We start from the raw sequence: 72,089 nt of genomic DNA, 5'->3' as shown, positions 1-72,089 counted from the left end.
ACCAGTAGCAGTATTGAAATACATTACTAGAACCCCCATCAGTACAGAATCACTGTATCAAAATCCTCATCAGAACAGGAATACATTACCAGAACCACCATCAGTAAATGGTACATCAATTGTAATATTAGGTCAGATGCATATACTGTACATTTGTATCGCATAAACGTACAACTTCCAGTATGTCCTTAAAGGGAATCTGTCAGCTGATTTTGCAGTACAATTCTAATGTAATCTTTAAATAGGGTTTAAGAAGACCTTTCAGGATGAGTAATTTTTATAGCTGTACGCTTCGTGGTATCAGCTTTGTTGGCTGAGGCCCCGCCCCTTCTGGTCACATGGTTATGACCTCACACGGGTCCTGCTAGTGAAAAATTAAATTGATTGTATAATACTTATGCTAATTCTAACAGGGGGAGGGAACAATTATGAATATCCCCCCCCTCCACTGTTATCTGATCCTCAGCTACTATCACTCAAGAAGCTGGTGATTTTATAAACTTTACTTTGTTGGATTTCAAAACCCAAACATCCGAGCTGACCACTAAAGGTATGTAGAGAATCAGCCTGATAGTATAGCACTGGCTTTAGGTTATATACAAAAATCCTGGTGATTGGCTTTCTTTAACTCCCATAGAATTTAGTGTGACATAGTAGCTATTCAATAATTGATTAAAAATGTTTAGTTAGCCATTAAAAGGTATCACAACTACAAATTTTTAATTTTGTTTCTCTCACTGAGAGCAATCATTTTTCAACTGGCTAACACGGTACCAAAACCTTTTTCTTTTAACTTAGTAGCTATTCAATCATATGTAATTACAAACTACATATTTACTGCTACCTCTCAGTGTTAGTGGCATCAATGTTAGTAAATCTGGACTGAATTTGCACTGCTGTCCACACCCATACTCCCTCCCACTTGTCAGCAGTGATAGTGAATGCATTGAGAAGGGGGAGAAGGGAGCAGTGAATATGCAAATTGTATTTACACATGCTTGTCTAGCTACTACTTCACACTGAATTCTACAGGGCTTAAAATAAGATGAGATAACATATAACATTAAAAGTTACTGATCCTGAAAGGTCTCCTTAAGCAATACAAAACACTCCCCAACTTGCTCCCCATTCTGTGACCATATACATTCCCCTTACTGTTTCAATATGCATACTCCGCACCATCTCTGCTCATACTGTGTACTCAAATTACTTCTTCTAATTACAATAAATCTTCGGTGTCTTCAGCTTCATTGGATTACTTAACACACTAAATTTCTGCTGCCCATGCGGTGCCAAGGAGTGACATCAGCAGTGTGATTGGCTGCCCTGATCATGCTGCTGACGTCACTCTCATCCGGAAGTCCTGGTGGTCAAGACTTCAATTACTCTGCACCTTCTCTGAGCCAGTTGTCAGCTTAACTCTAGAATGCATACCTGGAGCCTCACAGGCCTGCTAGGTTACTTGTTTTCTATTTTCTGCAAGATTACTTTAGTTCGAATTTTGAAACTCTAGGTATTCCTCAGGTATATAGTTGTTAGTAATTTCCAGTTGCTCATATATTTTTATGTTATAGGCATTTCGGTGAAACAACTCTTTTTTGGGACTACCCCATATTCATATACCTGGGGCCTTTTTTGGTTTACATGTGATCCTCAGTCTTTTTGTCTGTAATGTTGCTGGGGAAGTCTTTGTATTTATTACTCAGTCTTTATGACTTTGCTTTTGCTGGGAAGAGTGTGGATTCTGCCTGACTACATGGTTATGTGATATTGGGAGGGAGGCTCCCTCACAAAGTCATGCGTCTCTGACATCATCGCAGGTCATGAACACACAGGAACACGAGGACAGACAACATCCTGTTCATTGTGTGCTACTTGCTGAAGAGACTTTGGAGGAAGGAGTCAGCTTTCTTGTTTCTGGAAAAAGAAACTTTCTGAGCTTCAAAAATCAAGAGGCCTCTACTGCACCTAAAAGAAAGTGGTGACCTGCTGAAGGTAAGAGGAGGGGGGCTGCACTTTAACTTTAGCACACACACTAACAAAGAGTGCATAACCCTGGTTGTAATCATTTTTTTTTTTTTTTCATTTTAATTTACTGAGATCTAATGTTACAATGGCACTGTCTACATCCAGGGGTTTGCCTGACCAATAAATCGAGGCAATCATTTTTGATAATGATGAAGACAGTGAACTTTCTTCGTCCGATGAAGAGTACATGCCACCAGCTAATGTCTCTACTTCATCGTCCAGTGATTCTTCAGATGATGAAGAAGTAGTGGATCCAGCAGAACGTACAAATAGAACATGCAAAACTAATGTTTTTTGGAACAGTACTGCTGGATTTCTTGGATGCACCCCATCACATAATATTATGAGAGTTGCTGAAGGCGCTGTAGGAATTCCCCAATTCTTATCCAAAAGAGATGTTTTCTGTAAATGTTTTTCAGATTATATTGCAGATGAGGTAGTTTTGTGTACTAACTTAGAAGGAAAACATATCGCTTCAGGAAGAAAAAAACATGGAAAAATATAACAAAAGAGGAACTATATTGTTATTTTGCCCTTACTCTTCTGGCAGAGTGTACAAAATCATACGATGTTCCAATCAGAGAATTATTTTGGAACCCGTTTTCAGATCAACACTACAAAGCTACAATGCCAGTCACTAGATTTGAGAATATTTGGAGAAGCCTTCGTTTTGATGATAAGAGAACTCGTCCTGTGAGGTTGTAAACAGATAAATTAGCCCCTATTAGCTACATCTGGAATATTTTCATCAAAACTGTACAAAGCTTTACCATTCTAATGACAATGTGACAGTGGATGAGCAACTTCTTGCCTTTAGGGGACGTTGCAAATTCATTCAGTATATGCCCAGTAAACCTGTCAAGTATGGCAAAAAAAAATTCTGAATGTGTGATTCTACAAGCTATTATGGCATGAATGGTCTGATTTACTGTGGCAAACAAGCTGATGCTCCAGTCCAGAAAGACCTATGTTCTGAGATAGTAAAATCACTTGCAGTACCAATTTTCAATTCTGGAAAAAATATAACAATGGACAACTACTTTACCATTCTGAACCTGGGAAATTTTTGCTTCAGAAAAAACGCACACTTGTTGGTACTATGAGGCCAAACCGCCGCGAAATTTCCTTCAATCATGAAGCACAATCCCAAGCGACCACTTTATGAGAGTGTCTTTGGTTTCTGCAATCAAGCGACAATGGTATCTTATAAATCAAAGAAAGAAAAATCTGTGATATTACTGAGTACAATGCATCATGATGGAAGTATTGACACCGATGACCGGAAACAAACCTGAAATCATACTGCATTATAATAAAACAAAAGGAGGTGTGGACAAGATGGATGAAATGATTGGAGAGTGTTCGTGCAAGAGGCAGACAAAACATTGGCCTGTAGTCATTTTTTATAATATCATTGATGTGTCAGCCCTCAATAGCTACATCGTTTATAGTGGTTCATCCTAGATCCTGTATCCTAGATTGTGTGCTGCAACATATGTAAGTGTACACTATGTCTATAAAATTTGTACTAATGTGCAATGGTGGCACTCTGCAAAGATCATCATTAACCCTATACCATGTCACCTGCCGTCCAGTGAGTTTGTAACATCTTTTAATTATTGATGATTTTATGGATTCTCATCACTTGTTTTCCAATAAATGTATTTGATTTTTGCACCTTAAAAACTCATTGAGGAGAGAGGTGGATTAGGTGAGCAGTGAGTTAAGGACAGACTAGAGAGGTGCAAGAGTATTAGCAGGTAGGCCACAGAGGATGGTGCACTAACTGGTTGAGGCGGAAGATAAGGGCATGTACTAGCATTTTCGTAGATCGGGAGTTAAGGAAAGGATGGATCCTGTAAATATTTTTGAGTTAAAAGTATAAGGAGGTAGTGAAAGCTTGCATGTGCTGTTTGAAGGTCAAGGCAGAATCGAAGGTTACTCCAAGGCAATGAACTTTGGATACTGGGGAGAGTGTGGTGTTATTTATATAATAGATAGATCAGGTAGCAGAGATAATTGAGATGGAGAAAGATAATGAGTTAAGTTTTATCCACATTGAACATGGGAATCAAAACGATGAGTGGGACATAACATCCCGCCCACCTCCTTCCTTCCGCATTGCCGGCAGCCGCAGGTAAGCTGCAGTTCGTCGTTCTCGAGGTGTCACACATAGCGATGTGTGCTGCCCCGAGAACGACGAACAACCTGTGAGATCAACAATTTTTAAAAAGGAACGACGTGTCAACGATGGACGATCAGGTGAGTATTTTCCATTGTTAACGGTCGTTCCTTGCTGTCACACGCAGCGATGTCACTAACGATTCCGCATGTGCGTCACGGAATCCATGACCCCCGGCGATATATCGTTAGCTACGTCGTTGCGTGTAACGTGGCCTTAAGGGTCCCAAGACAAAGCCTTGAGAGACACCATCAGACACTGGGCCAAATTAAAACGTAGTGTGAGAGTAGGAGACACTAAAAGTGAAGTTGGAAATGTATGAGGAAATCCAGGAGAGGGCAAGGTCTCTGGACACAAAGGGCAGAGATAATCTGTAGTAGAAGGAAGTGGTAGACAGGGTAAAAGACAGAGGACAGGTCTAGAAGGAGAAGTATAGAAAATTGTTAGCTTTTGCAGTAAGTCATTAGTAATCTTGGTCAGGGCAGTTTCAATGGAATTGATGGGGAGAGCTGGGTGATGGCTGGCAGTGCTCCACTCCCCTTCTTCAATCTGGTGTTGTGCATGTGTTCCACCCTGGATGGGGGTGCGACACTTACTTACCTCTTCAGCGGCTCATCTGCCACCCCGTTGTCGGTCACTGTCATAGTCATAGTTGGGCAACACATCATAGAAACTCCAATTACTTTTTTTTTTAGCAAATAACCTTCATAGGAGACATCTTTCCAACAAACTTTTCCAGACAGACATGCAGCTTTCCTCCAGCGTCACTGTTCTGCTGTCACTGTTCTATGGAGACAGAGAGACAGACATGAAATGATAGAGACAGAGACAGACAGGAAATGATAGAGACAGAGACAGACAGGAAATGAGACAGAGACAGACAGGAAATGAGAGAGACAGACAGGGAATGAGAGAGACAGACAGAGAATGAGAGAGACAGACAGGGAAAGAGACAGACAGGGAAAGAGACAGACAGGGAATGAGAGAGACTGACAGGCAGGGAAAGACACAGACAGGGAAAGAGACAGACAGGGAATGAGAGAGACTGACAGGGAATGAGATAGACAGGCAGAAAAAGAGAGACAGGAAATGAGAGAGACAGACAGGGGAAGAGATAGAGACAGCGAATGAGAGAGACAGACAGGGAAAGAGACAGACAGACAGAGAGACAGACTGACTACATGCACATTTACACACACTATATATTACCCCATCTTGCTGTTCCTGATCGGTGCAGAGCAGGAGAGGAGCCACTGGGACCAGCACGGAGGCTGCAGCAGCTGCACAGCTACAGGACCTGCCAGTTCACCGGCCAGGTGATCAGGAACATGATTAGTCAGATGACCAGACAGGTCCTTCACCTCAGCCTCCGTTTTGGTCTAGTATAGTACATTTCCTGTTCTGCTCTGCACTGATTACATAAATCAGTGCAGAGCAAGAAGAGAGAGGGCAGCTCTTGATGAGCGACCCGGGCCCCCCTCATAGCCCTGATGGCGGCCCCGCCCCTTGGGACCAGATGAGCTGAGGGATGAAAGGGGAGGGGCCTGGGTTGTAAGCGGCTGGACCCCTTCCTGGCTTCTGCTCATGGGGCCCCTTATAAAACTCAACCTGGGGCCTGCAGGACTGAAGACGGTGAGTGGGCCTGCCCAGCAGTCCAGGGCCCCGGCATTTGCCTATATGTGCCGGGTGCTGACGCCGGCCCTGCACTTGATGACCCCCTGTGTTTGTCAGGATGAACTGCTTGTGAAAAAATTAAGATACTTATCAAATAAAAATGGCAAATTTTATTTCAGCCTAGTAACCAAGTCACGGTGTACCTCTCAACTGGATACTAATCTATTGAATGCCTTCCAAATGCCTTTGTTGTCAAACCTGACTTCTTACATGTGGGCTGAAAAAGGACCTGCTAACAAAGGCCATATTTCAAAAATATTTTTTCATGTTTTAACCGAGCAGTAATGCATATTCACATTCCTGTGTGCAATGTTTGCATCCTTCAGCTTTTTTTCCCTCTTGCTTGAGTGCAACTGTTATTGTGATAGTGTATGTTATATTGAGTATGCCTCAGTTCAGACCTTCAGGTTAGGAAGTGCCAGCAGGTTATCTATTTTTTCTGCCTACAAGAGGCCGGCGCCACACAAGGGACAACGAGCAGCTCAATTAATCCCTGCATCATGCTGGCCCATTTGTCTACAAACTAAAAAAGGAGACAGGCAGCAATGGCCATGGTACCAGGATTAGGTGAGTGTAATCTCTTCTTTATTGATTCTATGTATGATGGAATATTCTGTGACAGCCATTACACTATGTACGTGTGTGTGTGTGTGTGTGTAATATATATATATATATATATATATATATAAAAATGTATATTTACGCACATATACATACATTGGTTAACGTTTGAAGGTTTTTTTGTTAAAGGTATTGTAGCACCCCTGAAGCCATCAGGGGGCTTGCATCCCCACAAGGATCCAGGGTCTATCCCCTAGGGCGCCAGAAGACCAGTGCCGGTAACACACAAACACTCCAGATAATCCATGTTTTCCCCCAAATTCCCCCAAAGAATGGTGCCAGGCTAGGGTCGGACCAATGGATGGCCGCCTAGAGTTGGAGCTAATCCGGTCCACTAGACGACAAAGTGGGAGGGGCAGACAGTGGACAATGACAGATGTAGTAAGTAGTTGGTCGGAGACAGTGAAAGTGAGTAGACGGACTGACAGGAGTGAACAGTGTCCTGAGGGCCCAGGCGGTTACTTGCCGGTGGAATACTCCCTGAACTACGCACCAGCGGGGTACAGAATCCTAGGTCAGGCAAAAGCTCCAGGCAGACCTGATAAAATCTGCACAGTGAGGGGAACATAAAGGATCTCACTGACCTTGAAGTTCGGGACTCAGTAGCAAAGGGAGAACCCTGGACAGGAGCAGAGACTCCAACCCCACAGGGTTCACGCTAGCGTTATAAGTACTGCTGAAGAAGACAACCAGGAGGGGACCCCTAACCGCTCTATGCCATGAGGACCCATCAACCAAAGAAGGGTGCAGGGGAAAGAAGCCACCAGGTCACTAAACCACCACTGGGACTAAGGGGACCTGCAGTGAAGATCAGCCAGCCTCGGGTGACCAGTTACCAGCTTGCAGTGAGTACAAAGAACCAGTTACACTGAACTCCCGTTGTGGCCTACCTTCTTTCAACACCCACCTGCAACACCTATCCTCTGGGGCCCTGGCCCTGCTTTCGGAGGGCCTAACATCCAGGCTGCCACTAACACCAGCCTCAGTAGTAAAAACTGTGCAACGGCGGCTCCAATCACATAGCCGCAAAACCGCAAGTGGCGTCACGTATAAACTTTATTCAATAATTACCTGTAAATATCCCTTTTTCAAAAAGCACCCAGGGCACGGAACCAGGCAACGGCCACCAAAGTAACATTCCCCGTTAGACACCACCCGGGGCCGAGTACCCCATAACCCTGGGCGACACAGGTATATCATGCCACTAGAACCGTGTTTTACAAAAGATCCACAGTTTAGCAACATAAAACCTTTATTTTGCCCAAAACATGATGATCATAATTAGAGAACAATGACTGTGGCACAGAGAAAGATTATAACTAAATTTTCTGAAGGTAATAACAGTCATCAATCAGTAGAAAGTGTGCAGGCCTTTACTTTGAATTACTTTTGCACATCTGTGGCCACAGGACATCACTTGTCTCTCACACTGCTCTGATGTGATTTTGGTTCACTCTTCTTCCAGCCTCTTCCACAGTTCTTTGACTGTTGTGGTAGGTTTCTTGACCATAACTTTGTCACCAAGTAATTTCTAGAGGTTTTCTATTGGGTTTAGATTGGGATTCTGGTCTGGCCATTATATTGTTTTAATGTTTTCTGTTTCAAAGACCTGCTTTACCCACTTTGCTGTGTGGCAGGGGGCATTGTCCTTCATGTAAATTGCTGGCTTGAGTGATGAATGCAAGTAAGAAACCACGTGTTTTGAAGAAGGTTCTGATAAGTAGCTCTATGAGAGGTCCAACTCCTGTTGTGGAAAACATTCCCCAAACCATGACACTTCCTCCATCACATTTCACTGACTTCTTAACACACTTTGGGTTCAGTCTTTCCCCATTTTGTCAACGAACATAATGTTTTCCATTAGACCCAAATAATTAAAATTACTTTCATTACTAAAATGAACTGTGGACCACTTCTCTGTCCACACGACATGCTCATCACCAAAGGGGAATCTAGCCTTTTGATTCCTTCTGCTAATGAGAGGTTTGGTCACTGCAGGGTGGGCTTTCAGTCCAAATGCTCTTAAACGTTGTGACACTGTATGACGAGACAGATCCTTACCCTGTTCAGTGCTGAACTGGCAAGCAATTCCAACTGCAGTGTTGAAACGATTACACATGGAGATTATCCTGTCCTCTCTTGAATTTTTCTTTTGAGGGCGACCAGCCTTCTTGGGGGACTTGAAAAAGTTTGTGACGTTGTAAAGATGCAATATTTTCGAAATCACAGATTTGGAAAGACCAACTTCTCTTGCTATGGCTGATAGGGTCACCCCATTGGCCTTCATCTGAACAACCTGCTGCCAGAGGGTTTCAGTCACTTTGAAACAGCACACCATTTTTGCATAGTCAGTGCAAACTGGAAAGTTAGACTGCCAGTTAAATAGGGTTTGTTAGATAATTAAGGAAATTCGCACCTGGTGCCAGATTAATGCCAATAACTTGCAGGTATCTGAAAGTGTTCTCTAATTTTGATCAGTGTTTCTTTTCATTATATCTTATTTACATTTTTATTATGTGCTTTGAAATAAATTCAATTTATGAAATAAGCTAAAAAAAACCTGCTAGTTTACTCATCTTAGGATATAATCACATAGGACTACACAATGACCTTAACATTTAGGAAATTATGTGTTGTTCTCTAATTTTGATCTCCAGTGCATATAGTGAAATCTACTGTGGAGACCATGATATTGTGTATGAGGGAAAGTACTGTTAGAGTATCATACTGTGTATGGAGGATTTTACTGTAAGGGATATCATCTTGTGTTTAGATGAGCTATGGGGGCCATCACATTGTGTATTAGGAGATGGGGGAAGTCATGCTGTAAATTGGGAGCTGTGGAGACATCATACTATGAAGGAGGTTATGGGGCCATCTTACTGTGTATAGGAAGCTGTGAATTATGGGCCACCATACTGTCTATAGTGAACGATAGAGCATCATACTGTTTATAGATGATTTGTAGCTTTATGCCTATGCATAGTGTACACAGAAAGCTGCCATTCATTGGTGTGGAGTTATTGCTCATCATTAAAGCCTGCTTTACACGTTGCAATTTCGCATACGATATCGTATGCGATTTGCAACGCCCCCATCATATGTGTGGAATGTTCAATTTGTTGAATGTGCCGCACAAACGATTAACCCCCGTCACACGTACTTACCCGTCCATACGACCTCGATGTGGACGGCGAATGTCCACTTCCTGGAGTGGGAGGGACGTTCGGCGTCACATCAACGTCACGCAGCAGCCGGCCAATAGAAGCGGAGGGGCGGAGATAAGCGGGACATAAACATCCCGCCCAACTCTTTCCTTCCGCATTGCCAACCGGAGCCGCGGGATGCAGGTAAGATCTGTTCAATGTTCCCGGGGTGTCACACACTGCGAGGTGTGCTGCCTCAGGAACATTGAACAACCTGACGTGCAATTCGTCAGGATTCAACGACGTGTATGCGATGAACGTTTTAACGTTCAATCGCAATCGCACGTAGCTGTCACACACTACAATGTACCTTACGATGCCGGATGTGCATCACTTACGTCGTGACCCCGCCGACACATCGTAAGATATATTGTAGAGTGTAAAGCGGGCTTTAAGCACACCACTTCAGCTTTTCTTGTTTTTCACTGCTGAAGTGGTGCTTTAAATCTAAGTACCTTGCCCCTAGTCTTATATTCACCATCCGACATTTTAATCTGTTAATTGCGTTGCTCCTGTCGGTTTTCTGCAGTTTGTGACCTGCCACAGTATTTCATGCAGTGAGCCGCAGGTCACACCACAACGCAAGTCTATGTGAGACTTGTTCCGGCTCTCTTAGATCTGCATTGAGAGCTTATGATGTAACTTCTGACTTCCGTCCAATCAGAAGTTGTGGACACAAGATATGGCACTGCAGGACTGCAGCGATGCTGAAAAAAATTAAATCGCCGTGGGGTGAGTAAAAGAGTAAGGGCAGAGACCTTAGGTTAAAAGCACCACTCCAAAGCTGAAAAAAAGCAAAAAACACTGGAGTGATGCTTTAAGAAAACAGGTAGATCTTCAGCATATAAAACGGATTTTATAAAGAAATTGCAGCAATTAACTCGGGAACTCTGCCCCTACATCATCATAAGGCTCTCAGATGGGGAGCAAAAACCTGGTGACAGATTCTCTTTAATTACTTAGCATTGTGAACTTTTAACACCTTATCTAGATGGTGCAGAGATAACAATTGTACCTTTTCCTAGTGTATGAATGTACAACAGTATAACAAAGGGCACATTTTACATGGGTTTTCTTTTTACAGATATTGCATTGGGGCTCAAGAAGTAAATTTTACCTTTCTGCTCTCTGCCATTGGTAAGTTCTCAAACCGTAATATAGTAGTCAATGGGCCCTGCATAGAGCCATACCTTCATTTTTTTCTTTTGACCACACTAGTTTTGGCCCAAATAATGACAACTTTCAATTTCCTCTGAAGATGGTGGTTTTTTGAGTTTTTGGTTCATGTGATTTATCAATAGCTTTCTATGTCCGGTTGAACTGTAGTGTGTATTGTTGGAAAATATGGAAAATTTACATCAAATATGTTTTATATAATCCATTCTGCAAAGCTGGATACATGTTTTATAGGATGTCAGAGATTGCCTTTGCTGCTGGGCATAGCGACTGCAGTCTTTCAGAGGAAGGGTTAGATTGGTGACAGTGCCATCTTAATTCACATTAATTTCAGCATTGCACAAAGCCATCCATTAGTAGAGAATTACAGCCAGCGTTAACAGTAACACTGTAGTGCCATTAATTGGAATGAATGGTTGGGTAACTTTTATGAGAGGTCACAATGGCAGTAATATTGTCTTCCAAAAATGATTGGATTAGAAATTCGCATGCCAGCTGTAAAGACTGTGCAATGCTGTGCCATTCTCCAGCACACGTCTCACCTACGATTGATGGAGTTTTAATTATAGAGGGTGGGGGACTAAAAACACAATACTGTAACTTCTCTGGGAGTAATGTTTAATAAAGCTACAGAGAACAAACCCCTGACAAAGACCCCAGTAGGGGGATTGTGTAAGATAATGCACCATAAAGCACTGCTGAGCTTAAAGTTGGTTGACAAATTGTGCAGAAGGAGTGGTATAGCACTACTGGCTAATGCTAGGCATTATGATCATTATCAGAGCTTTTTTCAATAACACACATGCATAGATATAAAATTAACTCTAACTATTGTTAAAGGGATATCAACAACTAAAGTTTTCAATTAGTTAATCTACTTTCCATTATCAGTATTAAAGAGGTTGTCCACATTAATACCTTCAGCCCCCAGTCTGTTTTCACATTAAATACCTGGCCATTTTTTGCAATTTTGACCAGTGTCACTTTATGAGGTTATAACTCAGAAATGCTTCAATGGATCCGGGCGATTCTGACATTGTTTTTTCGTGACATATTGTACTTCATGTCAGTGGTAAATTTAGGCCAATATGTTTTGCATTTATTTGTGAAAATTTCAAACATTTTGAATATTTCGCGATTTTCAAAATTTGAAATTTTATACCCATAAATCTGAGAGATATGTCACACAAAATAGTTACTAATTAACATTTTCCACATGTCTACTTTACACCAGCGTAATTTTCGAAACAGAATGTTTTTTTCGTTAGGAAGTTAGAAGGGTTCAAAGTTCATCAGCAATTTTTCATTTTTCCAAACAAAGTTTACAAAAAAACATTTTAGGTACCACATCATATTTGGAGTGATTTGAGAAATCTAGGTGACAGAAAATACCTAAAAGTGACCTTATTCTAAAATCTGCACTCCTCACTCTGCTCAAAACCACATCCAAGAAGTTTATTAACCCTTAAGGTGCTTCACAGCAACCAAAGTAATGTTGAAGGAAAACATAAAAAATTTTCTTTTTTACACAAAAATGTTACTTTAGCCATAAAATTTAGCATTTTCACAAGGGTATCAGGAAAAAATGCATCATAGAAGTTATTGTGCAATTTCTCCTGAGTACACCGATATCTCATATGGGATGGAAATCAATTGTTTGGGTGCACGGCAAGGCTCGGAAGGGAAGGAGCATTATTTGATTTTTTGAAAGCAAAATTGTCTGGAATCATTAGCGGATGCAATGTTGCGTTTGGAGACCCCCTGAGGTGCCTAAACAATGCAGCTCCCCCACAAGTGACCCCATTTTGGAAACTAGACCCCTCATGGAATTTATCTAGATGTTTTGTGAGAACTTTGAACCCCTGGAGGCTTCACAAAAGTTTATAATGTTCAGCCATGAAAATAATTTATTTTTTTTTACCACGAAATTGTTATTTCAAGCAGGTAACTTTTTTTCACAAGGGTATCAGGAAAAAATGCACCATAAAACCTATTGTGCAATTTCTCCTGAGTACACAGATACCTGTGGTGGAAAGTAATTGTTTGGATGCACGGCGGGGCTCAGAAGAGAAGGAATGCCATCTTAGAGCAAAATTGGTTAGAATTATTAGAGGACGCCATGTTGTGTTTGGAGACCCCCTGAGGTGCCTAAACAATGGAGCTCCTCCACATGTGACCCCATTTTGGAAACTAGACCCCCCCCCCATACAAAAAAATAATAGTTTGGCAAAAAAAAAATACGGACGTCAGTAAAAAAAAAAAAAAAAAATATGAGCGCCTGCAACTGACACTAAGGCAAGTGCAAATTATATAACCCTTAAAAAATTATGTTTTATTATTACTTATTAAAATCCACAACCCTTGTGCAAAATATTTCAAAAGGGAAAAATAAAGGGAGGAAGGTAAGATGCTCACCCTTTACAATAGCCCTCCCTCCTGTCCACTACCTACCGTGGGGGTCGGCACCCTGATAACTACGAAAATGGCGCCCCCACTCGGCGGTGGCTGACCCTGTAATATCCCTCAATAGACCCTCAATAAGATGGTGAAAAATAGATAAAGTCAAGGGTCATAGACAGGGTACACTCATGCTCAGTGGACAGGTAAAATAGAACAACTACACATGAACACCAAGTTCGGACCAACCCCAAACGCTACTGGTGATTCTGGGGGTGATAATGCAGACCAAAGGATATATCCGATACAATGGATATATAGTCCTATATAACCCCAGGAACCATGAATACCAAGAGCAAATAAATACACTAGATACCTAAAACTACTCCTTGGTATGCCTGTTAAATAAGAGACAAGAAATAGTGCATAGTGCAAAAAAGTGTGCAGAATTATGAGCAAAACCTGGCCTCAGGTGCCAACCGATATAGACAGCCAATTTGCCCATATACAAAATAAATGTCCATGCATACCAAGTGTAATTACATAGATCAACCAGTTATAGTCATTCAGGTTAGTCAAAAATCAAACACTTATCATGTGGGGAGGGTTCATGTGCGTGTCCCAGAATAGCCCCAGTTTCGCCTCAACGCGTTTCTCCAGACACGGATCATCAGGAGGCTTGATATAAGGCTTGCCAATTGGTTTCAGGACAGCATAATGTCAGGATAAGGGGGGAGATCCGGTGCACTAGGATCTCCTCTTAAACCTTGCCGGCAATGAGCCGCCCCCATCTCCAGCCAATCAGCCCACCCCCTCCGCCCACACTCAGGCACACCCCCATCCATGACAAGCCATGCCCTCGAAAATAGGTTGCTGTGATATAATCCCTCATCAGATGTTGTAATCTTTTCCCTAATACGTACAGGAGAGATGTCCATTAGGGCAAATGTTAACCGCATCGTTAAATTACATTATGTATCCCGTTCACGTGATCCATACTCCGGGATCACGTGTGTTGGTTAAGTGCATCCGGGGACGCCCCCCGATGCGCTCCATAGTGTAACGCCGCTTGCGTTCCACGATCGAATCACGAGGCGGAACCGGAAGCGGCGTCAATGAGCGATAACCGGAAGTGACGTCACACGGGTGCCTACGGCCGATTAGATGGACGGGGATCAGCATAGAACATGCCCTGTGATGGAGGACATCCCTCAGCCACTCCCCTGCAGTGACGTCGCCAGTAAATTATCAGTAGGGAGGCGAAAGATGGATATATTAACCCCCGAATCCAACGAGCATCCACATGACCTTAGTACTTAAGTCATATATGACACTACTCCAGTTTTGGGGACGCCCTGTATGGCCCGGAAAAACTCTCATAGATGCACATTTGGGTTATGATGATAACGACCCAAATCTCTCGTTAGTGGCCATACAATATATAAATAAGACCATTAACCACCAACATACTGAATGGCTAAACCGAGAGAGTACTATTAGAAAGGAAGAGATGGCAAAGGGGAGAGGAATAGGCAGACAAGATCGGGGTGCGCACACGAGACGGGAGGGGAAGATGGGGGGCAGAGAGGCAAAGGGATGAAGAGTCCATCCCAGCATCAATCTGAATCTTACCAAATACACAACAATGTACGTTATATCAAAATTACCTCCCTATCGCGGGATTTCAGCCAACAAACCCCAGGGAACCATAGAATCAACCCCAGGAATCAGAGAAAGCAGGCATATGAGATCTGCTCGTTTAGACCTCCAGGTTGTACAGACTCCATTCTAAAGATCCACTCACATTCTTTTCTTAATAGAGTCTTATCATGATCACCACCTCTGGGATTATTCTTCACCACCTCCAGTACCTGAAATCTTACTTCATGAATGTTACCCCCATGATGAGAGTTCATGTGCCTCCCTAGGGAGGTGTCCCGTTGATTCCGTATATCACCGAGATGTTCTCCAACCCTCCTTCGCAGCTCTCTCTTCGTCTTACCCACATAGTCCATAGGACATGTACAAGTGGCCACATACACCACTCCCATCGTTTTGCAGTTAGCAAAGGACCTTAGGAAGAATTCCTTCCCGTTCTTTGAGCTTCTGGCGGACTTAGCAGGTCTCATTGAATTACAGTAGGAACAGTCACCGCACCTATAGAAACCACAGATGCCTCTATCTAGCCATGTACCGGGGGGGTTTGGTCTGGTGTAACAACTGTGGACCAATCTGTCCCGGAGGGACCTCCCTTTCCTGTACGTGATGCTCGGTCTCTGTGAGATCATGTGCTTCAGGTCGGGATCCAGAGTAAGAATGTCCCAATGCTTATAAAGCACTCTACGGACCCGCTCGCTCTGGCAGTCAAAAGTACCAATCAATCTAGTGATATCCTCCTCCTCTTTCTTTTTCCTACCACAGCCATGCAAGAGTGCCGTCCTATCCTGTTTTTCTGCATGGTCCCTAGCCTGATGTAATACTCTAGGAGGATAACCTCTGTCTACAAAACGTCTGGTCATATCCTTCGCCTGAGACTGGTACGCCTCCATAGTTGAGCAATTTCGTCTCAGCCGAAGATATTGACCTTTGGGAATACCATTCCTTAGAGGGAATGGGTGATGGCTGTCCCACCTCAAGATGTTATTGGTTGACGTGGGTTTGCGGTACGTGCTGGTGGAGAGGACGCCATCTGGTTCTTTTTTAATAATCACATCCAAAAAGGGCAGTTCTTTAGTATCTACCTCACAAGTGAAATGAAGGTTTAGTTCATTCACGTTAAGCAACTCTACAAATCTCACAAATGATGCGCTGGACCCTGACCACAAGACAAACACGTCGTCTATATATCTTGACCACAACAATATGTGTGGCTGCCACCAGTGGTCCCCATCCATAAAGACGACGGTTTCTTCCCACCAGCCCAGGAAGAGGTTAGCATACGAGGGAGCACAGGGGCTCCCCATAGCTGTCCCCCTGAGCTGGTGGAAGTACTTACCGTCGAATTTAAAGAGGTTATGATGTAATAAGAAATCCAGCAGTTCCAATAGAAATCGATTATGATCCCGATGTTCCCTAGTTCTTGTATTTAGGTAATATTCGGTTGCCTTTAATCCCAATGTGTGAGGTATGTTACTATAAAGAGCCTCAACATCAATTGAGGCCAGAAGAACGTTCTCTCCAACCGTAATGCCGTCCAGCTTCCCTAATAGATTGGCTGTATCACGTGTATACGATGGAAGTGAGGTGACGAAGGGACGCAAAACCTCATCAATATAAATGCCACTATTTTGCGTAAATGAGTTCACACCCGATACAATGGGACGGCCCTTCAACACCTCCAACCCTTTATGAACCTTGGGCAAGGTATAAAAGGTCGGCATGACTGGGCAAATAGGTTTCAAGAAATCAAATTCATTACTACTCAGCAGGCCATTACTCCTTGCCTCCTCTAGTATAATAAGTAAAGATGTTCTATACTTATCTAGAGGATTTGAGGTGAATACTTCATACGTGTGTCTATCATTCAATACATGATGGCACATCTCAAGGTACTTCTCATGACTCAGAATCACAAGATTCCCACCCTTGTCAGAGGGTTTTATTATTACGTTCTCATTTTTTTCTAGATCTTGCAATGCCATAAACTCATCATCAGTGAGATTGTGATCAAGGCCATCATTTCTACGGGGGATCTTTTTGAGGTCCCTTTCCACAAGGTTTAAGAAAAGGTCAATATTAGTGGTTTCACCTTGTGGGGGCATCCTCGTGCTCTTGGCTTTTAGCTTAGTGAAGGGACCACGTCCATTACTGTTAATACTGTCCTGTTCTTGAAGGAGTCCTATGAGAGACCGAAATCCCTCTATGTCATCATCAGATAAACCCAACCTTCTGCAGCTCTCTCTGTCATTATTGAGGAAAAATATCCTCCATTTCAATTTTCTCCCAAAGAGCTGTATATCCTTGACCCAATGGAAGCAATTATAGTCATTCGTAGGTACGAATGAGAGACCCTTTCTCAAAATATTGTACTGCTTCTCATTCGGAATAAAATTGGATAGATTAATAATTTGACTCCTGTTTAACCCTCCACTCTGTATTCGCTCCGCCGTTAATTCACCCGGTTCCTCAATTGGTAACCCGGGAAATCCCTTGCTCTAAAAAAGATGGTGTCTTTGTGCCACCTGATGCTGCAGAAGTAGATGTGTATGAACATCCAGATTCCTGTCCATAAGATCTCGTATTTATGGGATCTCTTGTGGGATAGAAATTCTTTCCTCCCCGTCTCCATCTTCTATTCTGCTGTCTACCTCTGTTGTTAAACCGGGCTTCCCCCCCTGCCCTTTCGGTATCTGATACCTCCTGGTCTGAGGAGGAGATATCAGTATCTCTTTGGGCTGGACTCACAAAATTGTAAGCCTGGTTCGTAGAGAACTCCCTGAGGTCTCTCTGGAATTGCAGATGTTTCCTCTCCTTAATGTAACCCTGATATTTCTCTACAGAGACCTGCAGGGCACTCTCTCTTTTATTGAAATCAGGGTCTGATTTGTGTTTGAGAATGCTCTCTATGTCTAAGTTCAATTTGGTGGTGGCTTGCTCCAATATTGTCCTCTCCTCCTGTATCAGTAGTGTCATAAATCTGAGGGAGGACTCTATGGATTCCTTCTGCCACGCTTCCAAAAGCTTAGGGCTCGAGGTGCGGGGGGATGGGTGGAGGTTGATTCTCAGGTCCTTGGGAACAATTCTATTCTTAAGATAATTCTCAAGAGCCTTAATCTCCCACCAAGATTTTGTGTACTCTTTGTATGATGAGTACAGATCACCAAATTTGGTTTTAAGGGAGGTGATGCCAATCCCACCTTCGGGGGTTTCCTTGGTGCAGAATGCCTGATTCGCGTCCTCAACCCAGGAGTTAATGTCAATGGGACCCGTCAGAAAACTGGCCATGTTCAACAAACTATATGAAAAAGGGGGTGTTGCATAACAAATTATAAATAACCCTTAAAAAATTATGTTTTATTATTACTTATTAAAATCCACAACCCTTGTGCAAAATATTTCACAATATTTATATCCTGACATTATGCTGTCCTGAAACCAATTGGCAAGCCTTATATCAAGCCTCCTGATGATCCGTGTCTGGAGAAACGCGTTGAGGCGAAACTGGGGCTATTCTGGGACACGCACATGAACCCTCCCCACACGATAAGTGTTTGATTTTTGACTAACCTGAATGACTATAAATGGTTGATCTATGTAATTATACTTGGTATGCATTGACATTTATTTTGTATATGGGCAAATTGGCTGTCTATATCGGTTGGCACCTGAGGCCAGGTTTTGCTCATAATTCTGCACACTTTTTTGCACTATGCCCTATTTCTTGTCTCTTATTTAACAGGCATACCAAGGAGTAGTTTTAGGTATCTAGTGTATTTATTTGCTCTTGGTATTCATGGTTCCTGGGGTCATATAGGACTATATATCCATTGTATCGGATATATCCTTTGGTCTGCATTATCACTCCCAGAATCACCAGTAGCGTTTGGGGTTGGTCCGAACTTGGTGTTCATGTGTAGTTGTTCTATTTTACCTGTCCACTGAGCATGAGTGTACCCTGTCTATGACCCTTGACTTTATCTATTTTTCACCATCTTATTGAGGGTCTATTGAGGGATATTACAGGGTCAGCCACCGCCGAGTGGGGGCGCCATTTTCGTAGTTATCAGGGTGCCGACCCCCGCGGTAGGTAGTGGACAGGAGGGAGGGCTATTGTAAAGGGTGAGCATCTTACCTTCCTCCCTTTATTTTTCCCTTTTGAAATATTTTGCACAAGGGTTGTGGATTTTAATAAGTAATAATAAAACATAATTTTTTAAGGGTTATATATAATTTGCTATGCAACACCCCCTTTTTCATATACTAAGGCAAGTGCCACACATGAGAGCGATGCACGAATCTCGCATCGCATCATCCTCACACTCCTGTCTGGAAGAGAGTGACGGTGCCGGATGATGCATTATGAGACCCCTTGCATCGCTCTCATGTGTGGCACTGGGCTGACTCTTACAATATTCAGTAAAAAATATTGTAGTTGACGATTACTACAGTATAATTTTACTGGCCCTAAACTAAGTTTATTTGTATTTCTTTCTTAGTTTACAGAAAAAAAATCAGGACACACACGCGGATGTGCTGCAAAAAGGGGGGGACTAGGTGGGATGGAAAAAAAGATGGATGGAAGATGGGAGAGTGCGCGGCGGAGGATGGGAGAGGGCGCGGCGGAGGATGGGAGAGCACACGGTGGAGGATGGGAGAGGGATGGTGAGAGGGAAGTGAAGGGGGCAGCAGATAGAGGAGGGCAGCGGCGGATCTGCGGCAGTGGCAGATGGGGAGAGCGGTGGCAGATGGAGGGGGGCAGCCGATAGAGGAGGGCAGCAGCAGATCGGCGGCAGTGGCATTGGCTGATGGGGAGAGCGGGGGCAGATAGAGGAGGGTGGCGGCGGATCGGCGGCAGTGGCTGATGGGGGAGAGCGGTGGCAGATAGAGGGGGGCAGCAGATAGAGGAGGGTGGTGGCGGATCGGCGGCAGTGGCTGATGGGAAGAGCGGTGGCAGATGGAGGGAAGCAGCAGATAGAGGAGGGCGGTGGCAGATCGGCGGCAGTGGCTGTTGGGGAGAGTGGTGGCAGATAGAGGGGGGGACAGCAGATAGAGGAGGGTGGTGGCGGATCGGTGGCAGTGGCTGATGGGGAGAGCAGTGGCAGATGGAGGAGGGGCAGCAGATAGAGCAGGGCGGCAGCGGATCGGCGAAAGTGGCTGATGGGGAGAGCGGTGGCAGATGGAGCAGTGCGGCAGCGGATCAGCGGTGGATCGGCGGCAGTGGCAGCGGATTGGGGGCAGGGGCGGCGGATTGGGGGATCAGGGGCAGGGGCTTACCAGGGATCGCTCTTCTCAGCTTCCATGGATGGAGTGAAGCTGAGGGGAGAGGTCACCAGCCCCAGATCCACGGTGATTGGAGAGATCGGTCACAAGGCCGGTCTCTCCAATCTGAGCTGGGGCGGGTGAAGCAGCGATCACCCAGCTCCAGCCAATGATCAGTGCTCTAGCTGCACTGATCATGGCTGGATTTCAATGTTTCAGCTATTTTCAATGGTTGAAACATTACAGTGGCTGTGATTGGCTGAGCGGCGTTCGTCAGCCAATCACAGCCTCCGTAGGTCCGGAGAGGAGGCACCTCCCCTCCTGAGGTCAGGCAGAGGTCCCCTCCTTCCCAAATCTGCAATTTGTGTGAACCGATCGCACTCACCGGCTCTCCGGGACCGCGATTTCGCTATGATGTACTGGGTATGTCATGGGTCGTTAAGTACCATGTCTTCATGACGTACCCAGTACGTCATGGGTCATTAAGGGGTTAAGGAAAATGAGACCAAAACTGTGTAAAATACATAAAGAAAAAAAAAACAATGAGCAGACACTCACCTTCCTTGGGTCCACTGCTCCGGACCTGGTATTTGGACTACAGTGGTGACGTCACATCAACAATCCACGTCACCACTCTAGTTATTCACTGAGCTGAATGATCTTCCACAGAGAATAACAGCACATGACACTGAGCTCAGTTCACAAGGCGTTGAGCTTAGTGACTAGTTGTTGATCTTACGTCACTGTTCTATCCAGCCAGTCACTGAGCTCAGCAGTTCATGTACTGTGCTCAGTGTTGCGTGCCTTTAACACAAATGCAGATGTAGAAACTTGGCACTCAAGATCAATGTGAATAGTGTTTTTTATTGTGAAGAACATGTAGGACCAGCACAAGCATTGACGTTTCCGTCAAAGACCTTCTTCAGTGTGCGTGCAGAGGGTCCTCAGAAAGCATAGCAACTTGGCAAACAGCGTAGCTGGGAATGACACGGTGTCCACCGCTGTCTATGTGGCAATGCCATACATGTTCTTCACAATAAAAAACACTATTCACATATTCACATTGATCTTGAGTGCCAAGTTTCTACATCTACCTGAGACAGTTCTGGACCCTACTTGAGCACCACCCCAGAAGTGCCATGTGTATAAACTCAACAACACAAATACATGATCATAGAGCTCATTTACTTATTAGGGCTGCTTCTCACTTGCGAGTTTCTTGCAGTAGAGCAATGCGAGAAAAACTTGCATTGGAATCGGACACATGTTAGTGAATGATTCAGCTCGCATTTGCGTTGTTTTTCTCAGTCCAAATCGGACTCAGAAAAAAATCGCAGCATGCTGCTTTTTTGCGAGTTTCTCGAACCATTTTTCTCAATGATTCCCTATGGAAGTGGATTAAAAGTAAGATCACACACGCGCACCAGCGTTCACATTTGCGAGTGTGGCAGGAACTATGCTCATTAAATATTCAACAGATGAATGTGACATCACATTCCCAAAGGTAAATTAACTGACACATGTGTAATCACTTTTATCTAGTTAAGATGTTGCAGGAAACTAGCATCGCAAACGCGACACACACGCGAGCCAAATCATTAATTTATTCAGAAATAGCATCGCACTTGCGTTGCACTCGTACCTAACGTGAACTAAAATCAGCCGAGTTTTTTTCAGCCCAGTCGGACCGATTTTACTCGCATAGATGTGTTTCCAGCCTTAGAGCAGTGATGCGTTCTATTGACATGATGTCAACATCATAGACAAAACACCAGACAGCCAGTGCATGACTCAGGGAGGGTGAGTACCTGTTGAATTTGTTATATTATGTTATATTATATTTTACATACCATGTCTTTCCAAAAATATACCCTAGCGGGAATTTTCATCATTTTCGATGTAAGGCTTAAATATAGGCCCTACGCTGAAAATTAGCCCTAGTCGCAGTTCAATAATGAAGTGTCCATGCAGCGAAAAAGTTAAAGAATACTGCTGGACACTTCATTATAGAAAGCAGACACCCCCAAAAGAAAGAAGAAAGCAGACAGAAGACCACGCAATCATTCTCACCAGACGCCGAACAGGAGGACCTGCAGTGGAACGCACACCCACACACATCAGACTGCACATATACATCAGATTGCACACCCACACATCAGATCACGCACAAAATCAGATCGCACAGCCACTCACATTAGATTGTACACACACACACAACACAACGGGCAATAACGATTGCTTCTGGCTGGCAGAGAATCCTGAGACGCAGTGCGGTGGAACGCATAGTCCTCGCGCTGCACTGCACTGCGTCCCATTTTCCCCTGCTGGCCGGAAGCAATCCGCATCGCCGTGTGTGGTGAGTGAGTGTGTATGTGCGATCTGATGTGTGATTGTGTGTGTGAACTGATGTGTGTGTGTTTGTGTATGAGTATCAGTGTGTGTGTGCGCAATCTGATGTATGTGAGTGTGTCAGCCAGAACCAGGGGAGGACTGCATAGAGCATACCTGCTGGGAGCGCCTGCCAAAGATCGCAGGAGAACCTGGGAGCCACACAGACGTTCGGGGTCTGGTAAGTATTATCTTTTTGGATGGGGGTAAACTTACCCCCAACTGTGTTTCCACAAGAATAAAACCTACCTGAAAATAAGCCCTAGCATTTTTTTGGGGGGGGGGGGGGCAAAAAAAGGTATAAGGCTCTATGTGCACACTGCGTTTTTTGTCACATTTTTGTTGCATTTTTTTGGTGCAGTTTTGTCAGAAAGTTCTGACTTCGCAGCAAAATCTATGAAAATTCAAAATTTGTTGTGCGCATGTTGCAGTTTTTTTGCCTGCAGTTTGTGTCACAAGCTTTTGACAAAAACAATGCAGCATGTTATATCTTTTTGCGTTTTGTCCCTGCGTTTCTCACTAGTGATGGGAGGATTTGCAGATCAATGCCCTGCCGACTTGGGGTCAGTGGGGGGATTGATCCCCGGTATCTGGCCGGATGACAGTCCCCATGTAATCTATGGGGACCAGAGTCTGGCACAAAGGGAGTAAGAGCAAACACTTCATACTCAACGATCACTGGCGTGGCTGTCACACTGCTCCGACGGCCTCCCATTTGTCTTTCAGGGGCGACTCATTAGGCTCATACATATTCACTGCATCCCTTGCCCCGTGGCTTCTGTGATTGGTTGCAGTGAGACAGCTCTGTGGGTCTATAGCGCACAGTAAAAATAAATAATAAAAAAATGGCGTGTGATCCCCCAAATGTTTATAACCAGCCTAGATAAAGCCAGACAGCTGGGAGTTGGTATTCATAGGTTGGGGAGACCTACGTTATTGGGAGCCCCCCAGCCTTAAAATATCACAATGCAGCCGCCCAGGATTGTTGCATCCATTAAATGCAACACCCCAGCACTTTAACTGGCTCTTCCCGATTGCCCTGATGTGGTGGCAATCGAGGTAATAAGGGGTTAATCTCAGCTGACACTAAGCCCTAGATTAGTAATGGCAGACGTCTGTGAGACACCCCCATTACTAATCTGTAAATGAAAAGAAATAAACATAAACACCTCAAAAAATCCTTTATTTGAAATAAAATACAAAGAAAGACCCTCTTTTAGCCCTTTATTAACCCCAAAAACTTCCCTACAGGTGCAACGTAATCAACACGATGTACCACGACGATTCAGCTCTGCTACAGCTGAGCCTGGAGAAACAAATCATGTCCGATCACTCCAGGCTCCAGGAAACACTGACAAGCGCGACCCTGCTGGCAGCAGTGATGTCACTCAGTTCACCGGAAGTCATAACCGGGTTCTCACTGACAGTGCTGGCCAGAGAGAGAAGGGGTGGGGCAGCCTTTCACTCCCAGACTCCGACTCGGCACTGTCACTGTTAAAGCGTGAGGCCATTCCTCGCACCCCACTAACCCTTTAACACTGACAATGCTGGCCCGGGGGAGGGGATTGCGAGGTTAGCGCACATCCCCCTCTTACCTGCCGGCACTGTCACTGTTACAGTGTGGGGCCATGCCCTGCACCCCGCCAGCCCTTTAAGGCTATGTGCGCACGTTGCGTACATTCACTGCAGAAATTTCTGCAGCGATCTGAAAAGCACATGTGCGCTTTAAATCGCTGCAGAAATGTCCGTAGTGAAAAAAAAAGCCGATTCCATGCGCTCTGCCTGCAGCTCCTGCCATAGACAGAGCTGGAGCTGCCGGCAAAGCGCACGGAAGAAGTGACATGTCACTTCTTAGAACGCAGCGCTTCGGCAGTAGCCGAAGCGCTGCGCTCTAAAACGCCACGTGCGCACGGCCCCTGCACAATCTCCATAGACTGTGCAGGGGACGCAGGATGCATGCAGTTACGCTGCGCTACAAAGCGCAGCGTAACTGCATGTATTTACGCAACGTGCACACATAGCCTAACACTGACATTGACGGCTGAGGGGGGGATGTGGTGACCAGAGTGCGGTACTCAGGTCACCGGAGGTTATACCGTGAGAACCCGAGTAGGACCTACGGTGAAATGAGTGACGTCACTGCTGTCAGCCGGGTCGCGCTTGTCAGTGTTTCCTGGAGCCTGGAGAGATCGGACATATTTTTGGTCTCTCCAGGCTCAGATGTAGCGAAGCTGAATCCTCGTGGGAGCTCATGTGGATTACATTGGACCTGCAGGGAAGGTTTTGGGGTTAATAAAGGGGTAAAATAGGGTCTTTATTTGTATTTATTTCAAATAAAGGTTTTTGGGGTGTTTGTGTTTATTTCGTTGCACTTACAGATTAGTGATCGGGTGTCTCAGACACTTCCCATTACTAATCTAACGCTTAGTGTCAGTTGTGAGCTGAGATTAACAAGTTATTACCCCAATCGCCACCACACCAGGGCAATCGGGAAGAGTCGGGTAAAGTGCTGGGGTTGTCGTATCTAATGGATGCGACAATCCTGGGTGACTGCAGGCTGATATTTTTAGGCTGGTAGGCTCCCAATAATGTGGGTCTCCCCAGTCTGAGAATACCAGCTCCCCAGCCTAGGCTGGTTATCAAAATTGAGGGGAGGTCACACATTGTCTTTTATTGATTTATTTTTGCTGTAAACTATAGACTCGCAGATCGGGTCTGTCAGACAGGCTGTCACACAGGCTGGAGGTGCTGTCTGACTGCAACCAGTGGGCGGGGGAAGCAGTAAATATGCACGAGCCTAATGAGCCGCCCTGGAACAAGAATGAGCGGCTGCAGGAGCAGTGTACAGTCGCACAGGTGACTCGGTAAGTAAATCGCACTAGCTTTATTTTATTTTCTTTAGTTTTACTTTTTTTTCTTATTTCCCAAGTGTCTGACCCCAGGGGGGTGACTTTGAACCAGAGGGGGTCGGACTTCACAGTCTGGTCCACCCATCACTATTTTTTCACAAAAAAGCATCAAATTCAGAATTAACAAATGTACCAAAAATGCGCAAAAAATGCACTAAAAGCGCTTCAAAAATGTACCAAAAACACACCATCATTACAAGATTTTATTTTTACATTTTAAGGCACTCTGGGACAAGGTGCAGTTTTGGTTGCAGTTTGGGTGCAGTTAAAACGGCAGCATGCGCATATACCCTAAGGCTATGTGCGCACGTTGCATTTTTTTTTTGCGTTTCTGCAGCGTTTTGAGCAGCAGCGTCACATTGTCAAAATGCATGCGTTCTGGTTCACCTGCAAAGTCTATGAGAATCATGCAAAATCTGTGCGCACCATGCTTTTTGAAACGCAGCGTTTTGATTGTGAAAAATTTGACAAAATCTCTGCATTTAGAAAAGCAGCACGTCAATTCTTTTGTCCGTATTTGCAGCGTTCTACACCCATTGAAATCAATGAGTTATAGAAAAACACTGCCAAAATGTTAAGCAGTGTGTTTGCACTGCATTTTTGTTGCGATCCGCATGTTTTTTTGACATAAAGGCAGGTTTTTCGGTCTCTCTCTCTCTGTCGGTCGGTCTCTCTCTGTCTCTATCTCTCTCTCTGTCCATGTCGGTCTCTCCCTCCCACCCCCTCTCTCATACTCACTGATCCCCGATCACCGGCGCAGCGCTGCACGGTGTTCACACTGTGGCGGCTTCTCCTCTTTTGAAAATGCCAGCCACTCATTAATCCAGTGACAGCTGTCTCACTGCAACTAATCACAGCCGCCGGTGGGCGTGTCTATATCGAGCAGTAAAAAAAAAAAAAATAATTAAAAAAAAAACAACGTGCGGTCCCCCCAATTTGGATACCAGCCAGGGTAAAGCCACATGGCTGAAGGCTGGTAGTCTCAGGATGGGGAGCTCCACGTTATGGGGAGCCCCCCAACCTAACAATATCAGCCAGCAGCTGCTCGGAATTGCCGCATCCATTAGATGCGACAGTCCCAGGACTCTACCTGGCTCATCTCGAATTGCCCTGGTCCGGTGCAAATGGGGTAAAAAAGGAGTTAATGGCAGCAGCCCATAGCTGCCACTAAGTCCTAGGTTAATCATGGCAGGCGTCTCCCCGAGATACCTTCCATGATTAACCTGTAAGTTAAAGAACATAAACACACACATCCAAAAAATCCTTTATTTGTAATGAAAGACAAAATAACACCCTCTTTCACCACTTTATTAACCCCTCAAAAACACCTCCAGGTCCAACGTAATCCACGCAAGGTCCCATGACGTTTTCAGCTCTGCTACATCGGAAGCTGACAGGAGCGGCAGTAGAACACCGCCGCTCCTGTGAGCTCCATGCAGCAACAGAAGTGAATCGCGCGATCAGCTGTGCTGTCACTGAGGTTACTCGCGGCCACTGCTCTCAGGTGGAGGACTGCAGCTGTGGCCACGAGTAATCTGAGTAAAAGCACAGCTGATCGCGCGGCTCACTGCAGTCACTCAGGGGATTTGCGATCACAGGTGAGTCCTTCACGTGTGACCACAAATCAAGCTGCAGCACACGCATAGAGCCGCGCGATCACAAAGAAGTTGGGTGAAGTTCATCCGAGTTCATTCTGATCACGCGGCTCTGTCTCGCAGCCAGCCATGCTCTTTTTGACAGTGCGGTCCCACTCGGCTCTGCTGCAAGTCTATGGGGATGTTGCAGAGCGGAGTGGGACCGCACTGTCAAAAATGTGCGTTCTGGAAGCATCTAGAACGCACAAATTCAGCAGGAATTCTGCTGTAACAATGCGTCTCAGAACGCAGCTTTTCGGCTGCGTTCTGAGACGCACATGCAGTGGCTAATAGAACGCAACGTACACACATAGCCTAAGGGCTCATGCGCACATAACTGCTGAATATTCTGCAGCGATTTGACAGCACATGTGCGTTTCAAATCGCTGCAGAAACACTGCATAATGGATGCAGTTTTTTTTGTAGAAAAAAGCCAATTTCATGCGCTATGGCCACTGCCCCCACCATAGACAGAGTGGGAGCTGCATCCATAGCGCACGGAATAATTGACATGCTCATTTTATAAACGCTCAGATTTGGGTCAAAATTTTAACGCCTAAATCGCTGCGTTCATAAAAGCATCGTGCGCACGTGTCATGCACAATCTACATAGATTGTGCAGGGGATGCAGGACGCATGCATTTACGCTGCAGTGCAATATGCAGCGTAAATGCATGCAATTACGCAACGTGCGCACGAGCCCTAAGACTGTCTTATTTGTGGAAAAACACGGTAGGGGCCTACTTTCCTGAAAGTGGATAACTCCTTTAAATAAATTTTTCACTTCTGGTCCTTTTTAAATCTTTTTTTTTATTGGACAATTTCTTTAACTCTTACAACTTTCACTGGAGATACAAATTTGATTAGAATTTTATGAAATTCTCAAGCCCTGGTGACTTTGAACAATTTGCAAATTCAAAGAAATGCCAGCTGTCCTTTTACACATTGCAGAAGATTAATAATAATCATGCCCCAAAGGCTGACGTGACGTAGGGCTTCTGCATAATGCCTTCCAGTTCTCACATTACATACCGTATTTTTCGGACTATAAGACGCACTTTTTTTCCCCCAAATGGTGGGGGAAAGTGGGGGGTATGTCTTATAGTCTGAATGTAGGGCTGCAGGGAATGAGGGTGCAGTGGTGGAGCGGGTCATCGGCCACCCGCTCATTTCATAAGCATGTATCCTCCCGCCCATCATTTCTCAGCGCCGACAGGTGGGCGGAATGATGGGCGGGGGGTGCGCGCATAGTAAAGAGCCGGCCTGCGTGATAACCCCTGGCAACTACTGCCTGGAATGATCTTGTTCTTTTGATCTTCTTTTGATTTTTATCTTTTCTTCTTGATCTTTATTCACTGCCCCCTCCCGCACAACATCTGCGCGGGGGGGGGGGGGGGGCAGTGAATAAGTATGGTATACTCACCTGTCACCATTCCCCTGCAGCATCGCGATCTCCTCCTGTCTGCCAACCCGCTGATCTGTGTATGTAGAGAGCGGTGAGCACAACGATGACGTCATCCCTGTGCGCGCTCTCCATACACATCAGCCGGCAGAAAGGAGGGCATCGCAATGCTGCAGGAGAACGGCTTCACACAGGTCAGCGGCACTGCTGCTGACACAGACAGGAAGACGAGCGATGCTGCAGGAGTGAGGAAAGGTGAGGTGAGAATAAACGTTTATTTTTTTTTCTGTGCCATAGTATACAGGCCATATACCAGGATGGGGGTATATTATGAGCAGGATGGGGGTATATAGCAGGTGTGTAGCTGACATCTGTACTGCTGCATTTAAATGGACTGCTTTTTAATTTAAAACAACATGAACAGTCTGTCGGTAGGCTGTGTATTAAATGAGCAGTCGGTTTAACCAAGCTACAATCCATTCTAATGATGAAATAACTTTGACATTATTAAGGCTTTGTGTTAAAAAGGTTGAAAGGGGTTGAATACAGTCTTAGGAAACCTTTGATAGTTGAACGTCTTGTTAAGGGAGTTGGTGACTTTGCAGTATTGCGCTTCATTTGCTGTGAATCAAATTTGTTCAAATTTGTGAAGGGCTCACAAGACATGGGTAGGACAAATGTTATAGTCTAAAGGCCGCTTTACACGCTGCGACATCGCTAGTGATGTCGCTAGTGATCGCAACCACCCCCGTCATACGTGCGTCATGGGCAAATCGCTGCCCGTGGCGAACAATATCGCTAGTACGCGTAACACGCACATACCTTCCTAACGACGTCGCTGTGGCCGGCGAACAAACTCTTTTTTAAGGGGGCAGTTTGTGCGGCGTCATAGCGACGTTACGGGGCAGGCCACCAATAGAAGCGGAGGGGCGGAGAGCAACCGCATTAACATCACTCCCATCTCGTTGCCGGAGGACGCAGGAACGCTGTTGTTCGTTGTTTCAGGGGTGTCACACATAGCGATGTGTGCTGCCTCAGGAACGACGAACAACCTGCATTCCAAAAGAGCAACGATATTTGGGAAAGGAACGACGTGTCAACAATCAACGATTTGTGCCGCTTTTTGGGTCGTTACCGGTCGCTCATAGGTGTCACACACAACAACGTCGCTAACGACGCCGGATGTGCTTCACGAATTCCGTGACCCCAGCAATATCTCGTTAGTGATGTCGTTGTGTGTAAAGGGGCCTTAAGTCTGCATTCACACTTTGATGTGATATGTGAAGTGCTGTCCATTTTTCTATTGGACAGCACTCAGACCCATAAAATGGAATAGATGTATTCACACATCGGTTAAAATCACAGATCCGAGATTGAGATCCGTGTAAGGCCCCCTTCATACGCACGTGTCTCCGGTATGTGCTAGGTCCATGCCCGCATGTACCGGAGACACGGGCACACGTAAACCCATTAAAATCAATTGGTTTATGTGCACGCACGTGTGTAGCCATTGGCCCGTGCCTCTGTGTGGAGCAGACGTGAGCCAGTGTGCTCCACACGGATGCATGTCCATTTTTCTCCGGCAGCACGGGTGTCACACGGCCCACACCCGTACCACACGGATGTAGTGTGGATGCGGTCCCGTGTGACACGCGCCGGAGAAAACTCACATGTCAGAGAAAAAAATAACAAATCTTTACTCACCTTCTCCAGCCCTCCTGTCTCTGCCGCTGCTGTCACTTGCTGCCAACCGCCACTCATTATGCTCATTTAATATTCACTTCACTGCGGCGGAAGTGGCAGCAGCGGGGAGTCTGCAGGGCTGGAGACCGAAGATCAGCACCACGGACGACGACGACGCCAGGGACAGGTGAGTTGAAACTTCTTGTTCTCCGTTTGTTATCATGGATAACACACGTAGTGCCATAAACTCGGCACACGGAGGGGAAAACGCACCTTTGACACGTCCGTGAAACACATGCGTGATTTTAACGGACATGTGAAGGGGGCCTAAGTTAGCATATCCTATTCTGATCCAATTTTGCATATCAGACTCAGTCATTAACTGCTTCAAGACCGCCAACTGTATATATATATGTCGGCTTCTGCTGGGCTTTGTGCAGAGCCGAAGAGCTGACTTATAATTACGGCCTAGATCAAAAAAATTGGTCTGCATTCAGACAAGTGGGTGGTGGTGCAAGTGAAAAATGGGTCCAATCCAAGATAAGAAATAAATTCACTGCACTCATAAATTGTGATGTAAAAAAATATTTAAATTTGTTGAGGCGACTGTGAAGTCATTCAACGTTTCGACCCCACCTTGGTCTTAGTGAAGAGTCGCTTAAAGATGGGTGCCTGGGATATGGAAATTTGAGTGTATTATAGCGTTAGTAGAGAATACCTTGAGGATAAAAGGTCCTGGGTTTAGCCAGCACAGCAGCGCACCACATCATCAGCCACAGAGCTGCTACGCTGGCTAAACCCAGGACCTTTATCCTCAAGGTATTCTCTACCAACGCTATAATCCACTCAAATTTCCATATCCCAGGCACCCATCTTTAAGCGACTCTTCACTAAAGGGGGCTTTACACGCTACGATATCGTTAATGTTTTGTCGTCGGGGTCAAGTTGTTAGTGATGCACATCCGGCGTCATTAACGATATCGCAGCGTGTGACACTGACCAGCGACCTTAAGCGACCTCAAAAATGGTGAAAATCGTTCACCATGGAGAGGTCGTCCCAAACTCAAAAATCGGTAAGGGTTGTTTATCCAGGTGGTTCATCGCTCATGCGGCAGCACACATCGCTATGTGTGACACCGCAGGAGCGAGGAACGTCTCCTTACCTGCCGCCGGCCACAATGAGAAAGGAAGGAGGTGGGCGGGATGTCATGTCCTGCTCATCTCCGCCCCTCCGCTTTGATTGGCCGGCCGCTTAGTGACGTTGCGGTGATGTCGCTGTTATGCCGAACGTCCCTTCCCCTTGAAGGAGGGATTGTTCGGCAGTCACAGCGACGACGACGACCAGGTAAGTATGTGTGACGCTGCCGTAGCGATAATGTTCGCTACGGCAGCGATCACAAACAATCGCATGCGCGACGGGGCGGGTACTTACACGCTCGCTATCGCTACAAATTGCTAGCGATATCGCTACCGTGTAAAGCCCCCTTTAGACTCAGGCAGGGTCGAAACGTCGAATGACTTCACAGTCGCCTCAATAAATTAAAATATTTTTTTGCATCACAATCTATGAGTGCGGTGAATTTATTTATTATCTTACCATTACGGTCGGCAGTCAGGAGGGGATCACGACCCCCTGCATGCTGCATTCCCCGTATTTCCAGTGCAGAACGGTAGCTTTGCCTAGAGACATCATCAGGACCTGATTGGATCATGTCCTGATGATGTTAACCCCTTGAGATCTTCTATGTGCTGCGATCAATAGCGATCGCAGCACATAGGAGTTACAGAAGAGCAGTGAGCTCTTTCTCTTACCTCTCCGGCTCCCCAGTGACATGATCACAGGGGAACCAAGGGTTGTCATGGCTGACAAAGGTCACATGATGACCTCCGGTTCTGCCATGTATGGTGGTGCCTGCAGCAGGGTCTGACAGGTGATCTGCAGCTTGACACTGAGAGCATAACATTTTACTGTGCTGCTGCATGGCAATGCATTATACCAGCGATCAGACTAAGAAAAGTTAAAGTCCCATATATGGACCAAAAAAAGTAAAAAAAAAACCCTGCAAGATGTAAAAACTAAAAAATCATTTAAAAAAATACCAAAATTACATTTATTTAAATAAAAACAAAGATAAACAAAAAAGTACACGTATTTAGTATTGCCGCGTCTGGCTAGACCTGATTTATAAAATTGTTAGGCTATTTAACCCCTTCAGTGAACAATTTAAAAAAAATGGGGCAAAAAAAAGCTTTTTCATCATACCGCAGAAAAAACTGGAACAAAACGCAATCAAAAGCTTGAACCTAAATAAAATGGTATTACTGAAAACTACATCTTGTCCCACAAAAAAACAAGCCATGGCATCTGTGCTCAATTTTGGTCAGGTTTTTTTTTTTCCCGTCTGTATGACCCGTCGCTTTTTGCACCTCATCCGTGCGTCCTGCAGCCACTGAGCACACATCAGTGATGCACATCACGGATCGGCATCTGTGCTAAATTTTGGCCAGGATTTTTTTTTTCTCCGTCCGTATCTCTGCCGCTTTTTGCACCTCATCTGTGTGTCCTGCAGCCACCGATCAGTGATGCCCATCACAGATCGTGCATCCATGCTCAGTTTTGCACAGGACATTTTTTTGTTTTTTACTGATGCCCATTTACTATGTTTCTTTTTTATATTACCAAATTTTAATCTCCTTTTTAGTCTCTCTTTTTCTTTCTAGGTTTCTTCTACACGCACACAAACTAATAAAGTTTAGTTTTGTTTTTTTTTCACGCCCCACACACCCTACACAATGTCCCATTCACGCCACTCATCCCGACAACAATGCCTTTATTCGTTCGAGAAGACATATGCCTATATTGCCTCCGAAACCGATAGTGAGGGAGAAGACCACACATTTTTAAATTCCTCCCACTCCTCCTCTTCCTCCTCCTTCAGTAAAGAAGAACCAACAAGAAGCCCCAGGAGAAGAAGTGGACAAGAGCCAACGGTGAGTGACCCCCAGCCCAGCACTAGTGCTACTGCCCTTCAACCCAATACTAGTGCTACTGCCACCCAACCCAGCACTAGTGCTAGTGCCCCCCAGCCATCCCCTCTGGTCCCCGACCCCTGCAAACTCTGCACCACGGATTCCTGATTTCATTCCCCAATCAGGAATCCAATTTGAGACTGAGAACCACAGTGAACTAGACTTTTTCAAAGTCTTTTTCACTGAGCAGTTCGTAAGTCTCATGGTGGTGGAAACCAATTTGTACACTGAACAGTTTTTGGCTCAAAATGCTGCTTCCTCATTTTCTGACTGGTCTCCCATTGACACAGTAGAAATGATGACGTTCTGGGTTCCGGTTCTTCATATGGGGTTGGTGAAGAAGTCTGAAATCCGCCAATACTGGAGTGTAGATATTTTATATAACACTCCAGTATTTTGCATGGTAATGACCCATCATCGTTTTGAGTCAATCTATAAATTTTTACATTTCAGGGACAATTCTGAGTGTCTTCCCCAAGATGACCCAAATTTTAAAAGACTTTTCAAAATTTGTCCGGACATCGATCACTTCAGCAACAAGTTTGCTGAAGTGTACATTCCCGAAAGGGAAATCTGCATGGATATGCAACGGGGGCAGGGGGCGCCTCAGGGGGTGTAGTCCCCTCGCCTTGTGGGCCGCAGGCTGAACCCCGGCCCGGCCGTTACTTGCAAAAGAGGTGTGTTGTTGGGGCAGAGTGTGGATGCATGGGGCCCATTCATGACAGCGTTCTTTCTCAGCTCTCCAGCTCCTTTTTCACTTTCAGGAAAGAGACAATTGCAGGCAGCGGATAAACCAAACACCGATTTATTAAACAAAGCTTCCATCTTTTTGTTTGCAGCAGGTTTACTTTAGTACGTTACAAGTTACAGGTCCTTTTCTACAAAAACGGTTTCCTTTTTCTCTACGGGCACTTTCCTTTGCCTGCAGGGGACATATGTTAACCCCCTAGTAGCTGCGCTCTAACCCGGATTTACTGTAGGGCAGATCCAGCACACACTACCGGCTCTGGATAAGTTCTCACCTCTCCACTTCTTTGTCAGGGCACTAACCTTCGCCTGCAGGGGCCACTTGTTATCCCCCTGATAGCTACACTCCACTCTAGTACACACCACCAGCTCCGGACTAGTCCCAACTCTTCCACCGTTTCTCATGGGTTTCCTCTGCTTTCTAGCCAAGAGTACTCACTCAGCCTGACTGCCTCGTCTCACTCCCACACTCAGACCGAGCTTGCTCGCCTCTCACATCTCACTGCACACTGGACTCTGCATTCAGAACCCTTCCTTCCCCACCTAGGCTGCCCTGCCTCTTCCTTCCCTGTCACTGTTACCAGAGGAACCACTCACTACACTGGCACCTAGGGGGGGAGAACCGTACATAACACACAACATTGTACAATGTGCCACCATACTCCTGTGGCGTCTTCAGGGGGGGAAAAACGTCTTCTTCACACTAGGGGTCCGTCCACCCCTTACATTCCTCCCCTCTTTAACCTCAGCCTCCTGGCGAGGTTCCGCACCTGCAAGACAATGCATATAGAAAACACACACACGTTTCTTCAGCAGTATTCTTTTTCTTTCTTATCTATAAAAAAAAAAAAATTTTTAAAACTAACGTTTAAAAGCACACCAGATTGGCACACAAGTCCGGTGCCCGGAGTCCCTCCAGGGGAGCTCCAGGTCTTGGCTGATCTTCTGCCCGGAGGCTCTCCTCAAGCGCTCCCGGTCTTAGACGAGCCGCGACCAACAGAAACAAAAGGGTTCTTTACTTAACAGTCGCGGGAGAAGTCCATGCATAGTCCCTGCATTCTTCTATTCCCGGGTTCAGTTCTTTTAACGTTGCTTTAACCATAAACACTCACCGGCTTCCAACAGTACCGGCTTTGGACAACAAACAGATCTTTTTCTTCCGGATTATTAACCCTCACGCTGGGTGGTACGCACGCAGCCATTCAGCCCGCTGGGCCATCACAGATTCGGAGAGGGATTGTCCAGGTAAGCAGGGTAGCCTGTGGAACGGCTCGTAACATGGCTGTGGCTCCGGTACTTCTTTCTCCGATTCGGCCCAAACTCCGCCCCCGGCTTCACTCACTGGGTCCATGCTGTGCTGGCGATGCCTTCTGTTTCTTGCAGCGCCGCCCACATCTCCGGATCTCTGCAGCTTCTTGGGGCCGGTACCTCCCCTCTTTGGGCGGTGCACTTCGCTCACTCTGGGCTTCTTCCTCCGCCCAGGCCAGCCCAGCACTTTTCGTTTGGCGCCAAATTTTCACGCCTTAAGTAAACCCATGAAGACGGCCGCCATCTTGCCGCCTCTTTGTGGCCCGTACAGCACATCAGGCACCACTTGGTCATCTTCACAGTTTCTGTTCGGGGTCTCTCGCATGCGAGCCCGATCCTGCCGACTACGCCAAAATGTGACGGGGGCAGGGGGCGCCTCCATGGTTGTAGTCGCGGTCTCTCGCCCTGTGGGCGACAGGCTGACCCCTGGCCCGGCCGTCACTAGTAAGACAGGTGTGTTGTTGGGGCAGAGTGTGGATGCATGGGGCCCATTCATGACAGCGTTCTTTCTCAGCTCTCCAGCTCCTTTTTCACTTTCAGGAAAGAGACAATTGCAGGTAGCGGATAAACCAAACACCGATTTATTAAACAAAGCTTCCATCTTTTTGTTTGCAGCAGGTTTACTTTAGTACGTTACAAGTTACAGGTCCTTTTCTACAAAAACGGTTTCCTTTTTCTCTACGGGCACTTTCCTTTGCCTGCAGGGGACATATGTTAACCCCCTAGTAGCTGCGCTCTAACCCGGATTTACTGTAGGGCAGATCCAGCACACACTACCGGCTCTGGATAAGTTCTCACCTCTCCACTTCTTGGTCAGGGCACTAACCTTCGCCTGCAGGGGCCACTTGTTATCCCCCTGATAGCTGCACTCCACTCTAGTACACACCACCGGCTCCCGACTAGTCCCAACTCTTACACCGTTTCTCATGGGTTTCCTCTGCTTTCTAGCCAAGAGTACTCACTCAGGCTGACTGCCTCGTCTCACTCCTACACTCTGCCCCGTCACCTCAGACCGAGCTTGCTCGCCTCTCACATCTCACTGCACACTGGACTCTGCATTCAGAACCCTTCCTTCCCCACCTAGGCTGCCCTGCCTCTTCCTTCCCTGTCACTGTTACCAGGGGAACCACTCACTACACTGGCACCTAGGGGGGGAGAACCGTACATAACACACAACATTGTACAATGTGCCACCATACTCCTGTGGCGTCTTCGGGGGGGGGAAACGTCTTCTCCACACTAGGGGTCCGTCCACCTCTTACAGATATAACTCTCATCCACTTCAAGGGCAGGCTGGGATTCTGTCAATACCTGCCCAATAAGAGGGCCAGATACAGAATCAAACTCTATAAACTCTGCGAGAGTATCTCAGGGTACTCCCTCAGGTTTAGAGTTTATGAGGGAAAAGACACCCGGATATAACCCCTGGAATGCCCACCTGCTCTGAGGGTGAGTGGGAAAAATCGTGTGGAATTTGGTTCACCTACTAATGGATAAGGTTTATCACCTATACGTTGATAACTTTTATACCAGAGTCACACTTTTCAGGTCCCTCTCTGCCAGAGCTACCTCAGTGTGCGGCACTGTGCGCAGAAGCCAGAGTGGTCTTCCTATGTCGCTAATTGGGAAGCTGCTCTGAAAGGGCAAGAGCAGAGCCTAGTGTAGCAACAACATGCTTGTCGTCAAGTTCAGGGACGGGACAAGAGGGACATCTTTTTCTTGACAACAATCCATGATCCTGGCACCACCACCACCACTGTTCGAGATTCTATTTCATAGGTCAAAAATCCGAACTGTGCCATAGGGTACAACCGGTAAATGGGGCGAGTTGATCTCTCTGATCCAGTCCTCCAGCCTTATAGTGTAGCATGAAAGGCTAAAGTATGGTATAAGAAGCTGGCTGTGCACCTCATACAGATGGCACTGTACAACGGATTCGTGCTGTCACGATGTGCAGGCAGCACTAACACCTTCCTTCACTTTGAGGAGGTAGTGGTCAAGGCTCTGATGTTTGGAGAGAGGCCCAGTACCTCTGGAACTAAAGGCGCTTGTTTTGTACAAGGGCAACATTTCCTTGTCAGCTCCCTCAAGCAGCCAGAAAAGGTAGGACACAGAAAAAGTGTAGAGTGTGCCACAAGAACGGGATTAAAAAGGATACAACATGGCAATGTGACACCTGATCCGACAAACCTGGACTCTGCATCAAGGACTGTTTCAGAATCTACCACACACATGAAAACCTGACATACTCCCCACAACTCACACAATACACACACAAAAGCACTTGCATGCCAACCTGACGTTCCCTCCCTCGCATGCCAATATGACGTTCCCTCCCTCACATGCTAACGTGACGTTCCCTCCCTCACATGCCAACCTGACATTCCCTCCCATAACAAAAAGACACACTTTCATCTTCAAGGCGCAACATAGATTATGGGATGGGGCGTTGATCCAGGGAACTAGTCTATTGCCATATGTGGAGTCGGAAAGGAATTTTTCCCCTAATATGGAGAGTTTGCCACAGGGTTTTTTTGCCTTCAAATGGATCAACACGGGGAACATGGGGTTCAAAGTACTCAGCACACATCTAAATAGGTTCCCTGGGGGGGGTCTAGTTTCCAAATTGGGGTCACCTGTGGGGGGGTTCAACTGTTGAGACACATCATGGGCTCTCCAAATGTGACATGGCATCCGCTAATGATTTCAGACAATTTTTAGTTTCAAAAGTCAAATGGCGCACCTTGTCCTACCGTGAGCCTAACCAGTCGTTTTCCACCACATATGGGGTATCGGCGTAGTCAGGAGAAATTGCACAACAAATTTCATCTTTCAGTTTTTCCTGTTACTCTTGAGAAAATTAAACATTTTTGTGGAGAAAATGTGATTTTTTTTTTCTCAACTCAATTGTCACACTGTACAAAGGGCTGGTGAGAAGTAGTACAGCATATTCCCCACTAGGTGGCAGCAGTGTAGTGAAGGAGAGTCAAAGTAAGGCCTGAAACACACATCCGTGAATCACGTGCGTGTTTGGTCCGTTTCCGTGTATACTGGAGACACGGCCAAACGTGCACCAATGTTACTATATCTCAGCGGTTACAATTGCGTTTTTGGTTATGTCCGTGAGTCCGTCTCTGTGATGCGTTTTTTGGTCCGTGTCTCACGCCAGCATGTCCGTTTTCTGCACGCAACACGCAGCACGGACCCAATGAAAGTCAATGGGTCTGTGCGCACGTCCGAGTGACACGGACGCATCTCTGTTTGCTCCCTGTACGTTTTGTGCTTTTTTCATGTGATGTCGGTCTTTTTTCTTTTTCTGTTTCGTTCTCTCCCTCAGCCCGTCGGTCGGTCTCTCTGTCTTATCTGTCCCTCTAGCTGTCTGTCGGTCAGTTCCCCCCCCTCTCTCATACTTACCGTTCCCCGATCTCCGGCGCGGCGCTACACGGCTGTTATAATAACTCCGGCGGCTTTTACTATTTTGAAAAAGCCGGCCGCCCATTAATCAATCTCGTATTCCCTGCTTTCCCCGCCCACCGGCGCCTATGATTGGTTGCAGTCACACACGCCCACCACGCTGAGTGACAGCTGTCTCACTGCACCCAATCACAGCAGCCGGCGGGCGTGTCTATACTGTGCAGTGAATTAAATAAATAAATAATTAAAAAAACCGGCGTGCGGTCCCCCCCATTTTAATACCAGCCAGATAAAGCCATACGGCTGAAGGCTGGTATTCTCAGGATGGGGAGCTCCACGTTATGGGGAGCCCCCCACCCTAACAATATCAGTCAGCAGCCGCCCAGAATTGCCGCATACATTATATGCGACAGTTCTGGGGCTGTACCCGGCTCTTCCCGATTTACCCTGGTGCGTTGGTAAATCGGGGTAATAAGGAGTTAATGGCAGCCCATAGCTGCCAATAAGTCCTAGATTAGTCATGTCAGGCGTCAGTCAGGTAACTCGCGGCCACCGCTGGATCCAGCGGTGGCCGCGGGTAACCTCAGTGACAGCAGCTGATCGCGCTACTCATCTCATTAGCTGCGTGGAGGTGACCGGAGCGGCGGTGTCTTCTGCTGCTCCTGTCACCTCCATGCAGCAGAGCTGGAAGCGACGCTGGAGGTCCGTGGATTACGCCGGACATGGAGGGTTTGTCGGGGTTAATAAATTGGTAATGATGGAATTTGTTTCTGTTTTTTATTTCTAATAAAGGATTTTTCGGGTGTGTGTGTTTTTTTACTGTCACTTACAGATTAATCATGGAAGGAATCTCGGGGAGACGGGTGTTTAGTGGCTGGGGGTGAAGGGGTTAAGTAGGTGTGGGATTCAACTGGTTCTCTCCGGTTCGGGGGAACTGATTTTTAAAATTGCAACTGGTTCTCCAAACTGGCAAAGAGCAGCTAGTTCTGGGGGCACGCTGGTTTCAACTGAATGTGCATCTTTGAATGTTCATTGAATCAGGAAGCAACAATGAAGAATATTCCCAAGAAAAGAGAAACATGGTTTGGCAGAACGTCTCTCTTGTATGTGGTATCAGTCGGTCACTATTTGGTGGTAATATATGATCTGGTCAAGGTGTGGTGGTATTTTGCACTTATTTGGCTGCTGATGCCAGAAGTTAGGTGGAGCAGGCAGTTGAGGTAGGACATGGACGGACAGGTTGTCATACTTTCCAATTTGAACAGAGTTCCTTTAGTAATAATTTAAAAAATGTGTAGAAAACTATTACTATTCACCATAGTAAGAAGTGACTGACAGCGACTATAACAATGTTTACCCGACAGGAGAGAATGAGACTATAAATGAAGGTACAGGTGGGGTAAGAAGGGGAAAGTGCTTTTACTTTTAGCTGCCATTCCTTTTTTTTGTTTGTTTTTTTGTGATCGAAGAAAGTGTGTTAAAATGGGTGTCGTTAACAAAATGAAGGTGGTTGAAAATGTGTGTCGTTTCTTAAAACAAACAAAGAAGCAGTTGATTGCCCTGATTTCTGAGATTTTGAGTAAAGGAGGCTTTACACGCAACGACATCGCTAACGAGATGTCGTTGGGGTCACGGAATTCGTGACGCACATCCAGCCTTGTTAGCGACATTGTTGCGCGTGAAACGCACGAACGACCGTTAACGATCAAAATGACTCACCTAATAGTTGATCGTTGGCACGTAGTTCTAATCCCAAATATCGTTGCTATTGCAGGATGCAGGTTGTTCGTCGTTTCTGCGGCAGCACACATCGCTATGTGTGACACCGCAGGAACGAGGAACTACATTGTACCTGTGGCCGCCGGCAATGAGTAAGGAAGGAGGTGGGCGGGATGTTACGGCCACTCATCTCCGCCCCTTCGCTTCTATTGGGTGGCCGCTTAGTGACGCCGCTGTGACGCCGCACGAAACGCCCCTTTTAGAAAGGAGGTGGTTCACCGGCCACAGCGACGTCGCTAGGCAGGTAAGTACATGTGACGAGTCCTAGCGATGTTGTGCGCCACGGGCTGCGATTTGCCCGTGAACCACAACCGACGGGGGCGGGTGCTTTCACCAGCGACATCGCTAGTGATGTCACTGCGTGTAAAGCAGCCTTAAGGGTTGTACAAAGTGGCAAAGCATGTCTTCATGGAATAATCCTAAACCTAGCAACTCCTATAGACTGCATTTATAGTCTCTTCTTTATAGTGAGAACAGAGGACAAGAAGACCTAAATATTAGATGACATCTATCAGGCATTTATTGTATATACTTTTTATAACCTCTAAATGACTCCAAAGATAATACCCTTTGAAATTTCATAATTACCCCTTGAATGGGGTACAGTCTGGCTTTTGACTCAGAAAAAGTTGAGAAGTACTACTTTAAAGTATAGTTTATTCCAATAGATCTCTTGCAAACATATTGAGTACTTTTTTTTAAGTATTAGCTCTGGATTCTCATGAGAAAATGTAAAAAATATGAACACATCACTATGGGTTCCAGATTTATTTCACCACCATTATATTGCAATGTAGTAGGGATAATAGTCAGAAGATTACTGCCATTACCCTTGCCATGACTTGCTGTCTCTCACAGGAATGTGTGATAGTAATTTGACATAGGTCTCTTACAATGAGCCATACTGCACAAGCGTGTGAAAGCAGCTCCTGAAGAAACATGTGCTAGTTATTCCATAAAATATCTGCCATCTACAGTGTTAAACAGTGCCAGCTGGTTGGCTGTGTGAAGAATTTCTCCTAAGCCTAATACTTAGGACATATTTTTACAGAGGACAATAAATGCATTTTTTACAGGGGACAATGGACAATTTTCCGCCTAGGAAGATACGTTGTATTCTTTATATTACCAGTTGTATCCTGAATTAATGTTATTTATAGCCTCTTTGATATGAGTTCACCTATATTAAAATACATATGGGTTGAAACTCTTTTGTGAATATATAAGAAGATTATAGATAGGGATGAGCAAACACAAACTGTAAAGTTCGGGGTTGTTGCCAAACATTGGGTGTTCGGGTCTCAGACTCAAACACAGACTTTTACCTGCACGTCGGCCTCCTGTTCCGGTTTGTCATCTGAATAAAGCTTGTTGAAAGGTTGCAGAGCAGCCAATCAACAAGCTTTTCCACTGTGGCCACTTCCAGCCTCATCACAACCGTGTCAAGTATTGTAATGGCTGTGATTGGCTGGTGCACCACTGTAACATAAAATTAAAAAAAAATAAAAAAGGACTTTGGCTTCTGCCCTATTTTTGATATCCAGCGCGGGTAAAGCTGCAACCCACAGCGGTCAGCTTTACCGTGGCTGGTTATCAAAAATAGAAGGAATGCCACGCTAATTTTTTAAATTAATTTAAATAAATAATTTAAAACAACAGTGTTTGGTCCCCCCGATTTTTGATAACCAACCATGATAAAGCTGACCACTGGGGGATGGTGTCACGCTCCCGGTGTCCCAGCAGCGCTCCTTACCTACTGAGCCGGTTTCACCATCCAGGCACTGCTCCGTATCCACTGATCCGGTCGCACCTGCATTGCACCGCTCTGTGCTCACTAATCCAGTCTCATCATCGCACCACTGCTCCTTGCTCACTGGTCCAGTCCATGCGTCCACCGGTCACGCCTGCCGCTCCCGCTCTTACTCCCCTGAGTCCTGTTCCAGGTCTCAGGAGTCTGACTATGACTGATTCCTCTGTATAGGACCGGGCCGCACCCACTCACCTGGTCTTGTAGGCCCAGCACTGCTGCAACAGGAAATGACATGAGGCTGTGCTGGGTATATAAGACTGGCCTTTCCATGTGGGCGGGGCCTGATCATCGCTTGCGTTTCTTTGCTTTGTCTTGTGAGCTAGGTGCTCAGGTCCTTTTGTTCCTGTCTCCTGTATTACTGCCTTAAAGTATGCTGTGACCCTAGTGACCTGGTCCTGTCTTTGCTTCCTGATACCTGAACCTGTTCCTGTACTGTCCTATGGGACTCCATGACCCTCGTGACCTGGTTCTTCCCGTTCCTGCCACACTAGTGCTCCAGCTACCGTGTACCCTGCCCTCCAGGTGGGGTGCTCAGTCCAGTGGATCCACCTCCTGGGCCTACCAGTCCTCCCCGGCCCTCACAGATGGTATTATCAGGGTGGGAAGGGCCATGGTTATTAGACCCTCCCAGCCCAAAAATACTACCATTAGATGCGCCAATTCTGGTGCTTAACTGGGCTTATCCCGATTGCCCTGGTGCGGTGGCAATCAGGGTAATATACAGTACAGACCGAAAGTTTGGACACACCTCAAAGAGTTTTCTTTATTTTCAGGACTCTGAAAATTGTAGATTCACATTGAAGGCATCAAAACTATGAATTAAAACATGTAGAATGAAATACTTAAAGTGTGAAACAACTGAAAATATGTCTTATATTCTAGGTTCTTCAAAGTAGCCACCTTTTGCTTTCATTACTACTTTGCACACTCTTGCCATTCTCTTGATGAGCTTCAAGAGGTAGTCACCGGAAATGGTTTTCCAACAGTCTTGAAGGAGTTCCCAGAGATGCTTAGCACATGTTGGCCCTTTTGTCTTCACTCTGCGGTCCAGCTCACCCCAAACCATCTTGATTGGGTTCAAGTCTGGTGACTGTGGAGGCCAGGTCATCTGGCGTAGCACCTCATCACTCTCCTTCTTAGTCAAATAGCCCTTACAGAGCCTGGAGGTGTGTTTGGGGTCATTGTCCTGTTGAAAAATAAATGATGGTCCAACTAAACGCAAACCGGATGGAATAGCTTGCCACTGCAAGGTGCTGTGGTAGGTTGGTTCTGTATGACTTCAATTTTGAATAAATTCCCAACAGTGTCAGCAGCAAAGCACCCCCACACCATCACACCTCCTCCTCCATGCTTCACGGTGGGAACCAGCCATGTAGAGTCCATCAGTTCACCTTTTCTAAAAAGACACGGTAGTTGGATCCAAAGATCTCAAATTTGGACTCATCAGACCAAAGCACAGATTTCCACTGGTCTAATGTCAATTCCTTGAGTTCTTTAGCCCAAACAAGTCTCTTCTCCTTCTTGTTGCCTGTCCTTAGCAGTGCCTAGCAGCTATTTTACCATGAAGGCCTGCTGCACAAAGTCTCCTCTTAATACTTGTTCTAGAGATGAGGTCTGCCCAAACGTTTGGTCTGTACTGTATAAGGTTAATTTCAGCTGTTATTTGTCAAAAATCACAAGCTGTCATTAAGCTCTAGGTTAGTAATGAGGAGGCATCTATAAGACCACCTCATTAATAACCAGTAAGCCAAAATAAATAACCACAAACACCGAAATATCCGTTATTTAAATAAAATATACACATACCCTTTTTTGCCACTTTATTAACCTAAAAAAACCCTGCAGGTCCGAGGTAATCCACACAAGATCCTACGACAATCCCGGCTTTGCTACATCCAGAGGCTGCAGTAATGGAAAAAGCGACTGATCGCTGCAGCTTTTGGGACACAGTGACGGCAGTGGGGGGCCTGGCTGTGAGAAACGTCAGTCACATCAGTAAGCTCACAGGAAATCAGCCGAGCTCCCATGGTACCAATTGTGACCACCGGGGAACCCTCTGCCAGATTACCGGACTGCTGGCACAGTGCCACAGTAGTCTGGCAATCCAGCGGTTAGGTCACCGGAGTTCCGCTGACAGATTGTCAGATTGAGTGATCTGGCCACACAGCAGTCCAGCAATCCAGCAGCAGGTTCAACTGAGTTCACTGAGGGCAGAGGTAGAGCCCCAAGTGTGAACTCCAGTGACCTGACTGCCAGATTGCTGGACTGCTATGACGCCGCATCCCACAATCTGCCAGCTGACAATAGAACCAGCGATCACACTAGGTACCGTGGGAGACCCCAGCTGTGACCTGAACTAAGTGACTTCACTTCTTCTCACAGCCGAGGGCTTCTCTGCTGCTGTCAGTGTGTCCCAGAGGCTGCAGTGATTGGATGTCTTTTCCATCACTGCAGCCTCAGGATGTAGCAGGATTACTTTGGACCTGCAGGGGTGTTTTGGGGGCTAATAAAGGGGTTAAAGATGGTGAATGTATATTTTATTTAAACTAAAGGATTTTTCAGTGTTTGTGTTTATCTCTTTTGACTTACAGGGTTAGTAATGGGGGTGTCTCATAGACGCTTCCCCATTACTAACTAACCTAGGGCTTGATTGCAGCTGTGATTTTTGAAGAATCACAGCTGACATCAACTCCATGTATTACTCCCAATTTCCCCTGCACTAGGGCAATCGGAAGAGCCTGGTAAAGCACCAGAATTGACACATCCAATGGATACACCAATTCTGGGGTGGCTACAGGCTAGTATTTTTAGGCTGGGAGGGGCTAATAACCATGGCTCTTCCCACCCTGATTATACCAGCCCCCAGTTGTCCACATTACCATGGCTGGATATAAAAAATTGGGGGACCTCATGATTTTTTTTTTTAAATTATTTATTTAAATAATTTAAAAAAACAGAGTGGGATCCCCTCTAGTTTTGATAACCAGCCATGGTAGCGCTGACCACTGGGTGTTGCAGCCTGTAGCCGTCTGTTTTACTTGTGTTGGTTATCAAAAATATGGCAGGAACCCAAGCCATTTCTTAAAGCTGTATAAGAAGATACACTGGCGCTTCACTGGGGTGACAGGATGGGTACAGAAAGGATATTGGGGTTCAAAGCTAAAATGAGTGCTACAACAGTAGAGCCTTACTAGGGGGTACTCTGTGGTACTCAGTACTGCTAGTAGGATGCTGGTCCTGTGTGTTGCCAGCTTAAAAAGGTAGACAAATTGAACAGTATAATGCTACTCCGCTAACAGAGTTGTAGACCTTGTCAAAATAGGGCTTAAAAGTAGTTTTTTAATATCTCCACAGGGTTTAACACATATGAAATGATAAAGGTACAGTGGTAAAAAGACTAAAATGGAATACACAGATATATGTATATAAGCTTGAAGGTAGTAAATAACAGGTCCAAGCTACAATATATAAAATAACATGTATATACATAAATAAATGAATAAAAAAAAGCAATGGTAAAAACCTAGAATAACTATAAAGTTCAAAAAGTCCACTGATGTGTTCACTTGTGTGAGCCCTGCAAAGGGTTGTGAAAAAAAAGGGTAATTGCAGGTACTCACTAATAGAGATGAGCGGTGTTCGAATTGAACTGTTCGCCAATCTCATGTTCGCCCTGTTTTTTGGCGATGTTCAAGTCGTTCGACGAACTCGAACGATTAGCTTCACGTTCGACAGTTCGAGTTACCATTCGATAACGGTTCGATCATCAAAAGCATAGCTAGTTACTAGCTGGCTTTTCACAGTAATACTGTCATTCGATGTTAATAATAATATTATCCAAATTCAGCGTATAGTGTGCGGGGGGGACGAGTTTAGATCAGTGTTGCTGAGTGCTGAATGAATGGCGATCACCATTTTTTTTTTCTAACCGCGTGTCCAGTGGGGCAGGCCAGGCTGTCAGCCAATCACAGACACACACACAGCAAAGTGCATTATTGGCAGACAAGCAAGGGCATGTGTCATTGGCTGTGTATGTGACATGTCCTTGCCCTATAAGACCCGGCCATTTTCCCCATCGCTGCCATTATCTCAGTGCTGCGGTTGTGTGTCAGTCACCGCTCCCGCTGCTGTTGCTGCTATGGGCGCTATAAAGTGCAATCGAGACATTGGTTTATGGAGTAGGGACTAGTTGTAATTTCAGCCCTTTTCAGGGCTAGATTAGAGCAGTTCATAGCAATTTTTGCTAGGCAGGTCTGTGCCAGCACTGTGCATTTTTCACAGCATCTGTCCAAATCAGCTCAGGCAATTCCTTTGGGCATAATATCAGTGTGTGATAGTGGCATAGCACTGCTGTGAAGAAAGCTACCCCACCTCTCCATCTGTAGTAGCCAATTTTTAACTGCAAAACGTCCAGGCAATTCCTGTGTGTGATAGTCAGCGGTGCAGCAGTCTTGTAAAGTAAGATACCCCACCTGTCTCCATCTCTATTAGCCATTTTTTTAACTGCAAAAAGTCCAGGCAATCCCTTGGGCATAGTATCAGTGTGTGATAGTCAGTGGCATACCACTGCTGTCAAGAAAGCTACCCCACCTCTCCATCTGTAGTAGCCAATTTTTAACTGCAAAACGTCCAGGCAATTCCTGTGTGTGATAGTCAGCGGTGCAGCAGTCTTGTAAAGTAAGATACCCCACCTGTCTCCATCTCTATTAGCCATTTTTTTAACTGCAAAACGTCCAGGCAATTCCTTTGGGCATAGTATCAGTGTGTAATAGTCAGCAGTGTAGCAGTCTTGTAAAGTAAGATACACCACCTGTCTCCATCTCTATTAGCTAATTTTTAAGTGCAAAAAGTCCCGGCAATTCCTTTGGGCATAGTATCAGTGTGTGATAGTCAGTGGCGTAGCACTGCTGTCAAGAAAGCTACCCCACCTCTCCATCTGTAGTAGCCAATTTTTAACTGCAACAAACAGTTGTCAATTTGTTCACATACAAAATGAGTGGCAAAAGGCCAGATGCTGGTGGAAAGGGGAACAGGTGTGTTGCAAAGGGAAAAAAAAGTTTGTGTCCATGGGGTAGGTGGTAAAGGAACAGTAACATCTGCTGATGAAAGACCATCTTCCAGCCAAAATAAGATGTCTACTTCTTTCTGTGGACAATCTGATATGATTCCTTTCTTACGGACATGACCATCGCTACCAAATGTAGATGAGGCACAAAAAGAGCAGGTGCTTGAATGGATTTCAAGTGCTCCATCAAGTGGCCTCTCCTCCACCTCAACTTCCACATCCCAAATATTCCAGTCCTCTGAGGTGTCACCCCAATCGTACTTGCTTTCTACCAGCTCTGAAGTCTCGACCCGCTCTGCTGAGTATGGGGTAACAGAGATGGTTGAGTCTGCAGAGCTGTTCAGTCACACTATAGCCTGGGAATCAGAGGTCTGCTCCAAAGCTGCAGTGAGTCCAGAGAAGGAAATGATCTGCACTGATGCCCAGAATCTTTGTGAGTCAGATTTCGACCCAGATGAAGAAGGTTCTGAGCCTAATATAGACCCTCATTCCTAAACTGTAACTCCTCTTGGTGGAGACAATGAAGAACATGCTGATGACAATGAGACTCAGATACCTGATTGGAACGACAACTTGACTATTGGTTCAGGGCAGGAAGAGGTTGGCTCTGAGGACAAGGGGAGTGAGAACACACAGGGTGATGATGAGGCTGTAGATCCTACTTACTGTCAACCCACAGTCCGGCAGTCGATGAGGTCAGCAGAGGAGGTGGAGGAGGATGCTAGTGACAACGCAGTTATGTTGCGCCTTCCTGGACAGAGATGGAGTACTGGAAGCACGTCAACAACTGTATCCTCATCCATAACTCTGCCTCTGAGCAGAAGTGATGGTGGCTCTGCAGGTCGCATGGGCTCTAAGCCTTGCCTAGTCTGGCCCTTTTTTAACATCGCAAAGGATCACCCAACTCCTGTCATCTGTAAGATTTGTCACCAATGTATAAGTAGAGGCCAAAAACTCACTAGTTTGAGTACTTCGTCCATGAACCGTCACATTCATATGAAGCATAAGTCGCAGTGGGAAGCTCACTGTGCTACAATGCGGCCTAGCGGGGCGGGCCAACCACCGTCTGCCCCATCAAGTGCATCCACGCGCTCTTCATCCTCTGTGACTGTGGGGACAGCAGTCACACATGCTTTTCGACGCAGACCTTCCACCTCTTTACCCGCAACAGGCAGTGTGATTGGCAGGTCGTCAGTTGTTTTGGAAGTGGAAACAGCTGCTGGTGTTGAGGTCTCTCAGACTTCGAGAGCACCACCTTTGGATGAAGGCAACATTCTATCTCTGCCTGCACCTTCCTCACAGACCAGCAGTTTGCCAGGGACACCCTACTCAACGCCGCCTCAGCACAGCAGCCAGCCCTCAGTCCCTCAGATGTGGACAAGTAAAAGACCATTTCCTCTTAGCCATGACAAAGCTAAGAGGTTGACTTTCAGCATATGCAAGCTGTTGGCTACAGAAATGCTGCCTTTCCGCCTGGTGGACACACAGGATTTTCGAGACCTTATGTCCGTTGCAGTGCCCCAGTACCAGATGCCCAGTCGCCACTACTTCTCCAAGAAAGGTATGCCTGCGCTACACCAAGCATGTCGCACACAACATCACCGCTTCCTTGAGAAACTCTGTGTGTGGCAGGGTGCATTTCACCACAGACCAGTAAGCATGGACAGGGGCGTTAAATATCACTGACTGGGCACTGGGTAACTATGGTGAGAGATGGAGAAGGGTCTGCTGTACAAGTCTTGCCGTCCCCACTAGTTGTGCATCAATCCTCTGTATGTAGAAGTTCCTCAACTGCTTCTGCCTCTTCCACCTCATCTGGGTCCTCCACCTCCGCCCAAAGCTTGTCTGGTCAGGCCACCCGCTTTGTAACTGTGCACAAGGAATCCCGCACACCTCCTTACTATGCTGGCAGCAGAGCTCAATGGTATCAGGCGGTCTTTATGTTGAAAAGTCTGGGAAATGTGAGTCACAAAGCTGAGGAGTTGTGGTCAGCTCTGGAGACCGAGTTTCATCAATGGTTGTCTCCACTCAACCTGCAGCCAGGGAAGGCCGTGTGCGACAATGCTGCAAACCTGGGTGCAGCCTTTTGCCGGGGCAATGTGACACACGTTCCATGTATGGCTCACGTGTTGAACCTTGTTGTCCAGCAATTTTTAACCCACTATCCCGGCCTACATGGGCTTCTGCAGAGGGCATGATCACTATGTGCTCACTTCCGCCATTCACACCCCGCAGCTGAACGACTGGCATCGCTCCAGAAGTCTTTTGGCCTGCCGGTTCACCGGCTGAAATGCGATGTGCCGACACGCTGGAATTCGACTCTCCACATGTTGCAGTGACTGTGGCAGCACCGCCGAGCCCTGGTGCAATACGTTATGACGTATAGCCTGGGACAACAAGATCCAGAGATGGGGCAGATCATGCTGCTGGAGTGGTCTCAGATCAAGGACCTATGCACACTTCTGCACAGTTTCGACATGGCGATGAAGATGTTTAGCGCTGATGATGCCATTATCAGAATGACAATTGTAGTCATTTACATGCTGGAGCACACTCTAAACAGTATTCGGAGTCAGGTGGTGGAACAAGAGGAAGGGGAGGAAGTACAGGAGGATTCATATGTGGAAGGCATACAAAGATCTACAAGGTCCAGACGGTGGGGGAGAGGGGTTAACAAGGGCGCATGGTAGCAGCCAAACTGTTAAGGAAGGTGCAGGAGCCCAGGAAGAAATGGAGGACGAACTGGCGATGGCATGGAAGACTCAGCAGATAAGGGAGACCTTAATCACATTTCTGTTGTGCGAGGCTGGGGGGAGAGGTCAGAGGACGGAAGCATGATTCTCACCTCGCTGCCACTAACACAGCAAGGACTTAGTCCTCCTGGATGCGCAAGGCACATGAGCGCCTTCTTGCTGTACTACCTACAACATGACCCTCGGATTCTCAGAATTCTAAGTAATGTTGACTACTGGGTTGCCACACTCTTAGATCCCCAGTACAAGTCAAAATTTGGCGAAATAATTCCTGCCATAGAAAGGGACGTACGTATGCAGGAGTATCAGCAGAAGCTGTTACACAATCTGAGATTGGCTTTTCCACTAAACACCAGTGGTTCACAGAGTGAATCTCACAGTTCTAACTTGCCAACCATGGGACTGTCGAGTCATCATCACTCAAACCGTACCAGCAACACCGTATCTGGTGGTAACAGCAATTTTATGGAATCGTTTCATGAATTTTTTAGACCATCCTTTGCAAGGCCACAAGACACAAAAAGTCTGACACATAGTCAACGCCTGGAGAGAATGATACAGGAGTATCTCCAAGTGAATATCCAATTTCCAATCTGGAAAAATAGCCTGAGCTCGCCACTTACGCCTTGATCTTGTCGTGTCCCGCAGCCAGCGTTCTCTCGGAACATGTATTCAGTGCTGCTGGGGGTGTGCTGACAGATAAGTGCACGCGTCTGTCCAGTGACAATGTGGACAGACTAACGTTCATTAAGATGAACAAATCATGGATCCGCAAGGACTTTTCTACCCCTGTGTCATCCTGGGGAGAGTAAAGGCTTGTGTATTTTTGATTGTGCTTCATGCAAATCAACATTTTAAGTTTGCAACTGTGGAACAATTGGTGCCACTTAAGTGGTGTCTGTGGCCAAATTTTTTTAAATAATGGAGACTCTTGTTGGAGTCCACTTGCTGTGTTTTACATGATTTTAGAAGGGCATGACATGCCTATATCTGTGTCTTCTCCTTTTACTTGTCCAGCTCTTTTGTTTCAGCATGAGTATATGTACCTGTCACTTTTCCATGTGTTTGTGGTGTCTTCTGAGTTGTTTATCACCTTTTGGACACCTTAGAAGATGTTTTCTATGTGTTTGTATGTGTTTGTGTTTGCCTGCCATTGTTTCAATGGGGTTCGAAGGTGTTCGTCGAACGTTCGTTGAACATTCAACGAACATACCTGTCGTTCGACGAACCGAACTCGAACACTAGGGTGGTGGCTCATCTCTACTCACTAAGTCCAAGTTAGCTCCTCAGAGCAGCGATGCGGGGCAGGGGCGTCCCCCCATCTAGATCTGTGCTGGCAGATGCTGTGGGCATACTGGAAGTTGAGTCTGGTCTGAGATGCGATCCGGTCAGCAGTGCATGTTGCTGGCGCGCCTGTCACTGTGTGTTCACTGATGATGTCACTCTGCTACAGACTCCTGGAGTGGCCAAAAACTGTCAAGTTTCGGAGGAACACAGTCCTCCTTTCTCAAGGTACCTCGAAAAAGTTTTGTGTACCTTTTTCACGAGAAATTAATAGTTCGTATCCATTTACCCGGAATGATTTAAGTTGAAGTATGTATTTGGCTATTTTACTTATAGGGCTGCAAGTTTAGAGTTCAGTGAACATTACTGTTACATGTAGTGTAACTATTATCTCCCTCCTTTTTCTTAATGCCCTTCTTTATTTGCCTTCCTTCAGCTTCCTTTTCCCTTCATAGATAATACTGTAAGAAGTGCTGAGTCTAGCATCCCTGCTGTCTGAAAATGGTGCTCCACACTGCAATGCAATATAAACCCAATTCTGCTTTTGTCTTTTTTAATTTAATTTTTTATGGAATTAATTTATTGTAAAAATGAACTGGAGACATAATTCCTCAGTTCAGTATGATTATAAAGATACCAAACTGTGCGGGGTTTTTTATAGGTGAAAAAAAAAATGCCAAAGTTTTTATAAGAAAAAAATTTGGTTTGTGTTGCCATTTTGCAAAACTAATTTTTATTTCTATCTATGGAGTAGTTTAAGGACTTGTGTCTTACATGGTGTGGTGATGGTTTTATTGATAATAATAATATTAATAATAATAAGTTTTATTTTTATAGCGCCAACATATTCCGTAGCGCTTTACAATTAAGAGGGGACATGTACAGACAATATGAGACAATACAAAATAACAAAATTAAGATACCAGGAGGAGTGAGGGCCCTGCTCGTAAGCTTACAGTCTATGAGGAAATAGGGGAGACACAAAAGTTGAATGGGGGGGAGAAAAGCTTGTCATATATGGTCCAGCTATTGATTTAATAGGGTATTCAAAAGCAGCTGCATGAACTTGTCGGTGAGAATTTATACAGGTACAGGGGACGAAAACTGGAAGTAAATTTTTTGAAGGGCAGAAAGGGACTAGATTAGATCTGGGCAGTGAGGTGATAGGCTAGTCTAAAGAAATGCGTTTTTAGGGCCCGCTTAAAGGTGTGGATGTTGGGAATTAATCGGATTTCTCTTGGTAGTGTGTTCCAGAGCATAGGCGCAGCTCGTGAGAAATCTTGAAGACGGGAGTGGGAGGTTCGAATTGTTGAGGATGTCAGTCTTAAGTCATTAGCAGAGCAGAGGGCACAGGTGGGGTGATAGACAGAGATGAGGGAGGAGATGTAGGGTGGTGCAGAACCGTGGAGAGCTTTGTAAGTGAGAGTGATAAGTTTATATTTGATTCTGTAACGGATAGGCAACCAGTGCAATGACTGGCAAAGAGCAGAGGCATCAGTGAAGCAGTTGGAGAGGAAAATGATCTTGGCTGCGGAATTCAGAATGGATTGGAGAGGGGAGAGTTTAGTAACAGGGAGACCAATTAGTAAAGAGTTACAATAATCCAGGCGAGAATGAATGAGAGCAACAGTAAGAGTTTTTGCAGAGTCAACGGTAAGAAAAGGTCAAATTCTTGAGATGTTTTTGAAGTGGAAGTGACAAGAACGAGCAAGTGAACGAATGTGGGGAGTGAAGGAAAGATCGGAGTCGAATATAACCCCAAGAAAGTGGGCATGCTGCTGGAGCGTAATGGTAGAGCCACACACAGAAATGGTAATATTGGGTTTCGGAAGGTTAGGAGAGGGAGGAAACAGGAGAAGCTCAGTTTTTGACAGGTTCAGTTTTAGATAGAGGGAGGACATGATGTTGGAGACAGCGGACAGACAATTGGTAGTATTTTGTAATAGTGCAGGGGTGATGTCAGGAGAAGATGTGTACAGTTGGGTGTCATCAGCATAGAGATAGTACTGGAAACCAAATATGCTGATTGTTTGTCCAATAGGGGCTGTGTATAGAGAGAACAGGAGGGGGCCTAGGACTGAACCCTGAGGAACCCCGACCGTAAGGGGAAGAGGAGAGGAAGAGGAGCCGGCAAAGGATACAGTGAATGAGCGGTCAGAGAGGTAAGAGGAGAACCAGGAAAGAACGGTGTCCTTGAGCCCGATAGAGCGGAGCATAGTGAGTAGGAGCTGGTGATCCACAGTATCGAATGCAGCAGAGAGATCAAGGAGGATCAGCAAGGAGTAGTGACCATTAGATTTAGCTGTTAGTAAATCATTAGAGACTTTAGTAAGAGCACTTTCAGTAGAATGTAAGGAGCGGAAACCGGATTGTAGAGGGTCAAGGAGAGAATTATCTGACAGATAGCGGATTAAACGGGAGTGGACCAGACGTTCCATGAGTTTGGAGATGAATGGGAGATTAGAGACAGGTCTGTAGTTAGCGGCACAATTTTGGTCCAGGGATGGTTTTTTAAGTAATGGGTGTATGCTGGCATGTTTGAAGGAGGAGGGAAAGACACCAGAGGAGAGAGAGAGATTGAATATTTTAGTTAGGTGAGTGGTGACAGCTGGGGTGAAAGATTTAAGGAGATGTGAGGGAATAGGGTCACTGGTGCAGGTAGTAGGGTAAGAAGATGCGAGGAGCCTGGTGTTACGAACCGGCGCCGCCATAGCCGCAAGCAGCCTGCTGCGGTTCCTGTTGCGCCCAGGCGCCGGCTGCCGTTCTTGGCCGTGCCTCAGTTCGTCCAGTTGGCTGTTCCTTCCACCACGTCTAAGTGTGGAGAGGCGGCTAGTGCGCATGCGTGCGCCGATTTACCCCAGCCAGAGTCTAAGCCCGGTGTTTTGCCTAGTGAGCATGCTCAGCCTGTTTGTGTTATGTCTGAGACTAAGTCCTCAGTTCAGGCTACTGAGCATGCTCCCACAATTAACCCTAACAGCCTCTTTGCACAGGTACTTGGACTTCGTGCTGTGTCTAAGTTCTGGGATGTGCCTACTGAGCATGCTCAAACTGATAGTCTGCTTTCTAAGCCTGTGGCTCAGGCTACTGAGCATGCTCAGGCACTTAGTGTATCAGAGGCTAGGTCCGGTAAGGACCTCACTGAGCATGTCCGTGAGGTGGCAGGCCCTGATAGGGCAGAGGGTGTCAGGTGTCCTGATGACGTGGCAACTCCGGACTGGCTCGCAGAGGCCCGCCCCTATGATCTGGCACCTCAGTATTGGTCGTCAGACGATGACTGGTGAAGTGTTTGGGGCGTGGCTGCCATGAGGTCATCAATGACGTGGCGGTTCCGGATAGGTCGCATGTGACGTCACTGATGACATGGCACACTGCTATTGGACCTTGGTGGTTCCACCCTGGGTTTGGGGCGGACCCAGGTTATAAAAGGGGCTGGAGACAACATGGAGGTGCGCAGTCTTCACTTTTGCTCAGTCAGAGCACACCTCCATGTTAGAGCCTCATTGCGGCATAAGCCTATGTTGGGAAGCCTGTAGGTAGGGTTAGGCGAACGGTGCCTGTCACGCCAAGATTCGTGGCTCGGCACATCAGGGTCAGGCGCCGTGCTTCCCTCCTGCCGTTCCAGTCTTGCTATAGCAGCCCAGTGGCGTTAACTGGGCTGCGGCTGCTGTGCTTCCTGTCCGAGTGTGCCCCCTACGCACACGGACAACGCACCTGCTGCGCCACCTGTCTGATTGTGCCCCCTACGCACACGGACAACGCACCTGCTGCGCCACCTGTCCGATTGTGCCCCCTACGCACACGAACAACGCACCTGCTGCGCCACCTGTCCGGTTGTGCCCCCTACGCGCACGGACAGCGTACTCCAGGACCCCTGTGGAGTTAACAGGGTGTTCCTTATTTTCCTCGGCTTCCCGGTCAACGCTACTGGTGTACCCATCTGGCCTGACGTGTCCTACACACACGTGGCCAGTCGAAAGGTGGCCAGAAACGCTAATCGGAGGACCGCTCGGCCTGACGTGTCCTACACACGTGGCCGACAGGGCGCTTTCATGGCGGTCTTCCGGTCAATGCTACCTGGTTACTACCCGGCCTGACTTGTTTCCTGCACACGTGGTTGGTGTAGCGCTAGGTGCACCAAAACGCTAATCGGGTTGTCGTCCGGTCTGACGTGTCCCAACACATGTGACCGGTTCCCAGAGTTCCTGGGTTATCTCAGAGCCATCCAGCTCTATAGTCTCCGCCTAACCCTCAGGTGCCAGCAGCTCCATTGTCATCTGGAGCACGGTGGGCCCTGACTGGCGATTAGGATATATACCCCCTGGTCCTAATCTGCCGGTCCCCCCGTAACAGTAAGACTGCGCCAGGGTCTGGCTGGCATGGCGGAGATGGAGCAGCTACGTCAGTTCATGCTGCAGCTTGATGCCAGAGTGAGGTCTCTGGAGAAGTCTGCTCTTGCTGCTGATATGGATGATGTGGTGGCTCAAGCGGCTGCAATGGTGTCCGTCACCAAACCTACTCCTACCCTCCCTCACCTCTCGCTGCCCAACAAGTTTACGGGGAACAGCAAGGCATGTAGGGGATTCGTGAACCAGTGCTCAGTCCATCTAGAGCTGTTGGCTGCACGGTTTCCTACAAAGAGGTCGAAGGTGGGGTTTATCATCTCCTTGCTCTCTGATAGAGCACTGGAGTGGGCTACACCATTGTGGGAGAGGAATGACCCCGTAGTACAGGACTCTAAAAAGTTTTTGGAGTCCTTGCGACAAGTGTTCCTGGGGCCTCAGGTCACTCACGACTCGGCCCTACAGCTACTGACTTTGGAGCAGGGGCGTACCTCCTCAAGTCAATATGCTGTGAGTTTCCGGACACTTGCTGCAGAACTGGGGTGGTCAGAGAGGACTCTCATTCCACTGTTCTGGAGGGGATTAGCCTCGCACGTGACGGACGCATTAGCGTCGCGTGAGGTACCAACTACCCTTGAGGGCCTCATGACTCTGGCTACACGCATTGACCTGCGAACCTCCGAACGTCAGCTGGAGCGCAGGTCAGAGGGTCGTTCAGCCACTGTAGTGGTCTCTCCTACTGCACCTCCCTTAGAGGACATCTCTGTCCCTATGGACATCTCTAGGGTTGGTGTTGCTAGGTCTTCGAGTCGCAAGGGCATTTCCTGTTTCGCTTGTGGGCAGTATGGTCATTATGCCAACCGTTGCCCAAAGCGTCAGGATAAGCGACCACGATTGGTGACCATAGCTGGAGGTAGACTGGACTCTGCGTCATCCGTTAGGGTGACGTTTCCCGCGTCCATTTCCTTTAAGGGGTCAACATGGTCCACAAGGGCAAGTGTGGACACAGGTGCTGGGGATAGTTTCATCTCCTCCTCTTTTGCCCGGCGGCATGCCATCCCGCTGGTGCAAATGCCAAGGCCAGTGAGAGTCCGTGTGGTGGATGGGTCCTTGTTGCCCAAGGTAATTCACCAGCGGACAATGCCCATTACCCTTGCCATGTCATCTGGGCATAGGGAGACCATTTCATTTCTGGTTCTCCCTAAGGGTGCAGATGATATTCTGCTGGGTATTCCTTGGTTGAAGCGGCATTCCCCACATATCGACTGGTCGTCTGGGGTGATTACGCGGTGGAGCGAGTCTTGTATCTCCCACTGCATGTCTCCATCTTCCGCCCGTCGCTCAGTGGTATCTGTGGCGACTATAGACCATTCAAGTGGGAGGGCCGCTAGAGGGGGGGGGTACTGTTACGAACCGGCGCCGCCATAGCCGCAAGCAGCCTGCTGCGGTTCCTGTTGCGCCCAGGCGCCGGCTGCCGTTCTTGGCCGTGCCTCGGGTCGTCCAGTTGGCTGTTCCTTCCACCACGTCTAAGTGTGGAGAGGCGGCTAGTGCGCATGCGTGCGCCGATTTACCCTAGCCAGAGTCTAAGCCCGGTGTTTTGCCTAGTGAGCATGCTCAGCCTGTTTGTGTTATGTCTGAGACTAAGTCCTCAGTTCAGGCTACTGAGCATGCTCCCACAATTAACCCTAACAGCCTCTTTGCACAGGTACTTGGACTTCGTGCTGTGTCTAAGTTCTGGGATGTGCCTACTGAGCATGCTCAAACTGATAGTCTGCTTTCTAAGCCTGTGGCTCATGCTACTGAGCATGCTCAGGCACTTAGTGCATCAGAGGCTAGGTCCGTTAAGGACCTCACTGAGCATGTCCGTGAGGTGGCAGGCCCTGATAGGGCAGAGGGTGTCAGGTGTCCTGATGACGTGGCAACTCCGGACTGGCTCGCAGAGGCCCGCCCCTATGATCTGGCACCTCAGTATTGGTCGTCAGACGATGACTGGTGAAGTGTTTGGGGCGTGACTGCCATGAGGTCATCAATGACGTGGCGGTTCCGGATAGGTCGCATGTGACGTCACTGATGACATGGCACTCTGCTATTGGACCTTGGTGGTTCCACCCTGGGTTTGGGGCGGACCCAGGTTATAAAAGGGGCTGGAGACAACATGGAGGTGCGCAGTCTTCACTTTTGCTCAGTCAGAGCACACCTCCATGTTAGAGCCTCATTGCGGCATAAGCCTATGTTGGGAAGCGGTAGGTAGGGTTAGGCGAACGGTGCCTGTCACGCCAAGATTCGTGGCTCGGCACATCAGGGTCAGGCGCCGTGCTTCCCTCCTGCCGTTCCAGTCTTGCTATAGCAGCCCAGTGGCGTTAACTGGGCTGCGGCTGCTGTGCTTCCTGTCCGATTGTGCACCCTACGCACACGGACAACGCACCTGCTGCGCCACCTGTCTGATTGTGCTCCCTACGCACACGGACAACGCACCTGCTGCGCCACCTGTCCGATTGTGCCCCCTACGCACACGGACAACGCACCTGCTGCGCCACCTGTCCGGTTGTGCCCCCTACACGCACGGACAGCGTACTCCAGGACCCCTGTGGAGTTAACAGGGTGTTCCTTATTTTCCTCGGCTTCCCGGTCAACGCTACTGGTGTACCCATCTGGCCTGACGTGTCCTACACACACGTGGCCAGTCGAGAGGTGGCCAGAAACGCTAATCTGAGGACCGCTCGGCCTGACGTGTCCTACACACGTGGCCGACAGGGCGCTTTCGTGGCGGTCTTCCGGTCAACGCTACCTGATTACCACCCGGCCTGACGTGTTTCCTGCACACGTGGTTGGTGTAGCGCTAGGTGCACCAAAACGCTAATCGGGTTGTCGTCCGATCTGACGTGTCCCAACACACGTGACCGGTTCCCAGAGTTCCTGGGTTATCTCAGAGCCATCCAGCTCTATAGTCTCCGCCTAACCCTCAGGTGCCAGCAGCTCCATTGTCATCTGGAGCACGGTGGACCCCGACTGGCGATTAGGATATATACCCCCTGGTCCTAATCTGCCGGTCCCCCCGTAACACCTGGTGACTTCTTCTTTTGTGACTGGATCAAAGAGTGAAAGTGAGCTAGATGAAGTGTAGGAGGGCAGACAATGTGTGGTGTTATGAGGCTGGGAGGAAATTTCCTGGCGTATATGGTCAATTTTTTCTTTAAAATAATTGGCCAGGTCATCTGCACTGAGGTTGGTGGTTGGGGCCAGAACTCTTGGTCCTAGGGGGGAATGGAAAGTATCAAAGAGTCGTTTAGGATTGTTGGCTAGAGAGGTGATGAGGGTGTTAAAGTATGCTTGTTTGGAGAGGTGAAGGGCAGCATTGTATATTTTGAGCATAAACTTATAATGGATGAAATCTTCAGCTAGATTGGATTTTCTCCACAGATATTCAGCGCACCTGGAACACCGCTGGAGAAAGCGTGTTTGTAACGTGTGCCAGGGCTGCTGCTGTCTGCGCCGAGTTGCTCTGTGTGTAGCAGGTGCAGCTTCATCTCGGACGCTCTGTAGGGTGTCATTATAATGTTTTACAGCAGAGTCAGGACATGAGAGGGAGGATATTGGGGCCAGTGATGACTGCAACTTCTTCAGAAATTCCTGGTTGTTAATGGCATGTATATTCCCATATGGGAGGTAAATGGGTGTGTCCTGAGTGGGTTGACAGCTCTTGACCAAGAATGAAAGAAGGTTTTGGTCAGAGAGTGGGAGAGGGGAGTTAGTGAAATCATGCACTGAGCAGGGACCGGAGAAGCCCAGGTATCAATTAGGGGTATGTCACAAGGGTATCACGAAATAGAGTGGTCTCCTATTTCAGGTGTCAGAAGAATCCTCTTTACGGCATTTACCATATGAGTTAATTATTTTTATATTTTGATACATCGAGTTATTGTTACAAATGTGGCTATACCAAATATGTTTGTTTTTACTATTTTTACATTATTATTGGGGAAACAGGGTTTAGTTTAATTTAATGTTTCACATTTTTAAACCTTTTTTTTATTTTTTTCACTTTCTTTTTTAATTATCATAAGGGACTTGAACCTGCGATTGTCTAGTCTCTTATTCTGCATACTGCAATATTTTACTTATTTTACTCACTAAATATTCCACAGTGCTTTACAGACGTGTGATCACCACTGTCCCCATTGAGGCTCATAAACTAAATTCCCTATCAGTATGTCTTTGGTGTATACAGTATTGCAGTATATAGGACAAATGACAGTCTCCTATGAAGCCCAGCCTGCGGCTGAGCTTTAAAGGAGAGGCAAAATGGGAGTGAGGAGGGCCTTTTTCAAGTCCCTGACTGCCCTGGCAATTCACCAGTACCCCACGATCCTGTCACAAAGGGCTGATGGAAGCTGAAGCATTTGTGTACCAGCAACAACTCTATTTAAATGCCACAAAGATTGACAGCAGCATCTAAATGGTTAACAGCAGCAATCAGAGCACAGCTCTGACTGCTGCAGTTAGTGACAGATGCTGGACATGTAATAGAGATGGCATCTACCAAATGTGGAGCAGGCTCAGCTCCTCAGCTAGCTCAATGCAATCCTACTGAAACTGAGTTTTGAGACACTTCGCCTCATGGTAGAAGCAGGCCTGACTGTAAGTAATACAAGTAAATATGTAATACAAGAAACAATGATCTGAACTGACTGAACCATAAAGCACATAGTTACATAAACCTGCACATGTGACTGCATAGAAACTTTACCCACAATGTAATAAGTACTATTTGTACTATAGTATATGTAAAGCTGCTTATTTGTTATTTTAGAGTTATTGAACCAATTATTTTTTTTTCTAAAGTTGCATATATTAGAATGGCATGAGGACAATACAGATAGAACAGTCTGTATTATGTAAATTATATATTAATATTAGTATAATAATCTGAATGAAAGAGGCCTGGCTCATAGTAAGATGTGGAAGGTGGATCATATACCACTGCCAATATTGACGCTTTGGGACACATACAAGTGCATCTCTATAAATTAGAACGTCATCAACAAGTTAATTTATTTGAGTAATTCCATACGAAAAGGTAAGCACATACATTACGTAGAGTCATTACAAACAGTGAGATCTATTTCAAATGTTTAGTTCTGTTCATTTTGATGATTATGGCTTACAGCCAATGAAAACTCAAAAGTTATTAGCTCAGAAAATTAGAATAATTACTACAAAAACACCTGCAAAGGCTTCCTAAGCATTTAAAATGGTCCCTTATTCTGGTTCAGTAGGCTACAAAATCATGGGGAAGACTGCTGTCTTGACAGATGTCCAGAAGTAAGTCATTCACCCATTCCACAAGGAGGGTAAGCCACAAAAGGTCATTGCTAAAGAAGCTGGGTGTTCACAGAATGCTGTATCCAAGCATATTAATGAAAAGTTGAGTGGTAGGAAAATGTGTGGTAGAGAAAAGTGCACAAGCAACCGGAATAACCGCACCAACCGGAATAACCGCACCCTTGATAGGATTATTGAGAAAATGCAATTCAAAAATTTGGGAGAGATTCACAAATAATGGACTACTGATGGAGTCAGTGCTTCAAGAGCCACTACACACAGACATATCCAGGACATGGGCTACAAGTGTCCCATTCCTTGTGCCAAGCCACTCATGACCAATAGACAACACCAGAAACGTCTTACCTGGGTCAAGGAGAAAAAGAACTGGACTGTTGCTAAGTGGTCCAAGGTGTTGTTTTCAAATGAAAGTAAATTTTGCATTTCATTTGGAAATCAAGGTCCCAGAGTCTGAAGGAAGAGTGAAGAGGCCACAATCCAAGCTGCTTGAGGTCTAGTGTGAAGTTTCCACAATCAGTGATGATTTGGGGAACCATGTCATCTGCTGATGTAAGGCCAGTGTATTTTATCAAGACCAAAGTCAGCACAGCCGTCTACCAGGAAACTTTAGAGCACTTCATGCTTCCCTCTGTCGACAAGCTTTTTGGAGATGGAAATTTAATTTTCCAGCAGGACTTTGCACCTGTCCACAATGCCAAAAGTACCAATAGCTGGTTTACTAACCACAGTATTACTGTGCTTGATTGGCCAGCAAACCTGCCTGACCTAAACCCCATAGAGAATCTAAGGGGTATTGTCAAGAGGAAGATGAGAGACACCAGATCCAACAATGCAGACGAGCTGAAGGCTGCTATCAAAGCAATTTGGGCTTCCATAACACCTCAGCAGTGCTACAGGCTGATCGCCTCCATGCCATGCCACATTTATTCAGTAATTCATGTAAAAGGAGCCCGACCAAATATTGAGTGCATTTACTGTACATACTTTTCAGTAGGCCAACATTTCTGAGTTTAAAATATTTTTTTTCAGTTGTTCTTATATAATAGTCTAAATTTCTGAGATAATGACTTTTGGTTTTCATTAGCTGTAAGCCATAATCATCAACATTAACAGAAATAAATATTTGAAATAGATCACTCTGTAATGACTCTATATATGTGTTTCCCTTTTTGTATTGAATTACTGAAATAAATTAACTTTTTGATGATATTCTAATTTATTGAGATGCTCTTGTACATAAATGACCCAAATGCATATTGATTGCTATAGGTAGTCAGGATGTAATTTAACTTTTTATATTAAACTATACCACACCATAGAATATAATAAATATGCGGCATGTCTTCATGTCGGTCAAATGTGTCCCTTCTGTGAATGTCATTGTACAGTAAGGAAAGCGTAAGGATGTTTTTAGGGTGGATGCATTATTTAGATGTATTGGTCTTTTCTCTGACATACCGTCAGCAGCTTCTAGGCTCTGATGGTTGGGGGAGGGATAGCGATTGACGAAATGTTTGAACAAATTGTGCTTGCTTTGCTGAGCACTAGTTATGAATGAATGTTAAATCACTGCAGTTCCTGAAAACATGTTTAGCAATGAGTTTTTTTCTGAGTTTCATGTCACTTGCTAAGTCAACTTGTTTCAACTTGATCTTTTATCATTTATGCCAGACTTGTACAGATATGTGAGAGTTATTTTTCTTTCTTTCTTAAAGGGGTTTTCCATGGCTTTAATACTTGAAAATTAGGGCTCAAACTTCTGGCACTTCCCCTGAAGGAAAGTGCTATGGTAATCCAGCAATCTCCATGTCCCCTTCATAGTGTACCCGCAGACTGTTCAATAAAGGGGTTGTTCCCTCCCTGGGTCCAGCACTGTGTTTCCCTACTCCATGGTCTCTGTTGATTAGCTGCATAGGTGACATCCATGAGCTCAGAGTACCCGGTGGCATACAGCCTCTGAACCCTACTGTGATTACGGCTTGTTTGAGAACCCCAGTACGTGCTGGGATACTCAAAGAGTCATCAGACAGAAAGTAGGGAAAAAATCAATAGTATACAGTTAGGTCCAAAAATATTTGGACAGTGACACAATTTTCGCGAGTTGGGCTCTGCATGCCACCACATTGGATTTGAAATGAAACCTCTACAACAGAATTCAAGTGCAGATTGTAACGTTTAATTTGAAGGTTTGAACAAAAATATCTGATAGAAATTGTAGGAATTGTACACATTTCTTTACAAACACTCCACATTTTAGGAGGTCAAAAGTAATTGGACAAATAAACCAAACCCAAACAAAATATTTTTATTTTCAATATTTTGTTGCGAATCCTTTGGAGACAATCACTGCCTTAAGTCTGGAACCCATGGACATCACCAAACGCTGGGTTTCCTCCTTCTTAATGCTTTGCCAGGCCTTTACAGCCGCAGCCTTCAGGTCTTGCTTGTTTGTGGGTCTTTCCGTCTTAAGTCTGGATTTGAGCAGGTGAAATGCATGCTCAATTGGGTTAAGATCTGGTGATTGACTTGGCCATTGCAGAATGTTCCACTTTTTAGCACTCATGAACTCCTGGGTAGCTTTGGCTGTATGCTTGGGGTCATTGTCCATCTGTACTATGAAGCGCCGTCCGATCAACTTTGCGGCATTTGGCTGAATCTGGGCTGAAAGTATATCCCGGTACACTTCAGAATTCATCCGGCTACTCTTGTCTGCTGTTATGTCATCAATAAACACAAGTGACCCAGTGCCATTGAAAGCCATGCATGCCCATGCCATCACGTTGCCTCCACCATGTTTTACAGAGGATGTGGTGTGCCTTGGATCATGTGCCGTTCCCTTTCTTCTCCAAACTTTTTTCTTCCCATCATTCTGGTACAGGTTGATCTTGGTCTCATCTGTCCATGGAATACTTTTCCAGAACTGAGCTGGCTTCATGAGGTGTTTTTCAGCAAATTTAACTCTGGCCTGTCTATTTTTGGAATTGATGAATGGTTTGCATCTAGATGTGAACCCTTTGTATTTACTTTCATGGAGTCTTCTCTTTACTGTTGACTTAGAGACAGATACACCTACTTCACTGAGAGTGTTCTGGACTTCAGTTGATGTTGTGAACGGGTTCTTCTTCACCAAAGAAAGTATGCGGCGATCATCCACCACTGTTGTCATCCGTGGACGCCCAGGCCTTTTTGAGTTCCCAAGCTCACCAGTCAATTCCTTTTTTCTCAGAATGTACCCGACTGTTGATTTTGCTACTCCAAGCATGTCTGCTATCTCTCTGATGGATTTTTTCTTTTTTTTCAGCCTCAGGATGTTCTGCTTCACCTCAATTGAGAGTTCCTTAGACCGCATGTTGTCTGGTCACAGCAATAGCTTCCAAATGCAAAACCACACACCTGTAATCAACCCCAGACCTTTTAACTACTTCATTGATTACAGGTTAACGAGGGAGACGCCTTCAGAGTTAATTGCAGCCCTTAGAGTCCCTTGTCCAATTACTTTTGGTCCCTTTAAAAAGAGGAGGCTATGCATTACAGAGCTATGATTCCTAAACCCTTTCTCCGATTTGGATGTGAAAACTCTCATATTGTAGCTGGGAGTGTGCACTTTCAGCCCATATTATATATATAATTGTATTTCTGAACATGTTTTTGTAAACAGCTAAAATAACAAAACTTGTGTCACTGTCCAAATATTTCTGGCCCTGACTGTATAGTGTAGTCAGGAAAGGGTACAGCCTTACGACTATCCCTTTAAGCGATGTCTACCTGTGTATGCAGGCTAGTAAACTTACACCAATCTGTAAACATTTATCATATTTTTCGGACTATAAGACGCACCGGACCATAAAACGCACCCTGGTTTTAGATGAGGAAAATAGGAAAATAAAATTTTAAGAAAAAAATGTGGTCATGACACACTGTTATGGGGCGAGGATCTGCTGCTGACACTGTTATGGGGGTAATATCCCCAAATTCTCTACTAAGGTACCCCATCCTGGTAATGATCCTCCTGCCTTGTATATTATTCCCATCCTTGTATATATGTCCCCATCACATAAAAACTTAAACATTTAGGCTATGTGCGCACACTGCGTTTTTTTGCCGCGTTTTTAAGAATTTTTTGGGTGCAGTTTTGGTCTCAAAACTGCATGAATTTCTTTCCCCAGCAAAGTCTATGAGATTTAATTTTTGCTGTCCGCACATTGCAGTTGTTTTTGGCTGCGTCTTTGTGGTGACCACTGCAGCATGTCAGTTCTTTTTGCGTTTTGTCCCTGTATTTCGGAGGGTTGGTATTTGGCCAGATGCTATCCCCCATATAAAGTCTATGGGGACCAAAATCGGGTGCAAAAGGATAGGAGCAAGCGCTTCATGCTCACCGATCACCGGGTGGCTGTCACACTGCTGTCGCGGCAGCTCTTTCATCTTCCAGAGTCGGCCGCTCATTAGGCTCATAACATATTCACGTCTTTCCTGCTCACCATTGAGTAACAGCTGTCTGACTACAGACAATCAAAGACGCCGGTGGGCGGGTCTATATCATACAATAAATTAAATAAATATTTAAAAAAACATTACGTGCAGTCCTCCCCAATTTTGATGACCACAGTGTTGATATTCATTTTGGGGTTAGCTTGTTCAGTAACCATACCCTATTTGGGCACCTGTTTTAAATGTTTTTAATGTTTCAATGTGTGTTTTCCTTTGTACATGAATCCTTGTGCTCTGTGTTCGATTGTCCCTTGAGCCATTATTTTGTACACTTATGATATAATAAAGTTTTTTCAATTTCCTAAAAAAACATTTCTTCTGGTGATCCCTATTGTGGCATACTCTTTTTTTTTTTTCTTTTGTTTGTCTGTGGCTCTTTAAATTAAAATAGCGAGGATCATCATTCTATCAAGAGTAAACAATGTGAATATGAAGCCTAGAGAACCTATGTATCCTTCATTGTGATTCTAATTTGGCCCTTTGCTTTAATTCTTTATATCAGTTTGCATTGCATTGGATTTGAACAGAGTAATTATTATTTTAGAAGGTCAGTTATTTTAGCTGGAATTACAAACTGTGGCTGTAAACTCAGGCTTTCTTAAAACTTCCGGGGTAAATGCCTACCATATAAAAGCTGTTTGCTTAGAATAGGTGCTGCCATTGTGTGCTCATTGTGATATGGGTGAGTGGTTGACAGAGGTTTCCTGGGTCTATAAGCTGATACCAGGACTTACTAAGCTAAATAATAAAGAAGTGGCTTGCATGGTAAGTGTATTATGGTAAAGCAAATTTCCTGTTTGTAAAGATTGCTGACATGACACTTAATTTCCAATATCTCTTTTTAGAATAATGTAGATTGCAGTGTGTATCCCTTTGCTCCATGGATTGGTAGCAAATAAATGTGGACATGATAAAGCTGTACACTGGACAATAATCTATCAGATTGTAAAGGTAATGTTCCATCATTTACTATAAATATGTAAAATGAATGTAGATTTAAGCCCTAAATATCGATTGTGTTACAACACAAATAGTTCAGTAGAACTCGGAGCACTGAAACAAATAAATATTCAGATTATCGAAATTAGATTTTCTTTGTACGGTGACAACAGTAATGTTTGTACAATACTTTATAAAAACATGTATTCAAAATAAATAGTATCACTTTATTAAATTTTAACTTGAACAGATCTTGACTTCAGATTCTGTCTGTGTGAACACTGTACACCATGTTCTATATTATGATGTAATAATCGCTGTTCGACCATCTCAGGCATGATTCTAGCCCATTATAAATAAGTCTGCCAACACCGTGAAATCCTAAAATAATAATAATGATATGTCTTGAGTGACATTTCTTCCTATTTTGTAAGACTATGTATATACATACTGTGAGATGGCAAAGGGAGAAGTACTCTATTACAGGTATGTTTCCCCTCGGTTCATTTCATATGCCTCCATGTACTGATTGTGGAGCGGTCAGCCCATGCAAATAGGCTGGGAAAAGTTGGTAAAGTCATATCTGGCTCAGCAATAAGTTAGGCAACATGCGCACGCTGCATCTTTTTGTGTTCACAAACTGCAGCCAAAACTGCAGCTAAACTGCAGCCAAAACTGCACGTTGACAGAGAGAGCCTGGAAATGTCACAAAAAATGCTTGTAATTGTAGGTGTTTTTTGCTGCGTTTTCCCTGCGTTTTCGGTGTGTTTTGGTGCGTTTTTCACAACATGCGTTTTTCCAGCGTTTTTGTGACAAATGTTGACAAAAACGCAGGAAGAATGAACATGCTGCATTTTTTTTGTCACAAACGTCTGACAAATAAAAGGCTGACAAATTAACTGCAATATGCGCATAGCAAATCTGACTTCTCATAGACTTTGCTGGGAAGTCAAATGTCAGAAAGGTATGACAACAAAACTGCAGCCAAAAACGCAGCCAAAAACGCAGCGTGCGCATGTAGCCTTAGTCACTGAAGCCTGTTTATTTCAGTGTAATTTTGGGCCCGGTTTTTCCTGGAGTAATCAGTAGGAATGGAAGTGGGACTGGTTGCTTCCTTCTCCACATTAAGTCCAGGTTTTGATTCCTCACTGGATCAGCTGAAATAATTAGGAGGCATTCAGTGCAAAGAGACTGCTGAGGAGAGCAGTCTGGGCTTGAAGGCTGCTGGTGCTGAGACTCAATACCTCCGATTGCTGTGCTGAGGAACCGACACAGTATGAAAATACTGTTTTGTTTGTTGCATAGGTTTATTTTGTAGTTCGCAATCTGTAAGTTAGTGGCCAGACGGCCTTAGACATTTATTTTCCTGTTTTTGCATGTGTAACACTGAGAGCTAAGTGTACACAATAAACACGGCCGTGGCTGTACCTATATGGAACCTGCCAGTCTGCCGCTATCATCTGTGAATCCATAGCCACTTGCTTGGACCAAAGCAAAGATCCCAAATGAGCTATATCCCCTGTCTCACAATACACATACACACTACTCACAAGAAGTTAGGGATATTTGGCTTTCGGGTGAAATTTATGTCAAACATAAAAAGTTCACTCTACAGTGATATTTTAGGCCTCTTTCACACATCCGGTTTTTGCCAACAGGCACAATCCAGCAATTTGCGGAAAAAACGGATCCGGCGTCTGTTGCCGCCAGATCTATTTTTTTTCGTCATAAACTTGGATTGGCCCTGGATTGTGCCGCATGGCATCGTGTTTCATCCGGCGTGCGCTGGATCCGGCAAAATTTATGTGTCTGGCTGCTGGAAAGGACGCACAAGGGAACATTTTTGTCACTGGCAAAAAAATGCACCGCTCCGGATCCGGCGGGGTGTTGTAAAATGAAAGCCTATGGGCGCCGGATCCGTCGTAATGCGGCAAAAAATGCATTACACGGATGGATCCATTTTTTTGAATAAGCATGCTCAGATGTGTAAATTCCTTTCTGGTTAGAAAATATCTCTCTCTGTCTCTCTCTCTCTGTGTCGATCTCTCTCTCTCTTGATGTCGGTCTCTCCCTCTCACCCCCTCTCTCAAACTCACCGATCACCGGCGCGACGCCGCACAGCTGTCACACTGCTCCCGCAGCTTCTTCTTTGAAAATGCCGGCAGCTCATTATTCCATTTCGTATTCACTTCTTCCCCCGCCCACCGGCGCCTATGATTGGTTGCAGTCAGATGAGCCCACACGCTGAGTGAGAGCTGTCTCACTGCACCCAATCACAGCCGCCGGTGGGCGGGTCTAAATGTTGCAGTAAAATAAATAAATAATTAAAAAAAAACAACGTGCAGTCGCCTCCCCAATTTTGATACCAGCCAAGGTAAAGCCGCTCAGCTGAAGGCTGGTATTCTCAGGATGGGGAGCCCCACTTTATTGGGAACCCCCCCAGCCTAAAAATATCAACCAGCAGCCCCCCGGAAATGTCACATCCATTAGAAGCGACAGTCCCGGGACTCTACCTGGTTCATCCCGATTGCCGTGATGTGGTGGCAATCAGGGTAATGAGGAGTTAATGGCAGCACTTAGTTGCCACTAAGTCCTAGTGTAGTGATGACTGCGTCTATGAGACACACCCCACCCCCCCACCATTTCACTAAACTGTAGTGAAAGTAAATAAACACAAACACCAAAAAATCCTTTATTTGAAATAAGACAAAAAACCACTTTATTTCACCACTTTATTAATCCCCAAATACCCCTCCAGGTCCGGCGTAATTCACATGAGGTCCCACGACGCTTTCAGCTCTACCACATCGGTAGCTGACAGGAGCGGCCGTAGAACACCGTCGCTCTCTGTGAGCTCCACGGAGCAACTGAAGTGAGTCGCGCTGTCAGTGGTGACGTCACTCAGGTTACCTGCGGCCACAGCTGGATTCTCGGTACAAACTGCTACAACTGATCCGTTTTTTTACCGTATCCAACGCATCAGTTTTACCACAGTCTGCGACAGATCCGTTGCATCAGGCACAAGCCGGATTATGCCTGACGGGGAAAAACTGATGTGTGAAAGTAGCCACAGGCTAGAGTCACACTTGCGAGTGCCTCGCGTGTAACTCACGCGAGTCTCTCATTGAATCACCTGGCAGAGACTCAAATTCTCCTGACAAGAGCAGGTCGGTTGCATGTATCTCTTTGCAGCTGAGACGCTCCTGTCCAGTGAGTGTGCGGCCATGACGGGTGATGCAATGAGAGACTCACGCGAATTATACGCAAGACACTTGCAAGTGTGATTCTGGCCTTACATTGAAAGTAGAGCATTTAAATAGAAGCATGTAATTGTGATTTTTTTTTTCACGTAAGACAATTTATTAAAACAAGAGCCAACAAAAGTGGTGGGTATACACCCCCAAAAATGTCAATGTTTTAATAACTTATCATGTGGTCCTGAGTATCACTTAAAACTTGACAATGATGTCTGATGCTCTTCCCAAGTCGAGTTATTGTCTGCTGAGACATGGCATCCCACTCTTATTGAAGGGCGATCCTCAGGTCATGGTGTTTCTGGTGTATAGAGGTGCGCGCCTCTACACGGCAACTCAGCTAATCCTATAGGTTTTATATGGGTTACAGGTCTGGAGAAAGTGCAGGCCACTCCATTTGAGATACTCCAGTCTCCAGCATCCATTCTTTAATGATACAACCTTGTTGAGCTGCAGTATTGTCATACAAAAAGATGAAAAAAGCCCTCTGTTGTTCATGGAGATGCACAATGACTGGATTAATGATGTTATTCTAGTAGTAGGGGCTTGTCACTGTATAATGTACAAAGTTTAGGGCAGTTCTGTGTTGACTAGACACACATGTCCACACTGTAACACCACCACCAAAGGCTTGTCTGGTGACAATAGTGGCTGATGCATAGCACTCTCCTTGACATCTCTAACATCATTGGTGCTCATCATTTCTGCTCAGTGTGAATCAACTTTCATCAGGGAACAGCACTGAGGCCCACTGGTCTCTCGTCCAGCAAGATGATGAGATCTGAGCCTTGTGGTGTGGTCAGATACCCTTGCAGGTTGTCTAGCATGCAGACCATACTGATGTAAATGGTTTTGAATGGTCTGACGTGACACTTGGGTACCTATTAATTGCCTTTAATGTGCCTGTGTGGCATTCATTATCCTTGTTCCGAAGCGCATTGTTCACTATAAAGTGGTCATCAGTGTGGATTAGAGTTGAGCGCGTTTCGTAGTTCGTGGTTCTTCAGTTCTAGGCTCGAGTGATTTTGGGGCCTGTTCTAGATCGAACTAGAACTCGAGCTTTTTGCAAAAGCTCGATAGTTCTAGAAACGTTCGAGAACGGTTCTAGCATCAAAAAACCAGCTAAATCATAGCTTGGTTTCTGCTGTAATAGTGTAAGTCACTCTGTGAATCACACTATTATGACATTTCAGTGTATAGTGTGCGTGAACAGCGCCTTCAGATCACTGCTGTTTCTATAATGGCGATCGCCATTTTTTTTTTTTTTCTTGTCTTCCTTCCCTAAGCGCGCGCGTCTTGTGGGGCGGGCCAGCATGTCAGCCAATCCCAGACACACACACAGCTAAGTGGACTTTGAGCCAGAGAAGCAACGGCATGTGTGATAGGATGTCCATGTCACATGTCCCTGCATTATAAAAACGGACATTTTCTTCCAGGACGCCATTATCTGCCTTCTGCGTCTTTGGTGTCAGACATCACTGTCGCAGCTCCGTCCTCCTCCTGAGTCCTATCGCCGATACAGCTGTATGCGCTGCATACACAGCGTTAGACAGCTTAGGGAGAGCACTTTATAGCAGTCCTTTTAAGGGCTCAAACCGGCAGGGTCAGAGAGCCATAGGTGATAGGTCCTGAAAACAGCCACAGCGTCTGTGTAGCCAAGGTCAGGGATTTCCTCCCTGCATTTCACCATTAGGAGGGAATAGAAAGGCAGGCTTCCATTCCTCTACCCAGAGCACCACAATCCTGCCACTGTACCCTCTTGTCCTCTGCACACTCCAACTCATTATAACTAAGCCATTACACTAGCAAACACTCAGTGTACCTAGTGGCATCCTATACGTGGCTATTGGACTTTGCTATAGTCCCACTAGTGCAAAGACATTTGCAGAGCGCGTCTGCCTGCATTGCACACTCCAACTCATTATAACTAAGCCATTACACTAGCAAACACTCAGTGTACCTAGTGGCATCCTATACGTGGCTATTGGACTTTGCTATAGTCCCACTAGTGCAAAGACATTTGCAGAGCGCGTCTGCCTGCATTGCACACTCCAACTCATTATAACTAAGCCATTACACTAGCAAACACTCAGTGTACCTAGTGGCATCCTATACGTGGCTATTGGACTTTGCTATAGTCCCACTAGTGCAAAGACATTTGCAGAGCGCGTCTGCCTGCATTGCACACTCCAACTCATTATAACTAAGCCATTACACTAGCAAACACTCAGTGTACCTAGTGGCATCCTATACGTGGCTATTGGACTTTGCTATAGTACCACTAGTGCAAAGACATTTGCAGAGCGCGTCTGCCTGC

The sequence above is a fragment of the Anomaloglossus baeobatrachus genome, chromosome 5 (genome assembly GCF_048569485.1).
Source record: "Anomaloglossus baeobatrachus isolate aAnoBae1 chromosome 5, aAnoBae1.hap1, whole genome shotgun sequence".
NCBI classification, from domain to species: domain Eukaryota; kingdom Metazoa; phylum Chordata; class Amphibia; order Anura; family Aromobatidae; genus Anomaloglossus; species Anomaloglossus baeobatrachus.
The sequence above is the reverse complement of the archived record's forward strand: the minus strand, read 5'-3'. Positions refer to the sequence as shown.